Genomic DNA, 57,390 nt, shown 5'->3' with positions numbered 1-57,390 from the left:
GCAAGAGATAAGGGAAAGGACACTGAAACTGTGCAGGACTCACAGAGAAACAGAGGCTGAATGGCAGCCATTCTTTGATGTCACTCCCTATTTTAAACGTCAGATGCAAGTTTGAACATGTGTTATTAACACCTCTCTTGTGAGGTGTAGAAGAGTTTTGGATTGTTGGATCATTATGTTTGTGTCATACAGTAGTTATTGAGTTGCATTTTTCTCACAGTGGAACTTAGCAATATCAAACACCCAGAAGGGGATTCTCCAGTTAGTGTAGGCAGAATCAATCATTCCACCAAAGACATTGAGAAAACCCTGTAAAGATCATATAAAATGATTTGCAATCAACATCAAGCTACATGAAGACTACCATGTACCGCAATGCTAAGCAGTCATAGATACATTGACATTGAATTTACCTCCGAGAGCAACTTCAGCTCCTCACCAACAACCATCCAGATGACATGGATAAAACCCTACCTGATGGGCCACCATTAAGTGTTCCTGAAGCTCCTCAGGCGTTACCTCACAGCTACAGTCCAACTCTGTCCACTCACATTCTTATAATAACATGATTGAATCACAGTCTGCATGACTGACAAACAGATTGTAGCAGACCATTTCAAGACTAACAGAGTTATGCTCCCTCCAGATCTGAGATAACTATAGTTTTAACTATGCTTATGGAAAGGAACTATTTGTTCTGGGGAACCTATTTGAATACAGGCCTTAGAAAGCAACTTTTATATCTGAACATTCTGTAAATGTCCATTCTCCTGAATGTCCATTGCCCCAGATGTACATAATCAAGTCAAACCAAGTAAACCAATCATATCTTCTACATATAAGTATAAATACATGCATTTCCCAAAGTCCTATGTAACAACTATGTTGCTATTGTAATAAAAGTTACTACTTATGTGTAAGAAGCTGATGTCAAGTGTTACTGCATTACCTTGTCTCACTTATTACAAAAATATATGGGTTACTTCATTTTGAAGCTGCGAAAGTGGTCTACTCCAATGTTGAGATGAGTCCATGTCCCTTGTATTTAATTCTAGCTATAGGTGTAACGGCTCTCTTCTATCTCCTCCTCTGACGAAGAGGTAGAACAAGGATCGGACCAAAATGCAGCGTGATGATGATTCATGATATATTTTAATGAAGGAAAACCTATACATACAGAAACTACAAAACTAACGGAATGAAATAATGAAAACCGAAACAGCCCTATCAGGTGCAAACACAAAGACAGGAACAATCACCCACAAACACACAGTGAAACCCAGGCTACCTAAATATGGTTCCCAATCAGAGACAACGAGAATCACCTGACTCTGATTGAGAACCTCAGGCAGCCATAGACTATGCTAGACACCCCTACTCAGCCACAATCCCAATACCTACTAAAACCCCCAATACCACAACACAACACAAAATAACCCCATGTCACACCCTGGCCTGACCAAATAATTATATAAACACAAAATACTAAGACCAGGGCGTGACAATAGGCTATATTAAGATAAATATCTCAGAGCCCTCCAAACCATGTGCTTATCATATATTGAGAATTGAACTCAAATGTTTCTATTTTCAAATAACTTGCATATATATTGAAATATCTTCAAATATTATTTGGTTTTCTGAAAGATATTCAAAATACTTTAAAACATTTTTTTTTTTTTCTGAGACTGGTATTTGAATGTCAATGAAAATTGTTGCATTTTATTTAAAACTCTATATACACTATGTTCGACTACCTTGAGTATTTGAAAAGTTGCTATTTTCAAATAAACAGCAAAATACAAGTATTTTCTGCCCAGGTCTGGCACCCTCTGCTCAGAGACCAACGATGCTCCCTCCACTCCAATCAACTCTTCAATCAACTCTTAATTTCCTCATCAATGTACATCTTTTACATTTTATTTTTGTCTGTATAGTGTATAATGTAATTCAGCTTTCAGCTGAGGATATGTACAACCTCAAATGTGTTCTCTGGAGTGAGGAATCACGCTTCACCATCTGGCAGTCTGATGGAATAAAATCTGGGTTTGGTGGATGTCAGGAGAACGCTACCTGCCCCAATGCATAGTGCAAACTGTAAAGTTTGGTGGAGGAGGAATAATGGTCTCGGGCTGTTTTTCATGGTTCGGGCTAGACCCCTTAGGTCCAGTGAAGGGAAATCTTGACGCTGCAACATACAATGACATACTAGACAATTCTGTGCTTCCAACTTTGAGAACGAAATTTGAGAGAAATAAGCATTTTGTGCGTATGGAACATTTCTGGGATCTTTTATTTAAGCTCATGAAAAATGGAACCAACACTTTACATTGCGTTTATACTTTTATTCAGTATATACACTACCGTTAAAACGTTTGGGGTCACTTAGATATAACCTTGTTTTTGAAAGATAAGCACATTTTTTGTCCATTAAAATAACATCAAATTGATCAGAAATACAGTGTAGACATTGTTAATGTTGTAAATGACTGCACCGGAGCCTCCCACTCCTCTTTCTATTCTGGTTAGAGACAGTTTGCGCTGTTCTGTGAAGGGAGTAGTACACAGCATTGTACGGGATCTTCAGTTTCTTGGCAATTTCTTGCATGGAATAGCCTTAATTTCTCAGAACAAGAATAGGCTGTCTAGTTTCAGAAGAAAGTTGTGTTTCTAAAAATGTTTGAGCCAGTAATCGAACCCACTAGTCTAAAGGACAGTTTTATTGCATCTTTAATCAGAAAACAGTTTTCAGCTGTGCTAACATAATAGCAAAAGGGTTTTCTAATGATCAATTGGCCTTTTAAAATTATAAACTTGGATTAGCTAACACAACGTGCCATTGGAACACAGGATTGATGGTTGCTGAAAATGGGCCTCCTACGTAGATATTCCATAAAAAATCTGCCGTTTCCAGGTACAATGGTCATTTACAACATTAACAATGTCTACACTGTATTTCTGATCAATTTGATGTTATTTTAATGGACCATTTTTTTTCTTTCTTTTCTTTCAAAAACAAGGTTTTGAACGATAGTGTATATATACAGTACCAGTCGAAAGTTTGGATACACCTACTCATTCAAGGGTTTTATTTTATTTTTACTACTTTCTACATTGAAACAACACCATATGGAATCATGTAGTAACCAAAAAAGTGTAAAACAAATCAAAATATATTTTAAATTTGAGATTCTTCAAAGTGACCACCCTTTGCCTTGATGACAGCTTTGCACACGCTTGGCATTCTCTCAACCAGCTTCATGAGGTAGTCACCTGGAATGCTTTTCCAACAGTCTTGAAGGAGTTCCCACATACAGTTGAAGTCGGAAGTTTACATACACTGAGGTTGGAGTCATTAAAACTCATTTTTCAACCACCACAAATTTCTTGTTAACAAACTATAGTTTTGGCAAGTCGGTTAGGACATCTACTTTGTGCATGACACAAGTTATTTTTCCAACAACTGTTAACCTGTTGAGTGTAGGGGGCAGTATTTTGATGTTTGGATGAAAAATGTACCCAAATGAAACTGCCTATTTCTCAGGCCCAGAATCTGAATATGCATATAATTGTCAGATTAGTATAGAAAACACTAAAGTTTCCAAAACTGTCAAAAATATTGTCTGTGAGTATAACAGAACTGATATTACAGGCGAAAACCTGAGGAAAATCCAACCCGGAAGTGCTGTTTTTCCTGAAACCTCTCTGTTCCATAGCCTGCCTTCGCTCCATTTAAAGGGATATCAACCAGATTCCTTTTCCTATGGCTTCCCCATGGTGTGAACAGTCTTTAGACATAGTTTCAGGCTTTTATTTTGAAAAATGAGTGAGAAAGATCACATCACGTCATATGGATGGCTGGGTGCCAGCAGCGTTTTGCATGCGCAACAGCTTGGAGCAGACATTTTCTCTCTCTCTCCTATTGAAGAAGCTAAAGTCCCGGTTGAAATATTATCGATTATATATTGTAAAAGCAACCTGAGGATTGATTATAAAAAACGTTTGACATGTTTCTACGAACTTTACGGATACTATTTGGAATTTTCGTCTGCCCGGACTTGACCGCTTGAGCCTGTGGATTTCTGACGCACCAACCAAATGGAGGTATTTTGGATATAAAAATAATCTTTATGGAACTTAAAGGAACATTTATTGTGTAACTGGGAGTCTCGTGAGTGCAAACATCTGAAGATCATCAAAAGTAAGCGATTCATTTTATTGCTTTTCTGACTTTCGTGACCAATCTACTTGGCTACTAGCTGTTTGTAATATTTTGTCTACTGAGAGAGTTGTCCTTACATAAACACTTGGTATGCTTTCGCCGAAAAGCTTTTTTGAAATATGACATGCCAGGTGGATTAACAACAAGCTAAGCTGTGTTTTGCTATATTGCACTTGTGATTTCATGAAAATGAAGTATTTTTAGTAATTTAATTTGAATTTGGCACTCTGCAATATAGCGGATGTTGACGAAAATGATCCCGCTAACGGGATGGGTGCATCAAGAAGTTAACAGACAGATTATTTCACTTATAATTCATTGTATCATAATTCCAATGGGTCAGAAGTTTACAAAACCTAAGTTGACTGTGCCTTTAAACAGCTTGGAAAATAACCGAACATTATGTCATGGCTTTAGAAGCTTCTGATAGGCTAATTAACATCATTTGAGACAATTAGAAGTGTACCTGTGGATGTATTTCAAGGCCTACATTCAAACTCAGTGCCTCTGTGCTTGACATCATGGGGAAATCAAAATAAATCAGCCAAGGCCTCAGAAAAAAATTGTAGACCTCCACAAGTCTGGCAATTTCCAAATGCCTGAAGTTACCATGTTCATCTGGACAAACAATAGTACGCAAGTATAAACACCATGGGACCACGCTGCTGACATACCGCTCAGGAAGGAGAAGCGTTCTGTCTCCTAAAGATGAAAGTACTTTGGTGAGAAAAGTGCAAATCAATCCCAGAACAACAGCAAAGGACCTTGTGAAGATGCTGGAGGAAACAAGTACAAGAGTATTTATATACACACAGTAAAACGAGTCCTATATCAACATAACCTGAAAGGCGGCTCAGCAGCTACTGCTCCAAAACTGCCATAAAAAAAACTAAGGTTTGCAACTGCACATGGGGACAAATAACATACTTTTTGGAGAAATGTCCTCTGGTCTGATGAAACAAAAATAGAACTGTTTGGCCATAATGACCATTGTTATGTTTGGAGGAAAAGGGGGAGGCTTGCAAGCCGAAGAACACCATCCCAACCGTGAAGCATGGAGGTGGTAGCATGTTGTGGGGGTGATTTGCTGCAGGAGGGACTGGTGCACTTCACAGAATAGATGGCTTCATGAGAAAGGAAAATTACGTGGATATATTGAAGCAACATCTCAAGACATCAGTCAGGAAGTTGAAGCTTGGTCGCAAATGAGTCTTCCAAATGGACAATGACCCCAAACATACTTCCAAAGTTGTGGCAAAATGGCTTAAGGACAACAAAGTTAAGGTATTGGAGTGGCGATCACAAAGCCCTGATCTCCATCCTATAGAAAATTTGTGGGCAGAACTGAAAAAGCATGAGCGAGCAAGGAGGCCTACAAACCTGACTCAGTTACACCATCTCTGTCATGGAGGAATGGGCCAAAATTCACCCAACTTATTGTGGGAAGCTTGTGGAAGGCTACCCGAAAACATTTGACCCAAGTTAAACAATTTAAAGGCAATGCTACCAAATACTAATTGAGTGTATGGTAACTTCTGACCCACTGGGAATGTGATGAAAGAAGTAAAAGCTGAAATAAATCATTCTCTCTACTATTATTCTGACATTTCACATTATTAACATAAAGTGGTGACCTAAGACTGACCTAAGACAGGGAATTTTTACTTGGATTAAATGTCAGAAATTGTGAAAACTGAGTTTAAATGTATTTGGCTAAGGTGTATGTAAACTTCCGACTTCAACTGTATGCTGAGCACTTGTTGGCTGCTTTTCCTTCGCTCTGCAATCCAACTCGTTCCAACCATCTCAATTGGGTTGTGGTAGGGTGATTGTGGAGGCCTGGTCGTCTGATGCAGCACTCCATCACTCTCGTTGGTCAAATAAATACCCTTACACAGCCTTGAGGTGTGTTTTGGGTTATTGTCCTGTTGAAAAACAAATTATAGTTCCATTAAGTGCAAACCAGATGGGATGGCATATTGCTGTAGAATGCTGTGGTAGCCATGCTGGTTAAGTGTGTCTTGAATTCTAAATAAATCCCTGACTGTCACCAGCAAAGCACCCCCACACCATCACACCTCCTCCAATGTTTCACGGTGGGAACCACAAGCATTAAGAAAAATCATCCGTTCATCTACTCTGCGTCTCACAAAGAGATAGCAATTAGAATCAAAAATCTCACATTTGGACTCATCAAACCAAAGGTCAGATTTCCACCGGTCTAATGTCCATTGCTCGTGTTTCTTGGCCCAAGCAAGTCTCTTCTTCATATTGGTGTCCTTTAGTAGTGGTTTCTTTACAGCAATTTTGACCACGAAGGCCCGATTTACGCATACCTTTTAATACCTTTTATTTAACTAGGCAAATCAGTTAAGAACACATTCTTATTTTCAATGACTGCCTAGGAACTGTGGGTTAACTGCCTTGTTCAGGGGCAGAACGACAGATTTTCACCTTGTCAGCTCAGGGGTTTCAATCTTGCAACCCCACAGTTATCTAGTTCAACGCTCCAACCATTGCACTCCACGAGTAGCCTGCCTGTTACACGAATGCAGTAGAAGCCAAGGTAAATTGCTAGCTAGTATTAAACCTATCTTATAAAAAACAATCAATCATAATCACTAGTTATAACTACTAATCCAGTTTAGCAGACAATATTAACCAGGTGAAATTGTGTAATTTCTCTTGCGTTCATTGCACGCAGAGTCAGGGTATATGCAACAGTTTGGGCTGCCTGGCTCATTGCGAACTAATTTGCCAGAATTTTACGTAATTATGACATACATTGAAGGTTGTGCAATGTAACAAGAATATTTAGATTTAGGGATGCCACCCGTTATATAAAATACCGAACTGTTCCGTATTTCACTGAAATAATAAACGTTTTGTTTTCTAAATGATAGTTTCCAGATTCGGTCATATTAATGACCAAAGGCTCGTATTTGTGTGTGTTATTATGTTATAATTAAGTCTGATTTGATAGAGCAGTCTGACTGAGCAGCAGCAGGCCCGTAATCATTCATTCAAACAGCACTTTCGTGCGTTTTGCCAGAAGCTCTTCGCAAGCACAGCGCTGTTGATGACTTCAAGCTTATCAGCCTAATGGCTGGTGTAACCAATGTGAAATGGCTAGCTAGTTAGCTGGGTGTGCACTAATACTGTTTCAAACTTCACTCGCTTTTAGATTTGGAGTAGTTATTCCCCTTGCGCTGCAAGGGCCGCGGCTTTTGTGGAGCGATGGGTAACGATGCTTCGAGTGTGGCTGTTGTCGATGTGTTCCTGGTTCGAGCCCAGGTAGGGGCGAGGAGGGGGACGGAAGCTATACTGTTACACTGGCAATACTATAGTGCCTATAAGAACATCCAATAGTCAAAGGTATATGAAATACAAATGGTATAGAGAGAAATAGTCCTATAAATACTATATTAACTACAACCTAAAACCCCTTACCTTGGAATATAGAAGTCTCATGTTAAAAGGAACCACCAACTTTCATATGTTCTCATGTTCTGAGCAAGGAACTTAAACTTTAGCTTTTTTACATGGCACATATTTTACATGGCACACATTTTTACATGGCACATATTACTTTCTTCTCCAACACTTTGTTTTTGCATTATTTAAACAAAATTGAACATGTTTCATTATTTATTTGAGGCTAAATTGATTTTATTGATGTTTTATATTAAGTTAAAATAAGTGTTAATTCAGTATTGTTGTAATTGTCATTATTACAAATAAAAATGTTTGTAAAAAATTGGCAGATTAATTGGTATCGGCTTTTTGGTCCTCCAATCATCGGTATCGGCGTTGAAAAATCATAATCGGTCGACCTCTAGTTGAGATGTGTCTGTTACTTGAACTCTGAAGCATTGGCTGCAATTTCTGAGGCTGGTAACACTAATGAACGTATTCTCTGCAGCAGAGGTAACTTCTTTTCCTGTGGCAATCCTCATGAGAGCCAGTTACATCATAGCGCTTGATGGTTTTTGCTCCTGCACTTGAAGAAACTTTCAAAGTTCTTGAAATTTTCATGATTGACTGACCTTCATGTCTTAAATTAATGATGGACTGTTTTTTTCTCTTTGCTTGTTTGAGCTGTTCTTGCCATAATATGGACTTGGACTTTTACCAGTGGTAGAAAAAGTACCCAATTGTCATACTTGAGTAAAAGTAAAGATTACCTTAATAGAAAATGACTAAAGTAAAAGGGAAAGTCACCCAGTAAAATACTACTTGAGTATTTTACTGGGTGAGTCAATGTAATTGCTAAAATATACTTAAGTATCAAAAGTAAAAGTAAAAGTATGAATAATAAACACTTCCTTATATTAAGGAAACCAGACGGAACAATTTTCTCGTTTTTTTTAATTTACAGATAGCCAGTGGCACACTCCAACACTCAGACATAATTTACAAACAAGGCATTTGTGTTTAGTGAGTCCGCATGACCAGGGATGTTCTCTTGATAAATGTGTGAATTTAATCATTTTCTGTCCTGCTAAGCATTCAGAATGTAACGAGTACTTTTGGGTGTCAGGGAAAATTTATGGAGTAAAAAGTACATTATTTTCTTTAGGATTGCAGTGAAGTAAAAGTAAAAGTATAAATAGTAAAGTAAAGTACAGATGCCTTAAAATATTACTTAAGTAGTACTTTGAAGTATTGTTACTTACTTACTGACTACCAAATAGGGCTGTCTTCTGTATACCACCCCTACCTTGTCACAACACAACTGATTGGCTCAAACACATTAAGAAGGAAAGGAATTCCACAAATTAACTTTTAACAAGGCACACCTGTTAATTGAAATGCATTCCAGGTGACTACCTCGTGAAGCTGGTTGAAAGAATGCCAAGAGTGTGAAAAGCAGTTATCAAGGCAAAGGGAGGCTACTTTGAAGAATCTAAATGTAAAATATATTTTGATTTGTTTCACACTTTTCTGGTTACTACATGATTTTATATGTGTTATTTCATCATTTTGATATATTCACTATTATTCTACAATGTAGAAAATAGTAAAAATAAAGAAAAACACTTAAATTATGAGGTGTGTCCAAACTTTTGATGGGTACTATATATATATATATATATATATATATATATATATATATATATATATATATATATATATATATATATATATATATATATATGTTAATCATATTCATTACATAGATATGAAGCTGATTATATTGAGATGCATAAACACATCCCAATGCCTGTGTGAAGGATTGCCCTTTACAAAAAAGGCTATGGATATTTACACTGAACAAAAATATAAACGCAACATGCAACAATTTCAAAGTTGTTACACAGTTACAGTTTATATAAGGAAATCAGTCAATTTGAATAAACCCATTAGGCCCTAATCTATGGATTTCACATGACTGGGAATACAGATATGCATCTGTTGGTCACAGATACCTTTTTTATTTTTAAGTAGGGGCGTAAATCAGAAAACCAGTCAGTATCTGATGTGACCACTACTTGCCTTATGCAATGCGACATCTCCTTCGCATAGAGTTGATCAGACTGTTGATTTTGGCCTGTGGAATGTTGTCCCACTCCTCTTCAATGGCTGTGTGATGTTGCTGGATATTGTCGGGAACTGGAACACGCTGTAGTCTGGCGAGTTTGCAGGCCATGAAAGAACTGGGACATTTTCAGCTTCCAGGAATTGTGTATAGAGCCTTGCGACATGGGGGCTGTGCATTATCATGTTGAAACATGAGGTGATGGCAGCAGATGAATAGCATGACTATCGGCCTCAGGATCTCGTCAAGGTATCTGTTAATTGATATTGCCATCAATAAAATGCAATTGTGTTCGTTCTACGTAGTTTATGCCTGAGCGTACCATTACCCCACCACCATGGGGCACTCTGACCAAAAGGACATGGCAAAAATGTTCAACGGTTTAAGGTTTAAGACTTGCTGCCACTCCAATCTGTCCAGTTTACATGGTGCACTACAATCACATAGGAGTTAAATTGGTGCGGCATTCTCACTCACAAGTGCAACAAATATAGCCTCTTACAAGGCAGGCCTTAAAATATGTTAATGAGCCAGAAACAACACTACCATGCACACAGTAGTGTTCAAAAGGTTTTTGGCACTCCAACAATATGGTACGATATTGTATTTTGTAGGTTGGAATTATAGTACAATTTGAAATACAGCAATTAGTTTCCCCCACCCACAACATTTTCACACAATGCACCAGAATTTACAGTATGTGCAGTAAAATGTTTCAGAGTATTTCATAGTTGATAATACCGAAAATGACTATATAATTGACATGTTTTCCAATACAGTGTACATTTCCCTACTACATCAGTACTATAACCTAGTCAGTAAAATCTCAAGATGAAGGATAGGCTACTTACTGTACAAAACTCCTTTGCCAACAGGCTACTATACTACATTATAGTAAGTGCATTTTACCGAAGTGAAACACAAAAGTGACTAAAGTTGAGCAACAGTGTGAGTACCAGAAACTTTTCACAGTTCAAGATGAGATCAAGAGATGATTTGCATTGCCTGCTCATTACATTGCAATAATTTTTGCTTTATAATGTCGTCATATATTATGAATTTAAACTAGTTAACTAAACAACACAATTGCAATAGCCTAATAAAAACATATTAGATTTTATTTTAGGCTACATTTGACATAGCCTAGGCTACTGTAACGTCTGCTTCCAACTCACACTCTCAAACACGTAGATCCCCTGAACGCAGCACACTTACTGCATCGTTGAATAACCTATACATTGATACTTTAGTTTTAAGTTACATATTAGAGAGCATACTTACGGATTTGATACTTGATATCCCATCTGTCCTCTTCGTTAGGTTTTGCTGCTCTTCTGTGATCATCCAGGATTTTAGAACATTTCAGAAGGAGGGGCATGTAGTTTGAGCAGGAAGGGTGGGTGTCTCAATTGAATATGAGAAACCATTGCCCAACACTAAAAAGCATGTGATAGCCTACAATTTACAGTTGCATATAGTCAAATGGAAATGTTGCCTGTAAGTGTAATTCACTTTATTTCTATATAGGCTATAGTAAAAATATGTCCAAGACATAAAAGGAAAAAGACAACATAGGCTTTTAGCCAATCCATCTGGATTTTAAACACTTTAAACACTGTGAATAGCGTGATTATTTACCATACTGAAATATTCCATTCAACCTCGTCCTTGACACTATAAAAATAACGATATGACAATTATGCTACTCTGATTCATCTTCCTTATCAAATCACCAGTCAATCAAATTTCAGTCGAGTATCTTGTCATTGTAAAACTATCAAAAATAAATATTTCTAAAATAATTTGTCAAATCTTATGTCATCTCCATAATTTGAATTAAAATCAAATTTGATTAGTCACATGCGCCGAATACAATAGTGAAAGCCCCTAACCAACAATGCAGTTTATTTTGCCCCTATATTTTGTGTAAATATGCCAATTAGAGATAAAGAGCTGCTTAATGCAATGTTAAATAATTATAACACATTATTTTCTTGGAGGGATAGAGTGTGATAATTTATTTTAATTATTCCCCATAATAGGTCACGGCATTTTTGTCTAAATTCCTTTGACATGTCAGTCTATTCTACTCTATTCTATTCTAAGATTCTATTCTATTCTAATATTCTATTCTAAGATTCGATCCTATTCTATTCTTATCAACAGGTGGCACTATAATACAAACGTATAGGCCTAGGCCAGGGCTCTCCAACTCTCCTTCAAAACCTAAAGGAGGGTAGCTCTCCAGAAACAGGGTTGGAGAGCCCTTGCCTAGGCTCTCAGCAGAGACATCCTACACATCTTATTCAATCATCTACCATATGTAATCCATAAAGAAAGACAGACAAAATATAACCGATAATTTATGAACACACAAAAATATGTGCAGAATTAGTTATACACACACAAAAGATAACTAATATCAATATTCACACAGAGTGCTGTGTGCCTATTCAAATGCTTTCAAACACAACCCTCACTTCCATAAAATAGATAGATTGGTGAAATGAGAGATTTAACCCATAGCCTTGACCCATCCATGTCACGCCCGATCAGAGATAACCGTACTTCAAGTAATTAGGGAAGGAAGGATGATTTGATTTGATTTTGATTTGATTTATCTAACTGTATTGAAACGGGCCCATTTGGAGAACGCCAGCGCCTGAGAGCTGGTTTCCAATAGTTACCACAGCCACAAAATTGGATATGTAGAAAAATTCTAGAAAACTAAAATTAAGTTTTTGATCTCAATTTAAGGTTAGGGTTAGGCTTAAGTTTAGCAGTGTAGTTAAGGTTAGGGTTAGGTTTAAAATCACATTTTAAGAAGATAAATTGTGAAAATAGGCAGGATTTATTACTTTGTGACTGTGGTAACTACTGACGACGATAGGCTCTCTACATCATATCCTGTCGGGTTTCTTCCTCCGTGCACGTCCGGAAGGTGGGGTTTTGTGTTGTAGCGGACAGTTAGTCATTCTGTGTTAAATCAGTGGTACTTAGCAGCCCTATGCCTCGGTATGCACCATTAACGCGCTTATCAAGATAGCAGCAAGAAAGGGGAGAGGCCAAAATCCTGCTTTGGTAAGCTTTCATAAATATATCATATATATATATATATATTTATTACAGAATATTTATTTAGACATAGGCTGTGGCCGTTACTTCTCTGTGCTTACAGTGTGAGAGGGAAGGAAGGAAGATCTGCCTAGATTGAAATCTGCAAATATTTTGATTTACGGACTATATAATACATGTCCGTATTTGTGACTGCTATTTGAAACGAAGAAAATACAATTATTAAAAATAGTGGTAGGGCCTTTCCCAGTTGCACTGATCCAACTGAAAGCACACTCCTCGAGGCAGGCGGTAACGGATATGTGGCACGAGTATAATAGACGTCATTTGGAGACAGTCAGTATGTCCTTGTATTTTGATACATTGTTGCAGTCGGCGGTATTATGGACTAAAGCGAACAATATTGCTATCATTTTGCTCTTGTAACAAGGCCTAAACAACGATCATTGATGGGTAGGCTACTCTATCACTGCAATATTTTCTTATGTTTATTTTTTGGTCTGGAAGTCAGCTGTTTTAATAACCTCAACTAACAAATCATATTAATCATAGTCTACAAATGTTATGTTGATTGATGCTTTCCCAGTGACGCTCTCTGTGGCCAATACCGCCTTCATCCTGTAGAGGTCACTGATATATTTTTCCTTTAAATAGCCTACGGTAACAGATGCAGTAGGCCTATTAACTAGGCTACACATTAGATACAGTAACAGTGTGTTAGGCAATTCTTCCTCTGATGACTTCCCCAGAAAGAATGTTTCATTCATCTCTCCTAGGGTCTACCATGGATGATTTTAACTGACCATGCTGTAGGTAAATACTGTTAACATTTATTTAGGAATACTCTGACTGCATCTACCCGAGAATCTGTAGAAGTGGACACTTCACAGCTTGTTCCTTATTTGCCTTATGCACGTAAACACTGTGCTGCCGACATGGTTTGTATCATGCATACATTGATTTTACCCATGTCTAATGAGGTGGACACTCCCAAGGTAGCTCACACGCTTGTGTGTTTCGTGAAATCTGACCAGTCAGCAAAACTCTATTTTGCTCATCTTGTCTGTACGTTAGGACACACCTAATAATCATGGCTTAGTATCTTGGCTCTCTGAAAAGGAATGATGTGTACTGCCTGGTCAAAATATGTCACCAAGCCAACAGAGCAAGGCTACTTAGGCCCTTTAAGTAATGGCATTTTAATTTGGTACTGAAACCGATGCAGAGTATTTATGGTCCTAATGGTTAATTATGTTAGCAATCATCTTAACAATCATGTCATGTAACCTTTAGGATGTTTAGAAATTACTTCAATATTGCTTTTTTGTTGTGTTTTGATCAGTTATTTTGTGGCTGGCTGTTACCTTTATTGTTAGGGTTGGGTGTAACCTTTACATGTGCCTTTATCACATGACATGACAGTCTGAGGGACCGTATGGTGTGGAACATCACACCAGGGTGTGAGAGGGCAGGCACACACACACACACACACACACACACACACACACACACACACACACACACACACACACACACACACACACACACACACACACACACACACACACACACACACACACACACACACACACACACACACACACACACACACACACACACAGTGATATGGTAATATAAGACACAGAGCTGTGTAGTAGGAACATTCCCTGTGAAGCTCTCTGTGGCTCAAAGTGGAGAAAGTCCTAGTTTAATTTGGTCCCTGAAGGAATACAGCCTGGAAAAGACCCAGACATTTTTACTAGGTTATATGTTCCTCTGTTCTCTCATGTGCTAGTGCCACATTGGACTCTGGAGCGCAGCAACCTTAAAGGATACTCCACCCCAAACTCTCTCTCTCTCTCCTCTCTCTCTCTCTCTATCTATATATATATATATATATATATATATATATATATATATATATATATATATATATATATATATACTCATGCTTGTCAAAATATCTATATGTATATATATATATATCTCATGCTTGTCAAAATATCTTGCCCGTCAGCAATCAAGTTTTCAAGATATGTAACTTTTAAAATACAGAAATCATCCCCATGTGATGCGTTTTGCTGACACTATTGCATTTTCTTGTGGTGACTCGAGGAACTCTCAATTTTTGTAGAAATTGGATCCCTGCCTTTCAGCTAGCTGATCCATTTTTGGTTTCAGGGTTGATATTCGGTGCAGTGGAATCGGAGAAGGTAACCCGAAATGGTCCTGTGATAATTGTTTGTGTTTCTGCTGGTCAGAGGGAGCAGGCGCTCTGCGCCAAACGAGTGGGGACGGGATGTGACTTGTTTTGCTCTCAAGAAAAGGGCGCCATTTAAAGGAGGGATTACTGGGGTAGTGGTAAATGTGGGGTAGTGGTAAAAGTGGACCAACTGAAGGGGAAGATTCCCTGTGTTTGTGATGCTCGTCGTTTGGTGCGACGCAGACAGGGTGTCGTGAGTGGTGAAACAGAAGAGTCAATGTCTGTTCTTTTGAGTTTTGATGTTGGTTCTTTGCCTGACAAAGGGATGTTAGGCTATTTCACCTATCCTGTACGAGCTTTTGTGCCGAACACATTGTTGTTACAGGTGTCAAGCTTATGTGGATGTGACAGCAGTCTGTAGGAGGGAGGTTCCTAGATGTGAAAAGATAAATAATAGTACATCAATATTGATCACAAGTATAAGGGAGTTATACTCCAGTCTAGTTGGTGGTGGTAATGCAACATTTAATTTATCAGATGCCAACCACCGTTAAACCTCATCGAAGAAGAAGAAGAAGATCTTAAGTTTGAACACACAGTTTTGTAGCTTCAATGAGGCTAACAGAAATGTACGAGTTCCTCAAGATCCTATGCAAATCTCAAATATGGAATATTTACCACTATTACTGTGTGTAATCAGCAATATTAATATTATATTAGAATATGTAATATGCATAAATATTCAAGGAACATTTTTAGTTAGCAGTGTACAAACTTAACATGATGAACGGGAATTGCATTAATGCTAATGGGTGAACAAAAATAACTACCTCAAAGCCACGCCTCCAATAAGCCACACTGCAAATATGATAGGCTGACACTTCTACAATATATTATTAAAAAGGTAAAACATTTAATCCCACCAATCACAAAAAGGTTCCGATATGAATCTTTACACAGGGGTTCCTCAAATACCTTTTTCAGAGGGGTTCCTTGAGGAACCTTCTCAACTGGAAAGGTTCCGCTGGTGTGGAAACCCAAAAGGTTCTTATAGGCACCTCCTTTGGGCTCCCGAGTAACGCAGTGGTCTAAGACACTGCATCTCAGTACAAGAGGGGTCACTGCAGTACCTGGTTCAAATCCGGGCTGCATCACATCCGGCCGTGATTGGGAGTCCCATATGGTGGCACACAATTGGCCCAGCGTTTGGCCCTGGTTTGGCCGGGGTAGGCTGTCATTGTAAATAAGAATTTGTTCTTAATTGAATTTCATAGAAAAAATACTAATACTAATAATAGTGTAGGAAAAAATCAAGGAAATGAAAGGAATCACAATGAAATGAATGAAATAAGAAGTCTATCTGGCTAGATATTGCATATGTAAACAGGCCTACACTGAACGTAACATTCAAAGATTTTGCCAATTGCACGCTCCCTCAAAACTTGAGACATCTGTTGTGTTGTGTGACAAAATTGCACATTTTAGTGGCCTTTTATTGTCCCCAGCAGAAGGTGCACCTGTGTAATGATCATGTTTAATCAGCAACTTGATATGCCATACCTGTCAGGTGAATGGATTATCTTGGCAAAGGAGAAATGCTCACTAACTGGGATGTAAACAAATTTGTGCGCAACATTTGAGAGAAATAAGCTTTTTATGCATATGGAACATTTCTGGGATCTTTTATTTCACCTCATGAAACATGGGATCAATACTTTATATGTTGCGTTTTATTTTTGTTCAGTATATTCGTACAGCTGGTGTCGTCTTGTGCTTTCCCTTCCTTGTGTTCTCTAGGTTTCAGAAAGCACCCAAAATAAGGTTGCATTCTGAGCATTCATCTGTCTTTGAAGGCGGAGTGTAGAGTCTGCACTATCAGATCCTCATTTAGGTCCTCTTAACAAGATGACAGACATTTTTACAGCAGGTGTCGTGTCTAGTCTTTATTCACATCTTTTGGAGTAACTTCAGACAACCAGTCTGACAAGGCATTCACATTCTCACAGCTGGAGTGTTCGTCCCTACCTTAATAAACAGCTAAAGGGTACTGAATGTCTTATGACAAGGATTGTGAAGTGGTAATTTTACATTTATTTAACTAGGCAATTCAGTTAAGAACAAATTCTTATTTTCAATGACAGCCTAGGAACAGTGGGTTAACTGCCTGTTCAGGGGAAGAACAACAGATTTGTACCTTGTCAGCTCAGGGATTTGAACTTGCAACCTTTCAGTTACTAGTCCAACACTCTAACCACTAGGCTACCCTGCCGTAATGGCTTTGGGTATGGCATGGTTGTCAGAAAGGAATTACTTTTTCAGAAGAGAAACTGTCAAGAATTCGGACTTGACATTCTGCTGCTGTTCTATCCCAGAGAAGCCGCTTTATTTCGCTGACTGCTTGTGAAGGACTGGCTGCATCTCTGTTTTTAAGAAGTGGAGAAAGGTCCTGAGAATGTGACTCAACTGGTCCTGAATTCCTTCTCTCCCCCCGGACCCCAAGGCACTAACTCAGTTACTGGATGTTTATTTTCACTGTCTCCGAGCTACTCGAGGCTCTTTCGTTTAGAATGTTACTTTCTAATGTAATCCCTATGGTTACTTTCTGTTAAAGCAGAAAGAATATGAGGACTATTATCTGATATACAAGTAGCAGGAGAGCCAAAACGATAGGTTTCCTCCAGGGTGCTTTATTTCCAGTTTAACCTAACCACGGTTCAGTTAGCTCCGATTCGAGACCAGGAACCTAATGGTAAGCCATCTAAGGTCATAGAGATTATTATTATTTTATGACATCTTGGGATGAGCTCCATTTTTCAGAGACTGATTCAGAAAGAGACCAATCATTATGCCATCTACTGCTCTGGTGGGAGGGAATGCTGTATATTCTCTCTGCAGGAGTGTCAGCTCCTAGTGACCTGGTGATTAATGCCCTGTTGTCTGCCCCTTGTGCCTACTGGAGAGATAGGGGTCCTGTGGGTACCATTTACACCTGGGTGCCAGTAATATTTGAAATTCAAAATACATTAGCTGTGCTCGATTGGACTTGAGCTTGGCGAAATATAACCAAACCCCGCCCGCCTGGTACTCCAGGTAGACTAAAGCAAACACTCAGTGTTTTTAATGATTTCAAATATAAATTGACCCCAGGTCTGGGTCTTAGTTGGTACTAGAGGTTGACCGATTATGATTTTTCAACACTGAAACCGATTATAGCAGGACCAAAAAAAGCTGATACCGATTAATCGGCAAATTTAATTTGTGTATTTATTTATTTGTAATAATGACAATTACAACAATACTGAATGAATACTTTTATTTTAACTTGATATAACACATCAATAAAATCAATTTAGCCTCAAATAAATAATGAAACATGTTCAATTTGGTTTAAATATAATGCAAAAACAAAGAGTTGGAGAAGAAAGTAAAACTGCAATATGTGCCATGTAAGAAAGCTAACGTTTAAGTTCCTTGCTCAGAACATGAGAACATATGAAAGCTGGTGGTTTTCTTGGATTTCTTTTAAATATGCAGGTTTAAAAATATGTTCATGGTTAGGTACACGTTGGAGCAACGACAGTCCTTTTTCGCGAATGCGCACTGCATCGATTATATGCAACGCAGGACACGCTAGATACACTAGTAATATCATTAACCATGTGTAGTTATAACTAGTGGTTATGATTGATTAAGTGTAATGCTAGCAACTTACCTAGGGTTCTTACTGCATTCGCATAACAGGCAGGCTCCTCTTGAGACAGGTGGTTAGAACATTGGACTAGTTAACCGTAAGGTTGCAAGATTGAATCCCTGAGCTGACAAGGTAAAAATCTGTCGTTCTGCCCCTGAACAAGGCAGTTAACCCACTGTTCCTAGGCCGTCATTGAAAATAAGAATGTGTTCTTAACTGACTTGCCTAGTTAAATAAAGATTAAATAAAGGTGTAAATTTTTATTTATTTAAATCGTCGTCCAAAATTACAGATTTCCGATTGTTATGAAAACTTGAAATCGGCCATTCCGATTAATCGGTCGACCTCTAATACATTATGTCTCTCTCTCTCATTTTCTTTCTTTCCTTCCTTCCATGTAGATCTCTGATTGAAGCTGGGGATGTATTCACAAAATGCTTATTTTCTTACTGCTTGTCCCAGCAAGTCCTAGGAGGTGGCTGGTCCCCCTGAGCCAGTGCTCCTAACACAGAACGTTAGGTCTAAGCATAGGCTCACTACCATAGGAACAGGCTTCGACAAGAATCAGTCGTGTCCTCCTTAGGCCTAAATGGTATGGAATCCAATGTTTGAGTCTGTGTTTAACCTTTTTGTGATTAATTTCATTTTATCACCAAGCAAAATTACTAAAAAGCAAAAAGGGCTGTAGGTCAGTGCAGAACCATCATTGTGAAACAAGGCTATCTGTAGTTCTACCATGCTACATTGTTTCTCAATGAACAGCAATGTCCCATGGTCTCATGGCCTAGGCCCACCTTTACATTTTAGTCAGTCAGTTAGCAGATGCAGTTATCCAGAGTGACATACAGTAGTGAGTATATACATTTCCATACTGGTCCACCATGGGAATTGAACCCACAACCCTGGTGTTGCAAGTGCCATGCTCTACTAAGTGAGCCACACGGGAGCCATTCCTCTCTCCTCTGCCATCAGTCTGTCCCTGACTGTGTGCTTTGTTGAGGTAGGCCTCAATCACATTTGTATGTTAGACTGTCTCTCTTTGTGCCTGCTTTGTATGGTAGTGTCTCTGTGCCTGCCTGTGCTCTATTGAGGTAGTTGGCCTGAATCCCATTTGACTGACTCTGGCTGTGTATCAATGTCTCTCTGCCTGCTTGTGCCGGGGGACGCTGCTCGAGTGCCTCTCCGGCTGATTACAGTGCATGCCACTGCAGATGTGTGACATTCTCCCGGTCATGTCGAGCGCCAGCAGCCCCTCTCTCTATCATGGAAATGGAACTGTGGTTTATGATACCAGAGCTGCACTAGCAGCGTGTTATAAAGCAGTAGTGGGAGACAGACAGACAGACAGACAGACAGACAGACAGACAGACAGACAGACAGACAGACAGACAGACAGACAGACAGACCGACAGAGCCACGGGTCTGGAGTCTGCTCAGTGCTATGAGAGCCCAGACAGAGAGACAGGGGTCAGAAGTCTGCTCATTGTTATGGGAGTCCAGACAGAGAGACAGGGGTCTGGAGTCTGCTCATTGCTATGGGAGTCCAGACAGAGACAGGGGTCTGGAGTCTGCTCATTGCTATGGGAGTCCAGACAGAGAGACAGGGGTCTGGAGTCTGATCAGTGCTATGAGAGCCCCGGCTGTGTCAGTGGGATGTGGGGCTGATATGTCTGTTTCCATCACCATTGCTCTCACTGGGATGGTTTGATTTCAAGCCACTATGGCCACATAGCATCTGAGTGAGTGGGATGTGTGGGATAGATTTGAGTGTCACAATCAGATGTGGTCAGAGAGAGAACTGGCATTCATAAAAGGATGCTTCCCCTGTAGATCTTGTAGCACCATAAGGAAATGTAACTTTGTATGTCCTCAGACTTCTAGGACCTATGAGATAGTCATGTATAACTTACACTACTAACGGAATTATTTATATGTTAAAGTATTCTTGTAATAAGATTTAATATTGGGAAAAACATCCAGCGCCTTGAACGTACGTCTTGGAGAGCATAAATTCACTTTTAGATGTCAAGATATCACCCTTCGCCAGTTGCGAGACAATTTATAGAACAAAATCATTCTATTAATTAATTGCGCTGCGTCAGGATCAAAAAAGTTCAACCACCATGTAGAGGAGGTGACTATAACAACAAATTACTCCAAAGAGAAGCCATGTGGATATACACTACCATTCAAAAGAAGGAAAAGCACATTTTTTTGTCCATTTTTAAAATAACATCAAATTGATCAGAAATACAGTATCGACATTGTTAATATTGTAAATGACTATTGTAGCTGGAAACGGTAGATTTTTTATGGAATATCTACATAGGCGTACAGAGGCCCATTATCAGCAACCATCACTCCTGTGTTCCAATGGCACGTTGTGTTGGCTAATCCAAGTTTATAATTTTAAAAAGCTAATTGATCATTAGAAAACCCATTTGCAATAATGTTAGCACAGCTGAAAACTGTTGTCCTGATTAAAGAAGCAATACAACTGTGTCACGGCCGTTGAAAGAACTGGACCAAGGTGCAGTGTGGTGAACGTACATATTCCTTAATTTCCAGAAACAAATAACGTTCTTCTGAAACTCGTCAGTCTATTCTTGTTCTGAGAAATGAAGGCTATTCCATGCGAGAAATTGCCAAGAAACTGAAGATCTCATACAACGCTGTGAAGTATTCCCTTCACAGAACAGTGCAAAATGTCTAACCAGAATAGAAAGAGGGGAGGCCCCGGTGCACAACTGAGCAAGAGGACAATTACATTAGTGTCTAGTTTGAGGAACAGACGCCTCACAAGTCCTCAACTGGCAGCTTCATTAAATAGTACCCTCAAAACAGTTACAGTCTTGTCTCATCGCTGCAACTCCCTTATGGACTCGGGAGAGGCGAAGGCCGAGCCGCACTGCTTCTTGACACAATGCCCACTTAACCCGGAAGCCAGCCGCACCAATGTGTCGGAGGAAACACTGTACACCTGGCGACCGCGTCAACGTGCACTCTGCCCGGCCCGCCACAGGAGTCACTAGTGCGCGTTGGGACAAGGACATCCCTGCCGACCAAACCCTCCCCTAACCCGGACGATGCTGGGCCAATTTTGCGCCGCCCCATGGGTGTCCTTGTCAGACCCTGGTCTGAAACTCAGAATCGCTAGTGGCACAGCTAGCATTGTGATGCATTGCCTTAGACCCTTGTGCCACTCGGGATGCCCCTGTGACCCCAAACCTTTGAACGGTAGTATATACATTAAATTCTGCATCTCCACAGTGTTAAAATGAAGAATTCCATTTCACCTCCTTCCTATAAGCCACGTTTAGATTGTTATACAAGAACACTGTCCATATCAGATTTAACATATTGTTTATGAGTTGGCCCCACATATTTCTGAACGTCTTCTCCCACCACAAAGGACAGCAATTCACATGAATTGTATTTAAAAAATGTATTGTATTTATTTAGGTGAGCGGACACCTGCGGCGATTCATTTGCTCCCATATCCTATAATTCTATCTTTTTGTGACTAATTTGAATACAGGTAGTCCCTGATTTGCAGATGAGTGGCAACCCTGATTAGATGCACTTTCTGCCCATCTGTTATTCTTTAAAAATGCTGTTTTGAATGAAAGAAAATTGTACTTACACACTGAAGGCTGTAAGCCAAAATGTCTGTGTACGCTATCCTCAATACAGTAAAAAATGTCAAACATTGATTAATGAAGCTTTATGCAACCTTTGAGTGTGAACCCATTACACCTCTTCGTTTGTCAGATGTGATTGTTGCCATCACTCTGATTTCTTTGGTTTGTGTGTTGGATTGGGCCAACAGTTTGGGCCTACAGATTAGTCCTACAACTGTTAGCCGATTAGAGCCATGACTGAGTGTTGGCCTCATGAGAACACTCAGGATGCAGTTTATTTGTTGGAAATCATGGAGAGGGAGCTGTAAATGTGTACAAGAGCTCAAGAAATGTATCCTGGGTCTCTATTGAAAGGAAAGAGAGAGTGCTAATTGAATACATCCGGACGGACGTCAGTATTTGAGTGTTCATTTTTGGAGAATAAAAATTGTAGGCCTATTTTAACAATGAAAAAGATTTCTCAATTCAATTGATACTTGTGAAATTTTTACCTACAAGGATATACCAATTCTTAATTTAATTAAACAAACTTTTAATGTAATTTTAATAATGGTGCATGGAGCTACTGCTGTGCATTAAGCCCTATTGTTTATTCCCCAGTTCAAATAGCAATTACAAAATCAGTTCTATCATAGCGGAAATCAGACTTTTCTTTTGCTGTTACTGTTGGCTAAATGACCAGAGAAAAGCAAGCAGCGTGTCTGATGTTTACCTCTGCCATGTGGATTTGTGTCATTCTGATTAGCCAAGAGTTTAAGCGCAATTTTTTTGTTGTTGGGGGAAATCTGAAAAAAAAGTACTATTATTCGAATGGTAAAATAATTTCAAAAGCCCATCCCTACTTGGGAGTATGAGTGTGTGGCAGTGTGGGACAGTATTTTGGGATTGGGTGGGGGTGAGTGTTCGAGAATGTAGGAGGGTGTTAGTCATTGGGAGGTTCCTTGTATCCCCTCTATTAGTAACTCCCTTAATCATTTCCAGATGACTCAGATGAGCCATTTCTCTAATACTGGCCCCCAGCTGAAAGACTACTCTCCCTGATGTCATCACATGGTGTTTTTGCTCTATATATTCCAGAACTTTGTGCATTTACTATATCTTCCTCTAAGACAGGGGTGGGCAATTCCAGTCCTTGAGGGCCTGATTGGTGTCACAGTTTTGCCTCAGCCCCAGCTAACACACGTGACTCTACTAATCACCTAATCATGATCTTCAGTTTAGAATGCAGTTTGATGAATCAGCTGTGTTTGCTAGGGATGGAGAAAAAGTGTGACAACAATCAGGCCCTGGAGGACTGGAGTTGCCCACCGCTGCTCTAAGACATATATGTGCAAGTGTGTTAGATCAGCCCTTATCTATTCCCTCAATTTAAATACGAGGGAAGGCACTTCACAAGTGAATTTATGAATTAAGTGAATTAGGGGGGTTAAGAATTCGGAAGAGTGAATCTACTATTAAGCGACTAGGGTGGTTGGCTCAGGCTTGAAAGAGAGACAGAGTTTAGCATCCTGCTGCCAAAATAAGTCAAAGAGTCCTTTGTGTGTCCCTCTGCTGGGGATGGTTAGTATGCATTGTGGGGTGTCGGGTGGCTGAGATTGGGGAGCTGCCTTATATCACAAACTAGCTACAGAATCTGTATTTTAACTGAACGAACCTTACGTTGGTCGACCAGGATTTTGCATGAAAGCGAAAAAAAATGTCATGCTCTGATCCTGTCGAAGCGTCATAAAATTACCCAATTACTTCTTATCCGTTGTGAAAATAGTTGTGTTTGTCTGTCCGGAACTCACTGATGCAGGAAACTAGGAGGTCCAAGAAAATTTTACATAATGTTGTAAGTTAGCTAGCGATTTGTTTGGTCGATGGGCTGTTGGTCGACCAGGATTTTGCATGAAAGCGAAAAAAAATGTCATGCTCTGATCCTGTCGAAGCGTCATAAAATTACCCAATTACTTCTTATCCGTTGTGAAAATAGTTGTGTTTGTCTGTCCGGAACTCACTGATGCAGGAAACTAGGAGGTCCAAGAAAATCTAGCATGAGCAGGCTGGACCAAGTTAATAGTTTATACAATGTTTCAAGTTCCTTGCAGACAGACCATGCATAGCCCATGTGATTTAAAGGATATATATTTTTGGGGGCCTCCCGGGTGGTGCAGTGGTTAAGGGCCATCAGAGTCCCTGGGTTCGCGCCCAGGCTCTGTCGTAACCGGCCGCGACCGGGAGGTCCGTGGGGCGACGCACAATTGGCCTAGCGTCGTCCGGGTTAGGTAGGGCTTGGTCGGTAGGGATGTCCTTGTCTCATCGCGCACCAGTGACTCCTGTGGCGGGCCGGGGGCAGTGCGCGCTAACCAAGGTTGCCAGGTGCACGGTGTTTCCTCCGACACATTGGTGTGGCTGGCTTCCGGGTTGGATGTGCGCTGTGTTAAGAAGCAGTGCGGCTTGTTTGGGTTGTGTATCGGAGGACGCATGACTTTCAACCTTCGTCTCTCCCGAGCCCATACCGGAGTTGTAGCGATGAGACAAGATAGTAACTGCTACCACGAAATTGGGGAGAAAAAGGGTTAAAAAAAAAGGATATATATTTTTATTAGGATATTTTCTACCTGTGGGCTGCAATGTAGTTATTTGTTGGCTTTATGTAGGCTATATTTACATATTGGAAATGGCAATAGAAGTTACTTTTAGATTTGTATCATTTTCATTTAGATATAATTTTTATTAACCACATGACATTGAGATATGAAGACTATTATAAATTAAACTTAACTTCCACGAAAATATACATATGAAAATCTTGGCACTCCAAATGGAAAAAAGGCTAGCAGCAGAGGGCAGTGGGGAGGAGTGTCACAGGTTTTTTTCTTCTGGTTAGGCTATATGTTCTCTGGCTCCCTCTTTTTAGTCATTTGTATTCATTTTTAATGAAGAAAACATGGTGTCTATATTTCGAAAAATACTAATTTTCAAATTCCAATGTTCTCGGTCTACCAATATTTTTCTTTATTGGGGGAGAGCCCTACTTCTCCTGATGTGTGCACTAATCCACTACTTTATACAAATCTAAAAGCATGGACATTTCCACCATATTTCTTATACTAGTCATTCCCATTCAAATCAGGGAAGTGTACACTTTGGAAGGAAGGGGAGATAATTGGGGAAAAAGCCAGAGTCTCTCTGTACAGGGTGCTGCTTAGGTAACAAATGGAATCCCCTTTACCCTAAACACCTGCCTTGTGACTTCAACTGTAGTCCACTTTGACTACAATCAATGCAACACTAGTCCATAAGCTATCTACGATACTTATTGTAGAGAAAGACTAGAAGGGAACTTCCTGCTTGTACCATTCACTGTGTTGAAATAGGACATAAGAGAACAAGAAACTCTCTCATCAGTGATGTATCATGGTTGACAGTCCTGTGCTACTAGTGCATGGTATACTGAACAGGTGATGAGGAACTGGCTAGTCCTGGTACTGTTCTGGAATGATGTGAGCTCACCCAGAGCAAATGCATACTGTAGCTTGGAGTGAGAGTCAGGGTTTTCAGAAAGGGAAGAGAGGCCTCCTAGCTGGGGGATGTTTTCTGGGCCTGTAATTCCCCACTAGATTTTTCAGGAAGTCCCCAACTGGCCTCTGAGGTGAAGGCAGGGAGAGTCATCTGGTTTCCTGTAGATTCCTTACTCATATCTAGAAAATAAATCTCTCTCTCTCATATTTATATATCTGGAATCTAGCCAGCCAACTGCATTCTGAACACTTTACCAGAGCTGATGTTGAAATCGAACAGCAGTTACAGTATGCTAACAAACTGGTCCCATCACGGCTCATGTTCTGAAACTCAGCAGGTTTTATAGCTTCACCTCATTTTTATGTTAAAGGAAGGACGGACTGACCCAAAATTTGTTGACGACATCATAGCCTGACTAATTGAATGATTAACTGATCTGATGTTGATCACGTTACATTAAATTAAATCAGTTTGTGTCCCAGTACTGTACAAGTCTATTTCAGTCAGTGTGCTATTGATGAGTCACAGTGTAAAACTTAATTTGTAATTGGCAGGATTTTTTCTGTATCACATTAAGATGTATCACCATTTTATATAGGGCTTTATTTTTCGGCTGGCGTTGAGCCAGCACAATTGTCAAATGCATGCTAGTTGGCCATTTTTACCTGTTAAAGCCTGTGTTGTGCCAAAAATCTCCCCCTGACAGAATTCCCCCAACCCCTATCGTGTGAACGCGCACACACTCAATTCTTCATTGCTGCGACTTGCTTGCTAGTTGAGCTTTATGACCACGTTAGGCTGCGTTTAATTTTAATTTTTTATCTCGGTTTGATCGCAGGGGAGGCACTAGTAATGTCTGCAGTTTTCGGTTTGGCTATTTGTTTCAAGTGTATTAGGCTATAAATAAATCTCTTTGCCAAAATTCGTCATCTCTCAATCAATCAATCACATTTATTTATAAAGTCCTTCTTACATCAGCTGATGTCACAAAGTGCTGTACAGACACCCAGCCTAAAACCCCAAACAGCAAGCAATGTAGGTGTAGAAGCACGGTGGGTAGGAAAAACTCCCTAGAAAGGCCAGAACCTGGGAAGAAACCTAGATGAACCAGGCTATGAGGGGTGGCCAGTCCTCTTCTGGCTGTGCCGGGTGGAGATTATAACAGAACATGGCCAAGATGTACAAATGTTTATAGAAGACCAACAGGGTCAAATAATAATAATCACAGTGGTTATAGAGGGTGGCACACACCAGTAGTGTGCCACAGAAAGTATTTGACTCTAGCCACAAAATTAAGGAAAGTAGAAGGGGGGGGGGGCTTCGGCAAGACCCCCCCCCTCTAATTTCCTTAATTTTGTGGCTTGAGTCAAATGCTCTCTATACAACATACTTCACACCAGGATAGGCAACCTAACTTAATATTGTGTGTGTGTGTGTTATATTAAACATAGGAGGGAGTAAAATGTAGGCAAGCAATTAACATTAAACAACTACTAGTCGAATAAGACATGGGAGAGATGACGGATTTTATATTTATTTATAGACTAAGATATTTATTTTTAGACTAATACACTTGAAACAAATAGCCAAACCGAAAACTGCAGACATTACTAGTGCCTCCCATGCAAACCGACATAAAAAATTAACTGGGGGGGGTACAACACCTGTTCTCTTCTATTTTCAAACCCAAGCAATAATGGTAATATACCTGTCTTATATGAACTGGCTTGCACTGAGGTGGGAGGAGTGGCAATATCTCAGGTGTTTCCTTAAACGTGCTCCAAGGTGCCAATTTCAGTATGCACTGGTGGGGATATTTTAAGACCAACCAAAACCTGGTCTTAGTGGTAATGTGTTGGTTATTGCATTTAGTTTTTTTCCACAGAAGTGCAGCCTATCCAGCCATGATGCACAAAAAGCACAAGAGTGTTTTTTGTGCCCGTAAACCTGGTATTTAGAAACATAAAAAACAAATAGCCTCCTCTCTCAGTGAAGGCAGTTTTTTCGGGTCCTGCCCAATGAATTCGCTAAGTAGTTAAGACTATCAATAAAGGGTTTGACTCCTGAGACTGCTTTGAAAATAAGCTTAATTAAAAGATCAAGTTTGGCAACAGCAAAACAGTGAGTAGACATCACTGTTTTATCTATGTAGGCAAGTACATTATTTTAGCCAGCTCCTGTTATTATTTTGGATGTGCGTTTTAAACATTAAAAAAAAAGATACATGAAGGCTATGGAACGAGAGATTGGATAATGTCACGCCCTGGTCTAAGTATTTTGTGTTTTTCTTCATGTATTGGGTCAGGCCAGGGTGTGGCATGGGGTTTTTGTATTGTGGTGTGTTTTGTCTTGGGGTTCTGGTGTGTATGTATTGGGATTGTAGCTAGTGGGGTTATCTAGCAAAGTCTATGGCTGTCTGGAGTGGTTCTCAATCAGAGGCAGGTGTTTATCGTTGTCTCTGATTGGGAACCATATTTAGGCAGCCATATTCTTTGAGTTTGTGGTGGGTGATTGTCTTTAGTGTATTTGTTCCTGTCTCTGTGTTTTGCACCAGATAGGACTGTTTTAGGTTTCACATGTTTCTTGTTTTTGTAGTCAGTTGTTCATGTGCACATTTACGTATTAAAAGAACCATGGACACTTACCACGCCGCATATTGGTCCTCTGATCCTTTTCGCCTCTCCTCTTCGGAAGAAGAGGAGGAAATCCTTGACAGATAATCCGGTGATGCTCATATTTAGAAACATTTAAATTATTTTCCTTTAACAATTGCTTGTTTTCTGTTTGTTTGATCAGAAAACAAGCCCTTACAGTAGCCTATAACAAAAGCTGGTTCATCAGCAATGTGTCTGGTGTCTTTCTTATCCTAGACATGCATTACCCAAGTGTCCTATCCATAAAATGTTTCTAAATGGTCTACTCATGAGGCTTTTCCATTATTCCCAATTCATATAGACCTACCTGCAGAACATACTCCATTGGGCTTGTACCCATCCCCATTTCCCAAGAGCGACTCTTGTCCGGTTAATATTCATTAAAGCCAGTTACACCAATGTTGACTGTCAACACTCCAAACATATGGAGCAAACACTGGATGTTATTTATTATTATTTTTTACAGTTGCTATCACTTGTTACTACAGTTTATTAAGTAACATAAAATACTGTATCAGTCCACAATGGACTAGGACGAGAATATTCTGTGCCCCCAGCTGAATTAGAGTTAATCTACAGAATTTGAGACAAACTCGTGCAGTATTAAGCCATGGGGTGCCTTGATTGGTCAGTAAGTGTCCAAGCCCTTGTCACACCTAAAACTTGATTATTCATCAAAAACCCACAATTTCGCGCCACCACCAGCTATTGTGCTCATAATAACGTCTGTGAAAATAGCTAAAATAATTTCTGACACACCCCCGGACCTATAGTGCTACTGTCAGGGCTTAGATTTACAATTGGGTTCGGTTTGTTAAAATATAGTACTTAATGTTCTATTCGGTTGACTGCTGTTTATTTTGGATCAAATACCACAGTAGCTTTAGCGCCACTTGCTAGGCTGAACTATGTGTCATGTGTGCAGTAACCAGTAAACAGCATGGTGCCTGTTGCCTGACTTTACCCTCACCAATCTAACTTGTCAGTCACCTGCTCTGCTCCTCCTCTTCCTGCACTCATTCCCCTCCCCCGTGTCCTGGGCTGAGCTCCTGTCCTGACATGTGCCTTGATCGGCCCCAGCCCTCCCACTTATCTCCTCTCTGCTATGGAGAGGGTGTGAGGTCACCCTGGTCAAGGACCTCTCATCCAACCATGCACAGATCCATAGATAAGCATTTAGTAGTGATAGTATTGGTGTCTCTGATGGGTCTTTGGCATGGTTTGCTAACTACCTCTCTCAAAGAGTGCAGTGTATAAAGTCAGAACATCTGCTATCTCAGCCACTGCCTGTCACCATGGGAGTACCCCAAGGCTCGATCCTAGGCCCCACACTCTTCTCAATTTACATCAACAACATAGCTCTGGCAGTAGGAAGTTCTCTCATTCATTTATATGCAGATGATAGTCTTCTACTTAGCTGGCCCCTCCCTGGATTTTGTGTTAAATGCTCTACGACAAAGCTTTCTTAGTGTCCAACAAGCTTTCTCTACCCTTAACCTTGTTCTGAACACCTCAGCACATATCATAGCTGCAGGCTAAAGTTAAATCTAGACTTGGTTTCTTCTATTGTAATCGCTCCTCTTTCACCCCAGCTTCCAAACTAACCCTGATTCAGATTACCATCATTCCCATGCTAGATTACGGAGACATAATTTATAGATCGGCAGGTAAGGGTGCTCTCGAGCGACTAGATGTTCTTTACCATTCAGCCATTAGAAATGCCACCACTGCTCCTTATAGGACACCTCACTGCACTCTATACTCCTCTGTAAACTGGTCATCTCTGTATACCAGTCGCAAGACCCACTGGTTGATGCTTATTTATAAAATCCTCTTAGGACTCACTCCCACCTATCTGAGATATCTACTGCAGCCCTCATCCTCCACATACAACACCCGTTCTGCCAGTCACATTCTGTTAAATGTCCCCAATGCACACACATCCCTGGGTCGCTCGTCTTTTCAGTTCACTGCAGCTAGCGACTGGAACGAACTGTAACAAACACTCAAACTGGACAGTTTCATCTCTTCAATCAAAGACTCAATCATGGACACACTACTGACACTTTTGTCATAGTTTTTTTGGCCTTTTCCCCCAGCATTGTCCCAGCCATATCCGGCAGCAGGAAAAATGAAGTCCTTCCCAATATTATGGGGTTTGCCTGTCCTAGCCACTCGGTAGCTCACCATATAAGACTCTTCTAGCCCCTTATTATTAATGATATCTGTTGCTTTTATACATGTCTTACTACTCAAAAGTCATCTTCATTCTCGCTCCAAAAACCTCTGTGTCTTATATTTCAAATTGTCATGTTTTGTTTCTAAATGTCTGTGCAAGAGTGACGGTTTCATCGAGTTGTGAGATAGTACTTTTGCACAGACAGTGGTTGCTCCTTTAAAAGTTGCGTCATGCTGCAGTACACCTTGCGGGCTGCTGCAGCAGCATTCTGAGGCACTTTATCTAATTGTCAGCCAATACTTCTGTTAATGTGAGTTAGAGCTAGTTTGACCACCAGAGGGCATCTTTGAGAAGCATTTGATAGACTTCCATATTGGCAGTACAAGAGAATTTAAAACTTTTTTTGTAATAACATAGTATATGGGATTGATTTGAAGAAATTTGGCTTGATTAATATTATGGTGTTTCTATTCCGAGAAAAACAAAACCCTCAGGGTTTCCGTTAGGATGTAATGGAAAATATGACACTGTACAGTGTGACGGTCAGGAGTAGGCTACAGCATAAGAGGATTCTAAATTGTTTGCCTTCATTAGACAACTTTGTTCCAATATTTCTGTAAATCAGTGATATTTATTCCCATAGTAATTTGCTATGGATCCATGACTAAATCAACATCTGCATTTTGAAAGAGTATTTTCATCATTACTTTATTAACGAAAGCATAACGATGCTAGTGAAGAAATACAGTACTGTGCAGTATATGCTTTTACATTTGGATAATAAAGCATTTAACGCATTTTGAAGATAAGCCACCTGCATTTGTTTATTAGGCTACTGTGTAGCATAGTACAGTCCTGGGTAGGCATAGTACATCACTGGGCTATTTGGCTAAATAATCCCTGTGTCATGCGGGCAGGGCACGCGGAAGACCGTGATTCAATTCTCCGATGGGGAGGAAGGAGTAGGCTGTCCTTGTAAATAAGAATAGGTTCTTAACTGACTTGCCTAGTTCATTTCAATCTGGTGTGCCTGCGCTCATAAATTCAGAGCATTGTCAGTTTGTAAATTCAGACCGTTTCGCTCTTGGAGTGCACACTGGAAGTTCGAGCCGAGGAGTAGTGTTGATTTGAGCATTCTGGCCTTACAACTGCAGTCAAGCACCCAAGCTAACGTTGGCTTGCTAGCTACTTCCAGACATAAATCAGACCACTCTGACCATTTTACTCGCGCTAGCACAGCTGGTTAGGCAGTTTTCGTGTCAACCAGAGTGTTTGTGACGTTTACTGACACCGGCCATATTCAACAGGTGTTGAGTGTTCATAAATGAATTATTCTGCTCTCTGGTACACTCAGAGGATAGTGCTCTGAAATTGGAGTAGATAGCCAGAGCGGATTTACGAAAGCACCCCAATGTCCATTGAGAACGCCTAACGACTATACCATTTAGCTAAACTAAGAATGACGGGAATAATCCTATAGTTAATATACTGTCAAGTTTGATGCATAACTACTAACGTTAGGTAGATGGCTAACATACTGCTGTAATGATATGCTACGTGGTTCGTAAGGACAACATAGCTAACATTGTCAGCCAACATAACGTATAAGGTAATTTGTTTGAAAAGTCATTACTTTATTACATTGAGCAGCAAGCTACCGTGAGGACGCACTCTATCAACTCTGCGGCTTGAGCATGCTTTTGGTGCACAGTCGATAGCACGCTGGACTTCGTGCAAGAAGGTTGAGGGTTCGAAACCTGCTCCCTACTTGTTTCATTTCAAGTAATGCACAACTATCAGTTTATTATTTGGTTTATATTTCCAATTAATTGTCAGTTAGAGACACAGTAGTGCATTGGGACCCAAAAGCATAATCAGTGCTCTAACTCCCCCTTGGTCGTTAGGGCAAATCTGGTCTGTGATAGGAGAGGGTTTTTTCAACTAGCTCGGCTATTTAGACTATTCTTTAGTAAGGTTGAATAGTCTATTGTTCAGCTATTAGCCCCCCTCCACAACTTGCAACCAATTGTTGTTACTCCCATCTTGTCCTTGCCCTCTTCCACGTGTCATTCTCCACCAGAGTGGCTCGCTTGTGCCCGTGCAGGATACGGCAGCATCTTCGGTTGCTAAATTGTTAAATTAAACTCCAATTTCATTTCGCTATAAACCACTTTCCATTTTTGCAATTTTTTGAGTGTCGGTTTGGCTACAACCAATACTATTCAGCCTTTCTTACCAACACAAAGGAAGTCATAGCGGACACCTATGAAGGACTGTGTGATGATGGCATCTCAGGTAAGCAGCACTGGGCGTTCTTCTGTCCAACTTCTACATAGCTAGTAGTTAGCTCTTACGATTCAGTGTCGTTTCATAACATTCTACTATATTACTTACATACATACATACATACATACATACATACATACATACATACATACATACATACATACATACATACATACCATACATACATACATACATACATACATACATACATACATACATACATACATACATACATACATACATACATACCGTAGAATGATAAATCATGCAATTATTATTCTCAAGCTGTTCTCACCATTTTCAGTTGAATTCATCTAACTTTCTTGCAACTCATAAGCTTTTTGTTTCATTTTGTTTCATAGTCGATATATAATCATATTTCATGACAGTGTAACGGTTAGCTTTTATTACAGAAGAATGAAAGAACACAATATGTCTGTCAGGGAATCCTATTCTGATATGTCAGATGAAGAGTTAGACCAAAAAGTCAGAGCCATTAATGCATAGATGCCCCATGCAAGCTTTAGAATGGTCAAAGGAAGTCTCCAAGCCATGGGCCATCGTGTACTATGGTGCAGAGTTAGGGAGTCTTTGCAGCGTGTAGATGGTGCAGGTATCATTGCCAGAATGATCCAGCTTCGTTGCATTGCTCGGCAATGATGCTCTGTTGCTGCTCCCTCGTCCACATTGGTACAAATCATAAATTGATAAGGTACTTGTAACGTGCAATGAGTGAAGAGGTGTGGAGTCAGGCGCAGAGAGCAAAAGGATGTGGGAAAAAACACATTTTAATGTCCAGGAAAAATAACATGAACAAAAGTAGGAAAACAAATGAACAGAAATATTAACGGACAGCGCGAAACCCAAAATGCAAACAAAATACACTCTAACACAAAACAGACGAACAGGCCCGCACGAAACAGAAGCAGGCTGAACAAACTTAAATAACCCCACCCTAACAACCAAACAAGAAACAGGTGATACCAATTAGACAAAACCAAACGAACACAGAACAAAGGATCGGTGATAGCTAGTAGACCGGTGAGCGCCACCCGAACAAGAAGGGGAGTCACCTTCGGTAATATTCGTGACAGTACTAAGATGTATAATGTCTCCATAAAATCTAAGAAGTTATTTAAACTTTTTTATTCGTACTTATTCGTAGACAAATTTTCAATGATGTACTGGAGTTGATCTTCATCAACTAGTAATACATAAATAATGAAGCAGGTTAATCGGTTAAACATTTCACTTTTCATTCCAATGCTTTTTTTTCAAGATACAACATTGTCGTCTTTGGCGGTTATTATTTTGTATGCATATTGCATATTTCCCATCACCTAATGAACAACCACAAAACCAGTCTGGTGTTAAGCGTAGGCTAACTCTTGTATAGATGTTCTATCTGGACACTGCAGCCAATAACAAAGCAGCAACTGCTTTTGGATACTTTATGGATGGAGTCGGCAGCAATGGATGGCCTTCAAGGTAAATATTGATATAGTAGAATGAAATAAATAATTACTTGTATTATGTATATTCTAACATCTTGTGAGGAGTTACTTTCTGTATAGAAACCCTTGACATCTTCCTCATCAAACCTCGTAAGATTGCTTTCTGTGTTGTATTGACGTATCCTGAAAATGACATCTGCTGCTTTAGATCAAACTGTCATATCTCAGTTATTGTTTTCATATCTACAAAAAATAAGCTATTTTCTTTACTTTCAGAGTGTGAACTGATCAAGGGGTCAAAAATGTAGATATTGCCAGATGTTCACTGTCCGAGGAACAGGCTGTAGAAGCTTTATTGCTGCCAAAAGTGGCCATAACCAGAGGTAATTAAACTGTTCTGTGTTCTTCTTCTCTCTTCCTCTCTGCCTGTCTTGTTGTACATGGAACCTGTCTCACATGCATTCATTAAAAAACTCTTAAGATGTCAGCTGCTAATTTTAAGATTTACACCACATAAACATTGGCATTGTCCCTGGACTATCAAGCCCCTGTTGCTGCCAAATTTATCGTCACTAATACAGATTTGTTTCTCTTGAGCATTCCAGATTCAGTAGGCGGAGGACAAGATTTATTGGGAGGATAATCTGGAATCTGTAAACAGTGACAATGGGGTCATTGTTCCTGACATCCCATGCCCCCTGTCTACTGAGAATCTTGCTGTGATGCAACGTCAAGTGAACCCTACCACTGACACTTCATCTTTTGGTCAGGACATATCCATGCATGCTCTTCGATTAGTTATGAGTCTCCAGCCTTTTTAGGTGCAGTCCTCCCACACTATGTAGGATATTGTTTTAGCCCCAGTGCCACTCTTGATAATGGCTAACATTTGTATTTTTTTGGAGGAGGGTGAAAGCATAGCAGGCCCAGCTGTCAAAGCGAGAGAGTAGACTATTCTGGATAGAGCAGGTACTTTTGTGTATTCTATTTCTTGTGAGGTTTTCTGTCCTCAGATACAGAAAGCTGTGAAAGCCTGTCTGCAGATGAAGAGGTCCCAATGAAAAGCAGTGGTTCTCAGTCCTGGTCCTGGGGATTGGACCTGTTTTTGCCTTAGCTCTGATTCAAATGATTAACTCATCATCAAGCTTCAAGTGATATTTATGTATTTGTGACGCTATCCGTGATATGATTCTGCTATTGTCACATGCTACACATGCATCTATCTATCTATCCAATGTTATCATGATTTGTTATAAGTGATATTATACTTATATTATACAGGAAGTATTATTAAAGAGATGCTTTACAGATCACCGACCATTTCGAGTCCCACCGTACATTCTCCGCTATGCAATATGGTTTCCGAGCTGGTCATGGGTGCACCTCAGCCACGCTCAAGGTCCTAAACGATATCATAACTGCCATCGACAAAAGACAATATTGTGCAGCCTTATTCATTGACCTGGCCAAGGCTTTCAACTCTGTCAATCACCACATTCTTATCAGCAGACTCAACAGCCTTGGTTTCTCAAATGACTGCCTCGCCTGGTTCACCAACTTCTTCTCAGATAGAGTTCTGTGTGTCAAATCTGGCCCTTCTTTGGACACTGTGTTAACTAACCTTCAGACAAGCTTCAATGCCATCCATACAACTCTCCTTCCGTGGCCTCCAACTGCTCTTAAATGCAAGTAAAACTAAATGCATGCTCTTCAACCCGATCACTGCCCGCACCTGCCCGCCCGCCCGCCTAGCATCACTACTCTGGACGGTTCTGACTTAGAATATGTTGACAACTTCAAATACCTAGGTTTCTGGCTAGACTGTAAACTCTCCTTCCAGACTCATATTAAGCATCTCCAATCCTAAATTAAATCTAGAATCAGTTTCCTATTTCGCAATAAAGCATCCTTCACTCATGCTGCAAAACATACCCTCGTAGAACTGACTATCTTACTGATCCTTGACTTCGGCGATGTCATTTACAAAATAGCCTCCAACACTCTAATCAGCAAATTGGATGCAGTCTATCACAGTGCCATCTGTTTTGTCACCAAAGCAACATATACTACCCACCACTGCGACCTGTATTCTCTCGTTGGCTGGCCCTCGCTTCATATTCGTTGCCAAACCCATCAGCTCCAGGTCATCTATAAGTCTTTGGTAGGGAAAGCCCCACCTTATCTCAGCTCACTGGTTACCATAGCAGCACCCACCAGTAGCACGCGCTCCAGCATGTATATTTCACTGGTCATCCCCAATGACAATTCCTCTTTTGGTCACCTTTCCTTCCAGTTCTCTGCTGCCAATGACTGGAACGAATTGCAAAAATCACTGAAGCTGGAGACGCATATATCCCTCACTAACTTTAAGCATCAGCTATCAGAGCAGTTTACAGATCATTGCACCTGTAAATAGCCCATCCAACTACCTTATGCCCATATTGTTATTTTTTATTTTTTATTTTTTGCTCCTTTGCACCCCAGTATCTCTACTTGCATATTCATCTTCTGCACATCTATCACTACAGTGTTTATTTGCTAAATTGTAATTATTTCGCCACTTCGACCTTTTATTGCCTTACCTCCCTAATCTTAATTCATTTGCACACACTGTATATAGACTTTTCTATTGTGTTATTGACTGTAGGTTTGTTTATTCCATGTGTAACTCTGTGTTGTTGTTTGCGTTGTACTGCTTTATCTTGGCCAGGTTGCAGTTGTAAATGAGAACTTGTTCTCTACTGGCCTACCTGGTGAAATAAAAAAAAGACAAAATAAAAAACATTGAAATACAGATAGAGATGTAGTAGTCCCAGAGTTAATGATCCAAGGGCAGTTTTGCATTTCACCTCCTGATGATTATGATGACTGACCGTGTTAGAATAAAAAACAAAACAAAGCTTAATCATGCGCTCTATCTCTCTATCCATCGGCCTCTTGTCTACAGGTATGTTTTGATGTGAGAGAGGAAGCCAGTCCCGTCATTGCCACCTCACCCACTCTTAAGATTCGGGCCGACTGGGAGCCCAAGGCTGATTAGGAGACACCGCTAGAGACACTATGGAATTGTGATGAACTGAGAGAATATTAGGGTAGCACTGTAATTCATTAATCATGCTGTCTTCCCTGCTTCTCTGTTTTACCTCTTTCCTTTTCTGTCTTCTACACCCCTCTCCCCTCCTTTCTTCCTCTTTTTTTATAATAATGCACACCATATGTGCATTGAAGTACAGATTGAACTTGTATTTAGAATTTTACAATTATAATATTTATAATTAATGTATTATGTATTTATAACACCTGGATAATGAACTTTCAATAAAGCATTTCACATTCTCCACTGGTTGAAATGAAGTATCTCATTAGAATACTACACCTATTCTGTGTCCTTAGATTAATGCAGGATTACATCAGTCTTATAAGTTACAATGTGAAATCATTGATTCCCAGGAGCAGGAGTGGTAAACTAGTCAGCTAGTCAGCTAACTTAGCGGTTTTTGTAAATTAACTTTGACAAAAACATATGCACAATTGTTTGTCTCTACATTAACTAACATATTCCTCTCAATTGTAAATGTTTTGCTTGACTCATTATGACGTTATAACTGCTTACATTTGCTTCCACTGTAATGTTTTGTCAGCCATCTTTGCTGAAGAAAGTTGCCAGGGACTAGTTTCCCGCGTCAAATTCATCATTGTTCGTCAACCACTCGATATGATTGTTCATATAAAAACCTTGGGACTCAAATGCATAATGAGTGCTCTAACTCCGCCTTGTGGTGGTCTGGAGCAATGAAGCTGTGACGCTGGGTACTTCCAAGTCCCGTGGTGTAAGCTCGCAACTTTTAAAGGAGGAACCGCTGTATAACACACTGGCTGAGGAAAGGCACTACTCCCAATATAAGTGAACCCCAAATCAATGTAGTTCTCATCATATTTGCGTCGACGGTCCATTGTCCCTGCCTGTTCGGTGCTTTCCTGGGTAAGGGGTGAGCTAGGTGAGCTAACAACAAATGTAGAATTACTGATGCTAGCATTGGATGTGCTCATGGAAGCAGAACAACTTGTGTCGTTGACAGGTGCCAGTGTAGTACTGCTGGACACTAGATGGTTTAGTTTTATCTTCGGCAGTGAAACGAGAATACTAATAAAAAAAAAAAATGTGAATCACATTTTTATAGGGCGTATCCCTGATGGCATTGCGTGTACCCCAGTTTGGGAATACCTGGTCTAGGGAATCCAAATGAATTCCTCTAGCCTGGCTGTACGCTCCGGTCATTTATATTTCCACAGCCTCTAGCTGCCAGACACAGACGGACCAGTCAGATAGGCCTAGTACATCCTTACGGCCCTGTACTGTACTAGGCTGTATATATAGGTCAAGTAGAAGGCAGTGATTTCTGCTGAGGCCTGGCACGAGGGGCCACCCTCCATTTAAACTTAGCTGAGACTGTCACTCCCTGGCCGTGAAGTTAAAGGACACGAAGAAGGGATCCCATGACTCTGACTCATTCACAAGCGATTCAGGGTTTGTTCTTCAATGAGCCTACAATGACATTATCTGTAATGATACTGTTAAGGTATTGTAATGTAGATTAGGCAGTAGCATTGTATTGGTACAACATTTTAAACTGAGACCTAACTGAAAGTGAATGAGTGATAAACTAGGTTGAGTTGTAGTGTAGCAGGTCTGCTTCTCTTGCACTGTCTCATTGTGTGTTGGATGGAAGTTAGTAACACATGTACCTCCTGTTTAAAAGTGCTGAGTTCTGCAGTCAGCCAGAAGGGCCTGATGACTGCTGCCAGCCGGTGTGTCCTTCCTGTCAGTTCAGGGCTGCATCTGTCAATCGGCCTCCATGTTGCCATGGTTACTAGAAACAAAGACAGGAAGTTACATGGGGGTAAAATAAGTTACATCCCGTAAATGTAATAATGGCACAGTAGGAGATGGTTGCAGCTTTACGGTCTCCTAACCAACTGTGCTATTGTGTGTTTTTTGGCGTTATTTGTAACTTATTTTGTACATGTTTCTGCCACCGTCTCTTATGAACGAAAAGAGCTTCTAGATATCAGGACAGCGATTACTCACCTCATACTGGAAGAATATTTTTTCTTTAACAAGTTGGACGTGAAGGATTTACTTCAGACACCCGAAAAGGCCAAAATCCCCATGATTCAGATGAGATTGAGATAGCGGGGACGCACTTCAGGGTGCTTTGTAAGGATCTGATGGCGAGTGGGTAATCTGCCTCTACCATCAGTACTATTAGCCAACGTACAATCATTGGATAACAAAATAGACACACTACAATCACAAATATCCTACCAACAGGACATTAAAAACTGTAATATCTTATGTTTCACAGAGTCGTGGCTGAACGACAACATCAATAACATACAGCTGGTGGGTTTTACGCTGCATCGGCAAGATGGAACAGCCGCCTCCGGTATGGCAAGGGGTGGTGGTCTGTGTATATTTGTAAACAGCTGGTGCATGAAATTTAATAGTCAGGAAGTCTTAAGGTTTTGCTCGCCTGAGGTAGAGTATCTCATGATAAGCTGTAGACCACACTATTTACCAAGCAAGTTATCTATATTCTTCGTAGCTGTCTATTTACCACCACAAACCGATGCTGTCACTAAGACACTAAGACTCAATGAGCTGTATACGGCTATAAGCAAACAGGAAAACGCTCATCCAGAGGTGGAGTTCATAGTGGCCGGGGACTTGAATGCAGGGAAACTCATCCGTTTTACCTAATTTCTACCAGCATGTTAAATGTGCAACCAGAGGGGAAAAAAACTCTAGACCACCTTTACTCCACGCACAGAGACGCGTACAAAGCTCTCCATTTAGCAAATCTGACCATATTTCTATCCTCCTGATTCCTGCTTACGAGTTTTAAAAAAAACTCAAGAAGGAAACACCAGTGAAACGGTCAGATGATACAGATGATAAGATACAGGACTGTTTTGCTAGCACAGACTGGAATATGTTCCGGGATTCTTCCGATGGCATTGAGGAGTACACCACATCAGTCACTGGCATCATCAATAAGTGCGTTGATGACTTCGTCCCAACAGTTCTGTACGTACACACCACAACCAGTCAAGTAAAATTTGATTTGAAAATAACTCTACTTCTGCCCTAGCCCCCGAGTCAGTGGAGTTTTACCTTGACATTAGGCCTACATGTCCCACCAGTATAGGCTAGGCCCAGCTGACCGTAGCCCGTAGCTGACTGTGATGCCCCACAGCAATACATCTGCTCTAATCAATTTATTATGGAGCCTGTGTGTGTCAGTGTTTCTCATGTATCACTTTGGCAATAATCAACTAACCTAATGGAGTTATTAGTTTTCTGCTGTAGATAAATTATAACTTAACTGTGGCCAAGTGTGCATTAAAACAGATGCATGTTAATCAATATACGCAATAGTAATGAAACATTTGTTTTGTGTCATTTTCTCCATTTGGATTTAAAATTCTCTATCCCGGATCCCATTAATTTGACTTGCAGCTAGTCAAACAGTAATGTGCACAGTTTAGTGAAATAGTGTTTGTGTTTGTTTATGTTGCGCTGACATGTTTGTTGGAGACATTTACATGAACCTGGGAAAGATGTGACTGAAATCCCCTGAGGCAGGACAGAGAAGAGAGGGAAAGAGAGGGGTATGGGGAGGGGTAAAGATATGACAACTTGAGTTGGGTGACATGCAGATGCTTCGGAAATAGACTTAAGACTGGCTTAATGCTCTGCCTTAACAGGGACAGTTGTTTCTTATCTCTGTGTGCTGACTGTATGACGAATTGATTCCTGTTGTTCTTTTCTTCTGTCTGTCTGTCATGTGCTGGTAATGTGCTCAGTTTTTGAATGGAAATGTCTGTCTTTAGGGCTCAGACACACCAATAGCATTTCCTGGCCAAGAGTACTTAGCACCTCTGAACGTAATTTGTGAACCGAGTGGACACCGATTTTTTTTTTTTGGAATCATGTTTGGCAGTCAGCCAACAAGTCTGCAGCGGGTGGTCCCTAAACACAGAGTGCTGAACAATCGGCAGAAGAACGCTAGATCCACATTCGGTGCGATGTGTGTGAGCCTTTACTCAGAAACCAAGCTGAAGTAGCAAAGTGTCATGTCAAGCCTCCACATTACCCATAAGCACTCAATTACGTTGCGCCGGATGTCATGCATTTCAATTGGGGACGTCCACAATCGAGTGGAATTGCAATGCCCCCTTGCATTTGAAGGATCCATTGCGAGACAGACTCCATATATTTCAACAAAAAAGGCTTAACTTCTTATGGCTGCAGGGGCAGTATTGAGTAGCTTGGATGAAAGGTGCCCAGAGTAAACGGCCTGCTCCTCAGTCCCAGTTGCTAATATATGCATATTACTATTAGTATTGGATAGAAAACACTCTGAAGTTTCTAAAACTGTTTGAATGACGTATGTGAGTATAACAGAACTCATATGGCAGGCAAAAACCGGAGAAGAAATCCAAACAGGAAGTGGGAAATCAGAGGTTGGTCGATTTTCAATCCAGCCCCTATTGAATACACAGTGGGATATTGGTTATGTTGCACTTCCTAAGGCTTCCACTAGATGTCGACCGTCTTTAGAAACTTGAATGAGGCTTCTAATGTATTGTGGGGCCGGATGAGAGCTCTTTGAGTCAGTGGTCTGGCAGAGAGCCAGGTCCTGGTCATGCACATTTCACATGATAGCGACCTGCGTTCCATGGCATTTCTACAGACAATGGAATTCTCCGGTTGAAACGTTATTGAAGATTTATGATAACAACATCCTAAAGATTGATTCCATACATAGTTTGACAAGTTTCTTCGTCCTGTCATATAACTTTTTGAAGTTTTCATCCGACGTTTGGCTGGACCTGCACGAGCGTTTGGATTTGTGTACTAAACGTGCTAACAAAAGTAGCTACTTGGACATAAATAATGGACATTATCGAAGAAGGATTCTTGGGAGTGCATTCTGATGAAGATCATCAAAGGTAAGGGAATATTTATAATGTTATTTCTGATTTCTGTTGACTCCAACATGGCGGATGTATATTTTTTCTCAGATTATTGCATGGTTTGCTTTTTCCGTAAAGTTTTTTAAAAATCTGACACAGCGGTTGCATTAAGGAGAGGTATATCTATATTTCCATGTCTAACAATTGTATTTATCAACATTTATAATGAGTGTTTCTATAAAGTGATGTGGCTCTCTGCAATATCACCGGATGTTTTTGGAACTAGTGAACGTAACACGCCAATGTATACTGAGATTTTTTTTCGGACACTGATTAACAACAAGATTACCTTTAAAACGATATAAAACACATGTATGTTGAGGAATTTAATTATGAGATTTCTGTTGTTTTGAATTTGGCGCCCTGCACTTTCACTGGCTATTGTCATATCAGTCCCGTTAACGGGATTGCAGCCCTAAGAAGTTTTAATGGGATAGCTAGCAACTTGTTAATAATTACCCATTGCTACAAATGAGTACTATATTAATAGTAGTATTAAATAATACACTTTGGCTGCTAAGCCACTTATATTATGACTGTTGCCTCACTTTTTTTCTCCCTAATATCCAATTGGTAGTCTTGTCCCATCGTTGTAACTCCTGTACGGACTCGGGAGAGGCTAAGGTTGAGAACCATGCGTCCTCCGAATCACGACCCTGCCAAGCTGCACTGCTTCTTGACACACTGCTCGCTTAACCCGGAAGCCAGCCGTACCAATGTGTCAGAGGAAACACCATGCAACTGGCGACCGAAGTTAGCTTGCAGGTGCCCGGCCCGCCACAAGGAGTCGCTTGAGCGCGATGGGACAAGGCCATCCAGGCCGGCCAAACCTTCCCCTAACCTGGACGACACTGGGCCAATTGTGCGCTGCCTCATGGGTCTCCCGGTCATGGCTGGATGCGACACAGCCTGGGATCAATCCCAGGGCTGTAGGGACACTTCAAGCACTGCGATGCAGTGCCTTAGACCTCTGCGCCACTCAGGAGGCCGTGATGTTTGTTTTTGATGATAATTATTAGATATAGGTCGTTAGCTACAGTGGTATCTTCAACCTAGGCTAGCTTTTAGGTAGCTAGCTGCTCTGCAGTGCAAGCTAGCTTGACTTGCTGTAAAGTTAGAGAAAAAAGTTGAGGAAAAATGAACAAAACATGTTTTATTATCACCTGAAACGATCTATTATATATCATGTCTTGAATAAAAAGGTTGTATTTTGCAATCTCCCAAAATAAATGCGATCTCTGACGGGAGATGTGTTCACCTCCATCTTGCTTTACAAACACTACACTTGTCCGTTCAGTAGAATTTGTGATGATGTACGGCCTAATGAAATGCGTCACAATGTAAACCGGGCATCAATTTTACAGCAGTTACAGTTCATGTGTTTACCTGTATACCCAGAACAAAATGTTTTGCATAATTGTGTCAGATGTTCGATGAAATTCTTTGGGAAGATGTGTTAGAAAATGTACTAATGAGACTAGTGAAGTCGCCACCCCTCGAAACGGAAAAAGTTCTGCCAGTTTGGGGAAAGTCTATGACAAGTCAATGGCCTAAATGTCCCCTTGAAATGATCAGTGACAAAATCAGCGTACTGGAACAAAGTTCCTCATTAGTCTTGCATCCCACAGTCGGGCGACAGATGCGACAACCATTTATGTTATGTGCATGTGTCAACAAGACATTACCTGTACTGGGGCAGGGTGGAGGTTGTCATGGTAACCAGCTAAGCTTGGCTGTGGCCATGCCTGGAGGGAGGGAGGGGTAGAGTGGAGAGAGAAAGATGCGTGTCAGTAGGCTATACTACACAGAAGCAGGAAGGACAGGGCTTGGTCCCTTCCTTGACAAAGCCTTCACAACAGTGTGAAGGGAGTTGTTACAGTATGTTACAGGACGCAGTTAATTTTCCAGATCCAATTTATCCTCATTAAAGTGACTCTGTACATAGCCGCAGGAACTAGTTTGGGGTGGGGGTGCTGTGTTTGTTTTGCTCTAAAATGCTATTTGGAGAACAGCAAAAACACAACCAAAAAATGTCCCCAAGACAGTATCACAGCAGTATTACGTTTACAGTATATTAGGTTTAAAGGTCTGTGGAATGGTGTGTACAATGTACTACTCAACCTCATTATACATAGGCTACGTTGACTAATTTAGCCTACTTGTGGAACAGTGCATACAGTGCAACATGAAATAGATGCATAATACTCGCTATCAAGGCTGACTTCAAATACCGACGTCAATGTAAAAGTAACCAGAGCATAAAACAGCTATGCCAGGTAAATCCTACACATGCATTGAAATAAGGCATACATCAAAAGGAATGACTAAGGCCTACAATTGACAGCGACAAGACAAACAAACTCGACCAAGGAATGAAGACAAATCTACACATTAAGGCCACACGCGTGATTCAGTACCGCTGAATGGACAGCGCCTCGGTACAGGTAGGCATAGTGGAGCTCCGTGGGGTGTGGCTGAATGGACAGCGCCTCGGTACAGGTAGGCATAGTGGAGCTCCGTGGGGTGTGGCTGAATGGACAGCGCCTCGGTACAGGTAGGCATAGTGGAGTTCCGTGGGGTGTGGCTGAATGGACAGCGCCTCGGTACAGGTAGGCATAGTGGAGCTCCGTGGGGTGTGGCTGAATGGACAGTGTCTCTGTCTAGTTCCCAGCAAGAATTAGGCTATTCAGTTTGTGGGCAATTAGACATTTTCTGGGCACAGTTGAGTAGCCTACAATGCTTCATATGAAAATCCTGACTGGACACATATCTTTAGAAATTGTAGGATCAATTGTAAGTTGCAGACCCCCTGCTATATGAAGTCACCCTTGTGGAACAGTGCACACAGTCTACTATGACAGTGTAAATGTCTCGTACGCTTCCCACCAAAATGGTTGCTCTGCATTCAGAGATGTTCATTATAATGTGTGCACCCAGTTCATTTTTGTATTTTCCTGTCTGCATTATTCACTAGAAAAGGGAAACATTCTGTGAATATTGAACAAAGTGTTTCTGAGAATATTGAAACATTGTATAACGGAACAAGGCGGCTCAGAGAATATTGAAACATTTGTATCAACAAGACTGCTCTGAGAATATTCATATTGCAACATAGTAGCCAACGCAGAGGCAGCTTGTCTCTTTCTGATATTATTGTGTTGCCTACACAGCATCTGGGTGCTCACTATATACAAAAAACAGCCCTACATCCACACTATAGCTAAATTATGTTTAATGACGTTTTGCCAGCAAGATTAGTCTGTTAGAATATCTCATTTTAATTCAGGAAGATGGACAAGCGAGACTAAGAGGTGGAAATGCATTATACCAGAGGCAGGCAGGTATAATACAGTGGCAAGAAAAAGTCCTTGAACCCTTTGAAATACCTTGAATTCTGCATAAATTAGTCATAAAATATGGTCTTCATCTAGGTCACAACAATAGACAAACACAGTCTGCTTAAACTAATAACACACAAACGATGATACGTTTTCATGTCTTAAATTGAACACACCGTGTAAACATTCACAGTACAGGGTGGGAAAAGTATGTGAAACCTTGGATTTATAACTGGTTGACCCTCCTCTGGCAACCATAACCTCAACCAAATGTTTTCTGTAGTTGCGGATCAGACCTTCACAACGGCCAGGAGGAATTGTGGACCATTCCTCTTTACAAAACTCATTTGAGTTTCAGTTCATCGATATTCTTGGGATGTCTGGTGTGAACTGCTCTCTTGAGGTCATGCCACAGCATCTCAATGGGGTTGAGGTCAGGACTGACTGGGAGGAAGGAGTCTTATGGCTTGGGGTAGAAGCTGTTTAGAAGCCTCTTGGACCTAGACTTGGCGCTCCGGTACCACTTGCCGTGAGGTAGCAGAGAGAACAGTCTATGACTAGGGTGGCTGGAGTCTAGGATGGCAAGAAGCTTGGCCCCAGTGATGTACTGGGCCGTACGCACTACCCTCTGTAGTGCCTTGCGGCCGAGGTAGTTGCCATGGGGGCGGCCCCTCAGGAAGTCCAGGATCCAGTTGCAGAGGGAGGTGTTTAGTCCCAGGGTCCTTAACTTATTGATGAGCTTTGAGGGCACTATGGTGTGGAACGCTGAGCTTTAGTCAATGAATAGCATTCTCACATAGGTGTTCCTTTTGTCAAAGGTGGGAAAGGACCATTTGGAATGCAATAGAGATTGCATCATCTGTGGATCTGTTGGGGCTGTATGCAAATCCAGGTAATTCCAAAGGGTTCACATACTTATCTTGCCACTGTACATGTAGGGATGATGATGTAGGCCTACAGCAAGAAGTTAAAAAAGTTAGGTAATCATTCATTATTTGCATTCTCAATTATCATTCTGTCACTGCATGGGAATGCACATTTGTTATAGCCTAAAATTGAAAGACATGTATTTTGGGGAAATGTTCTAAATATCAAGTTGTTCAGTTTATTTTCATACCAATAGGCTTAGATGAAACCAAAATTGCAGTAGCCCGTTGGGTGAATAAATTAAAATAACAATTAGGCTCACAGCTATCACAACCTATATTTTAATAGCAAACAAAACAGGGTTTGGTTTTGAATGGTCACCAAAAAGGAGGGCTCCCCACTTCCCTATTAAATTAACCCCTGGCTATCAGATTACAACAAGGTTTACTAGGCCAAGTTCAAATGCTGACATCAAATTCAAAGCAATTGGAACATTGCCTAAACCACTGACCAGTAAATCAAATGGAACTGTCTCTGCCCTCTAAATGGGGCACAGGCTGGCAGCAATGCTCCACATGGTCCTAAAGTCAGCCATTACAGTAACCAGCCATTGAATTTTAAATCGTGATTGGATTAAAAAAAAAAACTTTTTGTTGTTGTTGCCTACCCACATGATGCCCTTGCTGGGGGAGGAGGGCGGGGGAGCTGAGACAATGTGTTGGGGGGGGGGCTATGATGCTGTATGAGGGTATGACTCTGTATGAGGGTGGTTGTTGAAACATTTGGAGATTACTTTACAAAAAAAGTTGAATCTACTATTTCCATGACTCTTTCTATTGATAACTTCCAGTTTGACACTGCTATAAGAACTTCTGAAACTGTTCTCACTGAAGCTCAAAGGCCATGATGGTTAAAATATATGGCAGACGATATGTTATTAAACAGCCTTGTCAAGGGATATCAGTTGGCCAGAGCATATTATAATTTCACCCACTGAACTACTTTGACATAATGTCTCTTGGCACTAAAAGTAACCTGACAGTAACTGCCCAGTGTTCTGTATATGCAAAGCTATTGCCCTGCCCTGAAGGTGTCTGTCTCTTTCTGAGCTTTCCAATGAGTTAGGCTGTCCTTAAGAGGGATTTATCCTATTTAAAAATGACACCCAGCAGGAGTAGGCATGATGGCTTCATATCCTCATAAAGATTTTCATATCATCATACTGTCTTTCATCCCGGGATTTACAGTATTACCAGCATAGCATACAAGGGGGTGCTAAAAAGGCAAGAAATGCCCATTGGGCCTAGATTACCAGAATGCTAACACAATTAGAACAAACTAATAGCGAAATCACAAATGCTAACGAGCAAAAGCGAAAATAAACTAAATTGCAAAGACAGGCAAATACAGTTTATAAAGTTATACAAGCATAGCCAGTAGCTACCGAATGTCATTTTCGGATAGTGTGGACATTTACAAACGAAAGTGAATGAGAGAAATTGCGCAAATGAACAAAGTTGTGATGCAAGCTTTTCTGAAGGAAGAGCAGCATGTGCAGAGGGGAGAAGAATGGTGGAGAATAAAACACTAGTAGGAAGCACAGGGAAAAAATGGCAACTGTACATATAACTCATCTAGAGCTATTTGACATCTGGCAGAAAGCCATTATAATATATCTGATGGCAAACATTTAGTAGGAAATTGCATAAAAGTGTACCTTCATCACCACATGTGCACCGCACAACAGAGACATGCCGATAGATATAGAAGGTTATGGACTCACCGGCTTCCGCTTTCTCTTTTTGTGCTATTTACAAACACGTGACTGGCTCAACTGTTCTGCGGAACTACGGTGAGCTTCATAATGTAAAATAATGTGACAGGTGAAATGAAGAACGTAATCTACTTTCTCTGTTAACGTATTGCACAAGTTGACTGAGGGTATTAACTTAAAAAATAGCTACGAATATTGACATTTATTGCAGAACTGCAGAGAAATAGTTTTGATGGTATTGAAAAACCATCCTGTGTCTTTTTCCAGATACCACAGTATACGGTATATACAATATACCACCCAAGCTTTGCAGACTGTTGACTGGGCCTTGTGTGTAGTACTGTGTGTAATATCAGTATTGCTTGTTTGTATGTGTTTTACTCACTGTCTAACTGTTGTGCCCTCTGTGTCCACAGGTGGTGTCAGTGAGTGTTTTGAGCATAGTGACAGTGTGTGTGTGTGTGTGACGGTGTGTGTGTGTGAGACAGAGACCAGCAATGGCTGCCAGTAAGAATAAGACCCAGAGTTCTCTGGCCCTGCACAAGGTCATCATGGTAGGCAGTGGTGGTGTGGGCAAGTCTGCACTCACACTGCAGTTCATGTATGACGAGGTGAGAACACACACACACACACACACACACACACACACACACACACACACACACACACACACACACACACACACACACACACACACTTAGCTCAACTCATTGCATAGCTACAGCAGTATTGACATGGTTCATGCTCACACAAACTGAGCATTCCATGTTTGCTAGCCTGTCATACATCATTGTTACATTGTGTTGAACCCTGTTATCCAACTTGACAAGAATTAAATAAAAGTTCACATTACCCAAAGTTCAACTGTTTCCCGTTAAGTACTGTGACACAATGACTGTGTGGTTGAGGTGTTCGTCTTGGTCCTCTGTCCAGTTTGTGGAGGACTACGAGACACCAAGGCAGACAGCTACATACTATCTGCCTAACTTAGTCTTGTCTGTTGGAGACATTCTGACGGTTGTGTGGTTTCCTCCTCCTAGTTCGTAGAGGACTACGAGCCCACCAAGGCAGACAGCTACAGGAAGAAGGTAGTGCTGGATGGAGAGGAGGTCCAGATCGATATCCTGGACACGGCTGGACAGGAGGACTATGCTGCTATCAGAGACAACTACTTCAGGAGTGGAGAGGGCTTCCTGCTCGTCTTCTCCATCACAGAACACGAGTCTTTCACAGCCACAGCAGAGTTCAGGTTGGTGATCATTCATTAGTTAGCATGTATGGCAGTGATGACAGTCATATGGCGGTGAGTCAGATTGGAGAGTCACAATGATGACAGTAACGATAGAAGACCCAAGCCGTGATGTGTGTGTGTGTGTGTGTGTGTTTGTGTGTGTGGGGTGCATGCATCTAGGACCTGTGTACCTTAAATGCTTGTTTGTGGATCTACAATCCTAATAAGTCTTTATAATGTGTGTTTTTTAGAGAGCAGATCCTGCGTGTGAAAGCGGAAGAGGATAAGATTCCTCTGTTGGTGGTGGGGAACAAGTCTGACTTGGAGGACCGCAGACAGGTGTCTGTAGACGAGGCCCGAGCCAAGGCAGAGGAGTGGGGGGTGCAGTACGTGGAGACATCAGCCAAGACGCGAGCCAACGTCGACAAGGTACTGTGTGTGTTTGTGTGTATGGGTGGGTGGGCGTGTTTATAATTACATATTGCAGACAATTCTCTTCTATATGTAATTTTCAAGGTGCTCAAGTAATTCAGAAATAGTTGTGGACTATCACTTGAGTAATTGTCTGTTCAGGTAAATGTGTGTGGTAACATGGTTCCTTTTCATTCTCAAGGTATTCTTTGACCTGATGCGGGAGGTGCGGGGAAAGAAGATGTCGGAAAACAAGGACAAAAACGGCAAGGGGAAGCACAAGAATAAGAACAAGAAGAGTTTCAAAGAGCGATGCTGTTTACTCTGAACGCAACATGGACCTTTACAACACAAAACACCACAATCTATCGTTACGCGGAGGAACCAACTTGACCAGAATCACAGAGCATCCATCCTCACGTTGAGTTGAAATATGTGTCTGTTAGTATTGAATCTGGCCATATTTTTAGTGTTGTTTAGCAGGTTTGGGGTCAGTTCTATTTAAACTGTCAATTCCAGAAGTTAACTAATATTCCAATTGCAATTTTGCTCATTGCTTTTTAATACAGAAAATTGGAATTTGGAATTTCAGTTTACTTGTTGAAGTGAAATTAATTTTTTTCCTCCAACCCAGGTGTTTACCACATTCTCAACCACTGTTTTTGCATCTAAAACTTAAGCTTTGATAGATATTCTGGATGTTTATTTTTTTTAATGGAAGGTGACCACTGTTCTGTGACTTGGACTGCAATGCATGACCTCTCCCCTGATAACAACAAACCAATTTCCAAACTGCCCCAAACACTAACTTCAGTCTGCTTGGATCTTGTTCTGTCTATCTCAATATGTCTGTCCTTTATGATCAACAGATGGTCATGCCATTTATTTTAGTCTACAACGTGCATGGGGATTTTAATCTAGAATGGGAATGAATCTGTGAATGGGGATAGGTTCAGTCAAGGACAGAAATGTAGCGAAACTCTATTCAATGCTTTTCACTGATGTCTGTTTGTGGTATGGACATCAGACTAAGCTTAGTATGTTAATGATTTAAAAAAATATATATTTACCAGTTAATAAGAGGGACTAGAACTGAACGTGCCATTGTTTCCTCTACAATAGGATAAAGCAATTGTCAATCAAGAAGGCTCATCGTCTTAGGATTCAAAGCACATGTGATATTATTAGGGCCAGTCAGTTTACATTGTCAGGAAAAACTCCTGGCCCTGGTCTAAGTAGGATGGATGTTGAAGTGTGAAGTTGTTACAGTTTACTAACCAGAGGTCCTGTGGTAATGGACAGGCAGTGTTTCTGGAGACCCCTGCTGGCATTCCTTGGTAAATACAGGAACTGAAAATGGAACTGCCCCCACATCCATTAGTCCTTTCGATATGGGTCAGTTGGCACCATAAGAGTTGGCACCATAACTATCAGCCAGTCACCTTCAGTTTTGGGTTATTAATATTTGTACTTATTTTGGGTTTTATTCAAATGCTTTTTTTGTAGAAAGTGCACTACATTGTTGCCAATACCTTAAAAAAATAACTGTTCAGAGTTCCCATGCTAGAGAATGCTAAAGCAGTTTGTGCCATCAACACAAGGATAACATGATATCGCCTACCAACTAATCTCAATATAAATAATGTTTGTTAATTAACTGAGTGAATGTATGTGCATCAGACAGCAGTTGATACTTCTGGTTCCTTTGTGTCCGTGTGAATGAAACCTGGGTCATGTTATTTGGCACCAAATGGAAGAAAATTGACTGAAACAGGAAGGGACTTTTTTGTTGTTGCTGAAAAACAATGTGCCCTAATGAACGCCACTCTGGTGAGGGACACAGTTTGTTCGCTGTTATTGTTGGATCAGTCACTCTGTTCTGCCCTACAACAGTAAAGTAATATTTCCAACAACTGTCCTAACTGTTCTGCTCTTTTATAAAAATGTGTGTCCTCTTCTGTTGTTTTAAAGCTAGTCTACTATTGCTAGGTTTTTCACTGTCTTCTGAACAAAAAAATGACTTCAAAATGTTGCCAAATAAATGCTTTTTTCTTTGTAATATTGGCATGGTCTACTTAAAGTAAAATTGTCACTATAGTGTGTAAAATGTATTTGATTCAACCAAATGGGAGTAGACAATATTTCCTTTTGATGTACTTTTTTGAATGTATATTTGGAAATGCATACTAGTATTCCAGTACTTGATATACCTCTCAACTGTGTTTCTGATTGCATGCATGTGCAGTAGCCTACAGTTACCCTCCTAGTGTAAGTAAAGTAATGGTTTGCATCATGTCGTTATGGACCAGGGAAGCAAAAATACCAGACGGTGTCCTTAGCTAGTCATTTGCTGTTATTTCGATGGATACATGTCACGTGTTATGATGGTGCAAAAAAACAGGGCTCCTTTAGACCTGCAGTCCTGTAGGATTTCACTCCAACCCTGTTCCTTTAGACCAACAGTCCTGTAGAATTTCACTCCAACCCTGTTCCTTTAGACCTGCAGTCCTGTAGGATTTCACTCCAACCCTGTTCCTTTAGACCTGCAGTCCTGTAGGATTTCACTCCAACCCTGTTCCTTTAGACCTGCAGTCCTGTAGGATTTCACTCCAACCCTGTTCCTTTAGACCTGCAGTCCTGTAGGATTTCACTCCAACCCTGTTCCTTTAGACCTGCAGTCCTGTAGGATTTCACTCCAACCCTGTTCCTTTAGACCTGCAGTCCTGTAGGATTTCACTCCAACCCTGTTCCTTTAGACCTGCAGTCCTGTAGGATTTCACTCCAACCCTGTTCCTTTAGACCTGCAGTCCTGTAGGATTTCACTCCAACCCTGTTCCTTTAGACCTGCAGTCCTGTAGGATTTCACTCCAACCCTGTTCCTTTAGACCTGCAGTCCTGTAGGATTTCACTCCAACCCTAATCTAGCAAACCTGATTTGAATAATTAGCTGGTTGATAAACTGAATCCGGTTAGTTACAACTGGGGTTAGATTGAAAACCTACAGGAGGGTAGCGCTCCAGGAACGGGGGCCAGAGAGCCCTGGCATGCTCCGGTACTTTGGCGACTAAGAAAGTAATTTTTTAACCTCCCACTTTGGGCTGGATGTGTCAATGTGTCCTCTTTTCATACTTGCTTAATTTATGAGCAGAATTACTGTTGTGCCTCAATTAGCCATGGAATCCTTAGTTTGAAAGTGACTGTTTTCCCTACATTTCCCCCCCACGGGGAAGCCAACAAGCTTGAGCCAATGAGCTTCAGCCTCTCGCATTTGAGTGACTGCTAGCAAGAGGCCTTCCCAGTGTTACCCAATGAAGTTGTAGGGCGGGCCCAACTGCTCAGTGGACAAAGCAGAGAGCCCAATGACATGGTGGACATTTCTGCACATATGTGACGTAGTCCCCAATTGTCGGGGACCACTTTTGTCTCTTGAGTGCTACTTTCAGAACTACTGACTAAAAAGTTTAACAAGAGTACTAAATAATATCTTTAAATGCTGAAAATATTGTAGCCTTAAGCATTTATGTTATTATGTTAGTTTATACTTGCTTGTTTCATTACATTCATAAAGCATACAGATGTTACTAAGATATTGTCCAGAAGTTTACAGAAAGAGTTTTTAAGGCCCTTGGCTTGACAGCTCAATACCCCTAAAACTGCAGGCCACTGCCTTACAGCTCTATATTAATAGACTTGCTTGGAATATCAAGCTTATCTCGATTTTGATGGATATACTGTTAAGATCTTCAGGTGAATTTTTTATTAACTAATACTTATTTTTATTCGGATTTAGCTGGCTTTAGACTGGCATGGGCTGTCTAGCTAGCTAGCTTGCTTATAAATATCAATTTGAATGATTATGTTGGTCAATAAAAGTGCATTCATTTCGGGAGATGTTTTAACAAACATTTAATCAGATACGGTATCTTCTCAATTTTACCAATATTTCGGGACCGTGTGGATCTTTATTCTTTCTCTTGCCGGCTAGTTCGCTCGCTTCCTGAAAAATTCCGTTCTAGTTTTGGGCATATTAGAACATATGAAGGAGGAGAGGATTGGGGAAAATAGCGGGTGCTTGGGCTGCTCGGATGATCTGTTAAAAGGATATTTCATCTCAACCTCATATGTAAGCCATGCACATGTGGATAATATTGTAACAACTGAGCATATTTCCATGAAACTTTGAACACCAGAAGCTTAACTGGCTAGGCGTTATAGCGCTCCTTCTTGCCTTCCACGTTCACATTGCCGACTCCAAAAAGTGACCGGACGGCGTGACAACTCGTGGGCCTGCTAGCTACATCCGTCATTTCAAACATAATAAATACTGGACTTTGAACCCCAAAACTTCTTAGCTAGACTTTGGTAATTTTCCTAAGCATATCATAAGAATAAAATTGCAACGTACACAGTTTTATTGTTAGTAAGAGAGGAAGAGGTGGTTATATACACACTGAGTATACAAAACATTAAGAACACCTGCTCTTTCCATGACATAGACTTGCAATAGACTTGCTTTCACCAGGTGAAAGCTATGATCTTTATTGATGTCTACTACCATTTTTAAGCCTTGAGACAATTGAGACATGGATTGTGTTTGTGTGCCATTCAGAGGGCGAATGGGTAAGACAAAAGACAAGTGCCTTTGAACCAGGTATGATAGTAGGTGCCAGGCGCACCAGTTTGAGTGTGTCAAGAACTGCAACGTTGCTGGGTTTTTCACGCTCAACAGTTTCCAGTGTGTATCAAGAATGGCCCACCACCCAAATTAAATCCAGCCAAGTTGACACAACTGTAGGAAATATTGGAGTCAACATGGGCCAGTATCCCTGCAAAAAGCTTTCGACACCTTGTAGAGTCCATGACCCGATGGATTGAGGCTGTTCCGAGGGCAAAAGGGGAGTGTGGTGCAACTCAATATTAGGAAGGTGTTCTGAGTTACAGTTCATATAAAGAAATCAGCCAAATTAAATAAATTCATTAGGCCCTAATCTATTGAGTTCACATGATTGGGCAGGGACGCAGCCATGGGTGAGACTGGGAGGTCATAGGCCAACCCACTGGGTAGCCAGGCCCAGCCAATCAGAATGAGTTTTTCCACACAAAAGGACTTTATTACAGACAGAAATGCTCCTCAGTTTCATCAGCTGTCCGGCTGGCTGGTCTCAGACAATCCAGATGGTGTGAAGGTCCTGAGCTGGTGTGGTTACACGTGGTCTGCGGTTGTGAAGCCGGTTGGACGTACTGCCAAATTCTCTAAAATAAAGTTGGAGGCAGGTTATGGTAGGGAAATGAACATTCAATTCTCTGGCAACAGCTCTGGTGGACATTCCTGCAGTCAGCATGCCAATTGTACGCTCCCTCAGATCTTGACACATCAGTGGCATTGTGTTGTGACAAAACTGTGCATTTTATAGTGACCTTTTAATGTCCCCAGCACAAGGTATAATGATCATGGTGTTTAATCAGCTTCTTGATATGCCACACCTGTGGATGGATTATTTTGGCAAAGCAGAAATGCTCATTAACAGGGATGTAAACAAATGGGTGCACAAAATGTGAGAGAAATCAGCTTTTTGTGCATATGGAAATTCTGGGATCTTTTATTTCAGTTCATGTAACATGGGACCAACACTTTACATGTTACATTTAGAATTTTGTTTAGGTTAGTTTAGTTAAAAATTGGACCTATTTATGAGGGCTATACATCCAGTAGCGCTCTTTTCTACTCTTTGAAAACTGACATCCAGATTCATCCTGCTGTTCAGCAGGGATGGGCAAAATAAAACAATACCATAAAGCTCAATGTACAGTATCAAAATAAACAAAATAAATATTGTATTTTCTGATTTAGATTTTCCGAACAGAAACACCATTCAACAGTTACAAACATGTTTTACTTGCTATGACTTTGATGTTGTTTAACTACCTTAGCTGAGCAAGTCACTCTGGATAAGCGTGTCTGCTAAATGACCGAAATATACATTTATATGTGAAAAAGAACTGCAAAATACACTTATTATTGGCCTTGTTTTCTGGGCAGAGCTCATTAGAATTATACTCAGCATGCTTTGCAGTTGTACATGTTTACATTCACATTTTAGTCATTTAGCAAATGCTCTTACAATTAAAGTGATTGAAGGGAGCTTGGGTGAGTTAGAAGGGGAGTTTTGTGATTTGGTGGTTAAAACCGTAGAGAAGAGTTTCCCACTTACAATTAGTGCATCTTAAACTAGCTAGGTGAAACAACATCGCATCAAGTACATTTTCCCCTAACAAAGTATTTATCAAAATATGTTACATTTATATATAGTTAATTTAGCCAATGCTCTTATCACTCCATAGTGCGATCAGACTGCTGATACCAGTGTAGGGGGAAAGGGAGGCCACAAAATGTGAACATCTTGATAAAATCGTATAGAAAGGTATTTTGAAAATACTAATTACAGTGTTTTGAAAATACAAAAAACGAAATACATTGGAGTGAAAATACATTTCCCAGAAGTAATTCATATCCACATTTCAAATACTTGTAACATAAATACTGCCCATCACTGGTAATGTGAATGCTGGTATTACCAGTAGACTAATGTTTATTTTATTTAACCTCTATTTTACCAAGTAAGTTGACTGAGAATGCATTTTCATATTGTCTGGTGGCTGATTAGTTAAGGTGGCTCTTGGCTTATTACCCTCCCTGACATTCAGCTCTGATACATCATTTTCTTACGCCCCTCTTAAGCACACAGATTAGGTGTTATGTTAAATTCAAAGCTTACTTATTTAGAAATGTATGAAAAGGGCAAACTGAGGAAGGCTAATGACCAATGCAGTGTCATCAGCACACTCCAAAGCCTTTTATCATTCCACAGAGTGGCTCGTCCTCTATAACCCTCGTTATATTTGAGCTAATGTTGGGGATGAGTAATGGTCAGTGATAAAGCACCCTCAGTCCTTTTACTACACAGAAAGAGAAACAGACTCAGTGTAATTGCTCTGGAACAAAACATAAATATAATGGACATAAAATGACATTTCATTAGGGCACCGCACTATCGGCCTACTATTGGATGTTGGGGAGGAGTATAGTTGTTGGCCACAAGGTGGCAGTCACACCATTACAGTTTTTCTCAATTGCTAAATCACTAAAACCCATTGACTGAACAAAGTTCTCAGTTGCCTGGACTCATTTAGCTAATTATGCAGTCTGTTGTCAATACCTTAAACCATTTCACATGGTAAAACACAATTTGCAGATCTCACTTTGACTTTTCAGCAAAA

At 40.5% G+C, this 57,390-nt stretch overlaps 1 protein-coding gene across 2 annotated transcripts; it reads left to right on the top strand.

Annotated features, from left to right (window-relative positions):
• Positions 1 to 12,682: 12,682 nt before the first annotated feature.
• Positions 12,683 to 52,171, top strand: LOC112225577 (ras-related protein Ral-B). 2 transcript variants are annotated; one of them, XM_024389662.2, is made up of 5 exons: positions 12,683 to 12,842; positions 48,887 to 49,081; positions 49,511 to 49,719; positions 49,953 to 50,130; positions 50,315 to 52,171. In XM_024389662.2, exons 2-5 carry the CDS (start codon positions 48,968 to 48,970, stop codon positions 50,438 to 50,440), a joined length of 627 nt encoding a protein of 208 aa, XP_024245430.1. In that variant the 5' UTR covers positions 12,683 to 12,842; positions 48,887 to 48,967; the 3' UTR covers positions 50,441 to 52,171. The 2 variants fall into 2 exon arrangements, with proteins under 2 accessions (XP_024245430.1, XP_024245431.1); XM_024389663.2 differs by lacking the exon at positions 12,683 to 12,842 and adding an exon at positions 39,877 to 39,898.
• Positions 52,172 to 57,390: the final 5,219 nt, after the last annotated feature.

Source organism: Oncorhynchus tshawytscha, linkage group LG26 (genome assembly GCF_018296145.1).
Source record: "Oncorhynchus tshawytscha isolate Ot180627B linkage group LG26, Otsh_v2.0, whole genome shotgun sequence".
Taxonomy (NCBI): Eukaryota; Metazoa; Chordata; class Actinopteri; order Salmoniformes; family Salmonidae; genus Oncorhynchus; species Oncorhynchus tshawytscha.
This window is presented reverse-complemented; position numbering and strand designations above follow the sequence as displayed.

Bases quoted from the DNA above. Each gene is read 5' to 3' on its own strand.
- LOC112225577 (XM_024389662.2), top strand. From the start codon at position 48,968: ATGGCTGCCAGTAAGAATAAGACCCAGAGTTCTCTGGCCCTGCACAAG. The intron at 49,720-49,952 runs GTTGGTGATCAT...TGTGTTTTTTAG, and splicing joins ACAGCCACAGCAGAGTTCAG to AGAGCAGATCCTGCGTGTGA. The intron at 50,131-50,314 runs GTACTGTGTGTG...TTCATTCTCAAG, and splicing joins CGCGAGCCAACGTCGACAAG to GTATTCTTTGACCTGATGCG.